The sequence below is a fragment of the Bombyx mandarina genome, chromosome 07, assembly GCF_030267445.1.
Source record: "Bombyx mandarina strain Sakado chromosome 07, ASM3026744v2".
NCBI classification, from domain to species: Eukaryota; Metazoa; Arthropoda; class Insecta; order Lepidoptera; family Bombycidae; genus Bombyx; species Bombyx mandarina.
The window spans coordinates 8856770-8918098 of record NC_143214.1 but is presented as its reverse complement, the minus strand read 5'-3'; the positions used below and the strand labels follow the sequence as shown (position 1 = coordinate 8918098).

At 37.9% G+C, this 61329-nt stretch overlaps 2 protein-coding genes across 5 annotated transcripts; one reads left to right on the top strand and one right to left on the bottom strand.

Annotated features, from left to right (window-relative positions):
- Positions 1-11427: 11427 nt before the first annotated feature.
- On the bottom strand, positions 11428-34967 carry SIDL (SIDL trafficking protein particle complex subunit 10). Its single transcript, XM_028169632.2, has 16 exons — positions 34631-34967; positions 34344-34555; positions 33685-34077; positions 33062-33361; positions 28762-28971; positions 27895-28133; positions 25270-25452; positions 24078-24509; positions 22709-23192; positions 21725-21904; positions 20228-20458; positions 16244-16507; positions 14949-15030; positions 13565-13693; positions 12669-12801; positions 11428-11881 (listed from the first exon to the last, which is right to left on the bottom strand). The coding sequence occupies exons 1-15, from the start codon at positions 34692-34694 to the stop codon at positions 12677-12679; spliced, it is 3528 nt and encodes a 1175-aa protein (XP_028025433.2). The 5' UTR covers positions 34695-34967; the 3' UTR covers positions 11428-11881; positions 12669-12676.
- Positions 34968-35880: 913 nt separating this feature from the next.
- On the top strand, positions 35881-57430 carry Med (Smad/Smad4 homolog Medea). Of its 4 annotated transcripts, none has more exons than XM_089728693.1 (14): positions 35881-36435; positions 37088-37326; positions 37752-37926; positions 38707-38916; positions 39222-39830; positions 39948-40067; positions 41530-41669; positions 42919-43024; positions 43720-43850; positions 44366-44457; positions 44908-45076; positions 45682-45808; positions 46502-46646; positions 48159-57430. In XM_089728693.1, exons 2-14 carry the CDS (start codon positions 37090-37092, stop codon positions 48226-48228), a joined length of 2331 nt encoding a protein of 776 aa, XP_089584819.1. In that variant the 5' UTR covers positions 35881-36435; positions 37088-37089; the 3' UTR covers positions 48229-57430. The 4 variants fall into 4 exon arrangements, with proteins under 4 accessions (XP_089584819.1, XP_089584818.1, XP_089584821.1 ...); XM_089728692.1 differs by having other exon boundaries at positions 41530-41673; positions 42920-43024; XM_089728695.1 differs by lacking the exon at positions 39222-39830 and having other exon boundaries at positions 41530-41673; positions 42920-43024.
- The last annotated feature ends 3899 nt before the right edge of the window (positions 57431-61329 follow it).

Below are 61329 nucleotides of genomic sequence, written 5' to 3'. Positions count from 1 at the left end.
AAACGAAGCCTTGTAATATATATCAATCAAGATACTTCTCGATAATAATAATTAAGTTAATATAAGTTAATAGAGATAAATAAATATATTTTTTAAATAAAATCTTGTTTATAAAGTATATATATGCTAAGTTTATTCTTCCATAGGAAATGAATTTCTACTAAATGTCCCTGCATATTTCTTGAACTTATAAATAATTATCATTTCAACGAAAACAGATTATGTGTGCATTACATTTACATTTTTTAAATACGTAATGAATTTAGGAATTATTAATTTTATTATAAGATACAAGTATCATAACTATCTCCTATTGCATGTTAATGAATAGTATCATTTTAACACGAAAGTTGTACTCCTAAAATATTCTTAAAATAATTAGAAATCACTGAAATTTCTATGTGCTTGTTAATATTCAATATCATTAAAAATAACTGAATTTATTAAAACCGCGCTAATCGTACTTTTAACGACTAATTGGCCGTCTTCACTGACATTTTTTTGTTGAAGTATTGTTGAAGTTTTCAATATTTTTTTGATCTATATAAGAAATAATTAGACAGTATAAAGGCATTTGTTAACAAAACGCTAGTAAATACGGCCATTGCCAGCTGACTGACAAAACCGGCGCATGCGCAATGTAGGCGTGAGGTGATGGTTTGCTTATTAGATATAAAATAATTAATAATTGGGAATTTAATTGTTTTTATGATCGAACAAACACCAATGGTCATCGAACAAACGATAATTGATCAAAATAAATTAATCTGAGCGATAATAATAAAGATATCTAGTAAGCGGGGTCCACTTAACGGTGATCATTTGTTTAATTAATTATAAATAAATAAAAGACGCACAAACAATTTTTATATTCGAACATTAACAAACAAACGACGAACAAATAATTAAAAATTAAAAAAGTCCGAAAATAAAAAAGGGGCCAAATTCACTGAGCCATTTCACCAACGTCAAGTGTCAATTGTACAGCATAGATCACATATTAACGCATACCTTTGGCCAATAAACGTAGTGTTTCAATATTGTTCAAATATACCACTAACGAGTCTAATGACTCATTTTGAACATGCACATTTGACTTCATGACTCTTCTTACCTTTTCTTCTAATCTACAGTTATTATAACATTTTTTTGTTTTGTTTATTTTGAGTAATACTTGTCGTACACCTTTATTTACCCGCTATGGTAGAAATAGGCACCAGTAAGTGTTGGTATGATTAGTGTGAAAGACCGTTTTTTTTCCCTCTTACGAGGTTCCCGCGCCTAGGGAGCGCGCGGGGTATGTCGGACTTGACGACAGTGTTGCCAACTCGAAATTCGTCAAGGTGGGAGATAGGGTTCTAAAAGTTGGTAGTTTCCAACAAACCCTACTATGAAAAGTTGGTAGATCTACCACCCATACTTTGCAAGTCTTTTAGAGACCCTCCAATAAAAATCTGGCATCCTTAATTTACTTTTCGATTGGGTAAGACATATTTGAACTATTTTTATTAGAAATCCAATGATAAAGCATTTTTGATTGTAATGCATCTTTTTTAATTTTCGAGGAGGAGAATTTTCTTCGTTTTCACTTTCACTTTCACTCATTTTGATAGTGTTCAATTGAAACGTTTTAAAAATTACAATCAGTTATTTGTTAATTGAATCGCGTTAGATATAGAGTGTGAACACAGATATGTAGAAATCGTATGTAGAAAGAGTTTTAAGATCTAACGCCGCCATGATATTTGTTTTTTTTTATTTTATTAAGCCGCCATGATATAACCTGTACATCAACCTGTAACGCCCTCTATTTTCGAGTAAATTCGATGAATCCATTGAAGGGTAAAAAAGCAAGAGAAAGATTACGAAAAATAAAAATAAATTATAGTTTCAATATTATTTTCATGGAGCTTTGATTTGAACTTTTGTAAACTTCAAAAGTTGGTAGATAAAGTGGTAGGTTTCATTACGACACTAAAAGTTGGTAGATCTACCGAAAAGTTGGTAGAGTTGGCAACGCTGCTTGACGATCTTTAGGTGTTGAGAGCAGACCGCAGGCCCACGGAATCTTAGGGCCTTACCGTACTAAGCGACTCACCTGCACTCTTACACTCGACGTACAGAAAAATGTGTTTTGTGATTTTTTTGTATGGAGCAGGTCAAATTAAATTAAATTCCTGCTGAATACCGTGAGGTCTCACTTTGAAACTTTACTTTTCTTACGCCTTGTCTAGTCTACTATCATTTGATGCTATGAACATGTGCATAAAGTTGCAACTCTGCCAAATAAATGGATCGAAAAAATTAATAAATACATAGAATAAAACCTTTATTTCTTATTTTCGTAAATGCTTTTAAGTTAAATTTGATATGGATTAGTAAGTAAAAGCACGTAATAATACCCATAATTACATAATACGCTGCAGCTTATTATGGACAACGAGACCGCCTTTGACTCGTATGAGTTTGTAAGAAAACGGCACTATGTCAGTCCGATTATACGACCTGGCTCCTGAACCCATTCTTTTCCAGCGTGGCGTGAGGCAGGAAGATGTTATTTCTCCGAACCGTTTACCGCTACATTGAAGGATATTTTCAGGGTTCTTGACAGGAAAGGACTAGGCACAACATCAACGGCGAATAGTTAACTCACCTTCACTTTGCCGACCACATTGTGGATATGGCTGAGGCTTTTGAAGAACTCAATGCAATGCTTAATGACCTCAGTAAGCTTAGCACTCACCGCAAAAAAGATCGGAAGTTCTAGGCTCGAAGTTGTTGACGAGTATATTTACTTGGGGCAAATTGTCCAGCTAGGTAGATCCAAAGCCTAGACTTAGGTAAAATGCGCAATGAAAAAGCAAGCAAATAAATCTTTGCCTGCTTTTCGTTCCAATAGAGGAAAAACAAATCAATTTCCAACAATGAAACATTTAATTACACCCAGTATAGCTAGTTATACACAGTATGAAACATAAATACTTTTCCTGCGTTTATACAATAAATGTGTTTTATTTACAATAACATTGTTTGTTAGATCATATTTAAATATATTATTAACGCATATAATATCTATACATGCTTCAAAGAGAATATGCTTAAAACTTAAATTTAAATGTCTACTTAAACATAGTGAAAAACATATATCTAAATAAATGTAGTAAATAAAAAAAACTTCGTATTGCTATTTTATGTAGTAAATTTACAAATTAACTGAAAAAGAAGGTTGTATATGCTTTGCTTGAAAGTTGTTTATGAATATGCTGGTACGCTTCGATCAATAATAGTACTAGATTAAGGATCAGGAACAAAAATAAGACGCTCCAGTGGCCACGTTTGCCGACACGAAAACATCTTCATTTCTTAGAAAAAAGTTTAATAATGTTAACGACTTCAGTTTCTTATAAACCTTAAGACTTAAACATAAAGTTTAATTACCATTGCAAAATATATGCATTTAGGTCCTTTCGTCAGAAAAAGAATATTATGGAATAAATTTAAAATGTCACTTGAACATAAAAAGTCATCAGTACAAAAATATTTATTCTAAAATGATACTTAAAGCCTAGTTTATAAGGTTAAAAATATTTGTTTAAAATTTCGTGCTTATTGTATTGTGGAACTAGATGTAGTTCTTGGTATTACATTTCAATGCTCAGAACACAGTAAGTATTGAAAGACATAGAGTTGCAGAATATACATATTTGTTTTAGGTTTGTTTTGTATGGTCGCAACTATTTTTGACCGATTGAAAAAAGTAGTAGATAATATTTTACATTGCCGCTATTACAACAAATAGGTGATAAAAAATAAAATTGAATAAAGTAAAAAAAATATGAAAGGAAACACGAAACATGTTTTCCACGTATTCTTTATACAGAAGTAATTAAAACAATAATGTAGGTTTAATTACCTTTAAACAGATTCAGTTTGTTATAAAGTCTTTTAGAAGTCATTTTTATATGAGCGGTTTCTTTTTTACAAATATAATGTAATCTTATATCAATGAATTTTTCTATAATCAGTTTAATTTAGGCTTATTTTATGGCTGTGTTCGTTTCCCCCAGAAAACAAATCCTTTTCAGCATATACGCTTAAAATATTTACACATACATATAAAGTTTTTTTAATACTTTTTTGCATTGATTTGCCACCACCATTGAACAATTCTAGAATTTTTATAAGGGTTCTATATTTCTTCTCTTTCTTTCGCGACAATATATATCCATTGTGCACAGCGACAAGGGACTACTAGGAAATCTACAAACAAAAATAACATTATAAAATAATAAAACTACTCTACGCATTCCCTGTCCAAGAATAGGTGATGTTTGTTACAATAGTTGGTGCCTTGTTGCAAACATTGGCCAAACAATTACAATATTCGTAAATTGTGTTTTATTTACAATATAATTGTGTTTCTTATTTTATGAAAAACACTTAATAATATAAATTTACCAAAAAAAGATATTCCTTCCAAAACCTTGGTGTTACGGTGGTTTTTTACTCAGTTTTTGAACGCGCATTGCAGCGTTTTGACGTCTTAGTGTTGGCTATGATTGGACCATACTAATTTGAAATAAGACCACAAATTTATTTGTGGTCTTATTTTTCGGGCCGTTTTTGAAGCGCTAATCGCGAATCTAGTAGTATTATTGATCGAAGCTGGTACGCATAAAACTCACAACTAAACCACGTCACAGACCCGCGATTCGTATGAGAGCACTGGACGTAGTACCTATAAGGTCACTAAAATATTTTGGCATCTGTGTTTTAACTACAATCAATGCTATTTAAAATCAAGCTGCTTTAAGGAATATGGAGGGCAGAGGCGGTCCTATCTTCTATGCTATGGAACTAAATTCGGAAAACAACAATCCCACAGATAATAATGATTTTCCATAGATAATAAAGGATAATTTCTACCAAAACTGGGACAGATATTTACCATAATAACTGAAAGGTAAAAAAAATTAAAAAGATTAAATCGTTATTTCTTTTTGATACGAGCTAACAAAAGAAACTATTAAATCGCCATTTCTTCTTCAGACGAGATAATAAAACAAACAAAAGAACGTGTAATGATCATTGTTATTTCTTATTGACTATATAGGGCGAACTTAGCACCGACATATAAAAATAACCCAATAATTATAACACCGACGAGATAAGGACTAGGTATGGAATCAAAATCGTTGTCGTTGAAAAAAGTTATCGATCAGGTATGACGCACCATTAGAGTTTACTCTTTAAATGCCAAAGCCATCGAGTATATTAGCCATATAGGCAGATGTCTATAAACGCGTTTACCTTACAATATTGAAATAACGTATTAAGCCATCTACTGTCATGTCCGTATACTGCGTCACAAAAAGTTATTTAAATTTTCAAATATTTTGGCGCTAACATAATTTTATGAGTTAAATTAAAATTAAAATTAACGATTCTAAACTAATATTTAAAGAATAGTTTAATTAATCAGGTGATGAGTTAAATCAGTGCCTATTATGCCAAAATTTCTATTAACTCAATATGTAGTAGGTACATATTAACGTTATGGAAAGTCTGTTATCGTATTTTAATGAAAAACATGACGCTTTCTTGTCTGCGCTTGATTTTACCGCTCGACAAATTGGTTGTTGGACTGGAAGCTCCAAACGAACAGATCTTTATACAATAAACTTCAACAAATATAGCGGATGAACTATGTGCAAAATTCAAATTGAAATTGTATTTTTACGACCGAAACCAAGAGAAAAGAAAAAACAACTACCTACCTACAGTTTTATTGTATTTTCAAGCCGAAACATTTGAGGTTTTAGTAATTTTGGATTTGTCGGCTGGCAGCACTTAGGGCACTCGCGAGAGACCTTTGATGCAGTCTGTATAATGTTAGGGTCAATTCCCACTGAAAGAGCAGCGGCCGGCAGCGTCTTTTTGAGGCAAAATATTACAAACTATTTTGAATCTTATCTACGTGATTAAAAAGTTCATAGTCATTTGAAGGCAAAGGAGGGGACCGACCGATTAGTCTCCTCCCAGCGATAGGCAAAATTTACGAACGGCTCCTTCGGAAACGCCTCTGGGACTTCGTTACCGCGAATAAAATTCTAATAGACGAGCAGTTTGGATTCCGCGCCAAACACTCGTGCGTACAACAAGTGCACCGCCTCACGGAGCACATCTTAATAGGGCTAAATAGGCGTAAACAAATCCCGACCGGCGCCCTCTTCTTCGATGTAGCGAAGGCATTCGACAAAGTCTGGCACAACGGTTTGATCTACAAACTGTACAACATGGGAGTGCCAGACAGACTCGTGCTCATCATACGAGACTTCTTGTCGAACCGTTCGTTTCGATATCGAGTAGAGGGAACTCGTTCTCGTCCCCGTCATCTGACTGCCGGAGTCCCGCAAGGCTCCGCACTCTCCCCGTTACTATTTAGTTTGTATATCAACGATATACCCCGGTCTCTGGAGACCCATCTAGCGCTCTTCGCCGATGACACGGCTATCTACTACTCGTGTAGGAAGATGTCGTTGCTTCATCGGCGACTCCAGACCGCAGTAACCACCATGGGACAGTGGTTCCGGAAGTGGCGAATAGACATTAACCCCACGAAAAGCACAGCGGTGCTATTCAAAAGGGGTCGCCCTCCGAATACCACTTCGAGCACCCCACTCCCCAATAGGCGCGTAAACACCTCCGACGTTAGCCCCATCACTCTCTTTGACCAGCCCATACCGTGGGCCCCGAAGGTCAAATACCTAGGCGTCACCCTCGACAGAGGAATGACATTCCGTCCCCACGTAAAAACGGTACGCGATCGCGCCGCGTTTATACTAGGACGACTCTACCCAATGCTTTGTAGACGAAGCAAACTGTCCCTCCGTAACAAGGTAACCCTCTACAAAACTTGCATACGCCCCGTCATGACGTATGCAAGCGTAGTGTTCGCTCACGCGGCCCGCACCAACTTGAAACCCCTTCAGGTTATACAATCCCGATTCTGCAGGATAGCCGTCGGAGCACCATGGTTCCAGAGGAACGTGGACCTCCACGATGACCTGGAGCTCGACCCCGTCAGTAAGTATCTACAGTCGGCATCGCTGCGCCACTTTGAGAAGGCGGCACGACATGAGAACCCTCTTGTCGTGGCCGCCGGAAACTACATACCCGATCCTGTAGACCGTTTGGTAAACCGTCGACGTCGCCCAAAGCACGTCATCACGGATCCTCCTGATCCATTAACGGTGCTTTTAGGCAATACAAGCACCGGTCACCGTCCTCGCCGAACCCGTCGCTTGCGTCGAAGGGCTCGACGAGCGAATTAACCCACAGACACAGCCCACTGAGTTTCTCGCCGGATCTTCTCAGTGGGTCGCGCTTCCGATCCGGTGGTAGATTCTGCGAAGCGCTGCTCTTGCTAGGGCGGTGTTAGCAATTCTCCGGTTTGAGCCCCGCGAGCTCACCTACACAAGCTAGGGTACGCTGAAATAGCCTCTCAAGGCTATCAGCATAGGTAGGAAAAAAAAAAAAAAAAAAAAGGAGTGGTAGCGTGGCGTCGCGAGGCTGCACGAGCCTTCTACCGACTAGTCAAAAGAGGCGCCGCGCGGCTGATCGCGGCGCAGCTAGCTGACGTGCGGCCAACCGCGGTGCAGCTGACAGACTCGCGGCTGCGCGCGAGCGACCATTTCATACCCGCCCGCCCTGCCGCTTGCGCATTTCGCGTCATTTTATTAGAGGGTATCTTGTTCTTCTTCTACAGCCAGTGCTGCCATACATAAATCCAAATCCACCATATTTATTGCCACACAACTTTCCTTGAGTGAAGTAGATCGCACACTAGTTTTCAAAGCTACCACGCGGAGGCTCATTGCGGCGCCTCGGGATGCCGCGCTGCCTCTCGCGGCGCCACACTGCCCCTTGCGCCGCCGCGCTCAGTCACTTGCTCTTACGGCCGCTGCGCGCCGCTGCTCTTTCAGTGGGAATTGACCCTTACTGTTACAATTTACAAGAGTCAATATTGCCAAGAATCAACCTTATGCCTGTGTTATTAACTATAATATTGCCAGAAAAAAAAAATTAACATTTTAAATATAAAACCGAAGTGTAGCTGGCTTTCTAAAGAATTTTGAAACGGTCAATTATTTACAATTCAATACTTCAGTGCAATGTCTTAATAAAAAATAAAATCGTATATGGTATAATGGTAATGTAACGTACATTGTAAAGGATGGCGAACATTATTTTAAATTGAGATTAATAAACGAAACTAAAAAAGGTGAATTACTTTTACTCGTTTAAAACAAATCTTATTTAATTTTGTTATCTGTATAGAAACTGGGACGGCTTTTTTTTTTATTTCTCCCCGAACGCTAAAGTATACATACGCCTGCAAAACTTTAATTATGTAGATCTCAAACATAAAGTAGTTAACGTTTATAAAAGATACAATGTCGCTGTTCTTTCCTAGATGGACGAGTTCACAGCTCACCTAGTGTTAAGTGGTTACCGGAACCAATAGACATCTACAGCGTTAATGCTGCCACCCCCCCCCTCAAACCGAAACGCATTACTGCTTCACGGCAGAAATAAGCAGGGTGGTGGTACCTACCCGTGCGGACTCACAAGAGGTCCTACCGCCAGTAAAGACTTAAGACTACACAGCGTATAAAGCGTTACATTGACGAATAACAAACTTATTTCTATTTCTCCGTCGTCGCCGAACCCAGATCCACAAAGATAAGTTATCTATATTAAAAATACCAGTCATAAACTAATTATTGCGTTTTAAAACAATACAAATAGCAATTTTCAAATACATTTCGAGGGGTGAACGGCTATTTGGTTTAAGCGACATTTTGGAACATTACAGGAGCGCCATTTAAAATAAAAAAATTGGAAAAAAATATAATAACTAAAACACTTCTTCAGCTATTTGAATGGAGTAAATTTATTGATGTTCAATTAAAAATAGCTAACTGTTGATGGTAATCTATACATATAAATAAAATTGGAGTGTCTGTTTGTAATATTGAAATAACCGCTTTTTACTACATGCATAAATGAATATGTATACGGTACATACACCAAAATAACATTTTTTTAAATTTTTGTCTGTCTGTCTGTTTGTTCCGGCTAATCTCTGGAGCGGCTGGACCGATTTTGACGGGACTTTCACTGATAGGTAGCTGATGATATAAAGAGTAACTTAGGCTACTTTTTTTAGACTAGCTTCGCCCCGCGGCTTCACGCGCGGTACGACAATAACCGCGGTAACATCGCGGGACTCAGCTATCAATAATAAAATTTAATGTTTCCGAAGCGAAGCGAGGGCGGGTCGCTAGTACCAAATAAAACGCACATTTAAATTACAAAGATAAATGTCGCGTATTAAAACGAAATGACGCTTAAACCAAAAAGCTATTGATGTGCCTTTGGAAAACATACAGCATTGTATTATGAAGAAGCAGTGTGTACTTAGCTTAAATTCCTTATCTATGTCCAACCATAGACAGTCGATTTAGTTATCTTTAGCCGCTAGGTGCTGCCAGCAAGTATAAAGGAGGCGCAGCCATCTTTGATCTTCATAGTCTTCACCAGGAAGAACTTCCTGCAATGCTGTATGTTTTCCTTCTCGGCACATAATATCGGTTTTATTGTTATGTAAAACCGTAATATTAAACCTCTCGATATGAGTTGTAGATATTGAAACATTGAAAAGAAAATTAACACAACACTTAACACGTACCATGTAAACATTTTACAACGAACTAAAAATTAATTTTGATACATTCTATATCATTAACGATTAAATATATCGCACATACGGTGCGATAACATCACTTATGCAAATTACTTAATTTATCAGGAGAAATGTTGGAAAATTCAACATTCAACTACTAGGCTATAGAAATAAAATATGATAATATTTAAACTAGAAACTTCATCAGTAAAAGCAAACATCTCTCTCGTCTCACTAATAACTATTAAAAAATGTATTTTCTCATACTCAGTTCAGAGTTAACAAAAATTGCATAAGTGACTTTATAACACAGTATGTGCGATATAATACCTATATGTAGTTTATTTTGTATACATTTCAGTAAAGCAGTTTAGAAAAAAACGCTTAAACACTAAGCCGAGTATTTACATAAAATTTTATTAAAAAGCATAATTATTTTTCTATCACAAGTACTGTGGTCCTATGCTTTTTTATGTAACGTATTTTTAGTCTTTACAAAGATTATTGCCAGGATACAAAAGAGATTTACTACCAATGAGAACCTATTAGTCCTGAGTTCTTTTTAAATCAATAGACAAAAAACTTTTCTTAAATTATTCTAAATTCAATCAGCACAATTTTTAGAAAGTCAGTGTCTGCCTGTTTCTTTGGTATGTCCATAGATATTAATGGCGTTTTATAATGGATTCGTCTTAATTATGGCAGTGACTAGGAAATATTAATTGAATATCGCGCCTGTAAATGGGAAGGGATTTATGACAAGGAAATTATTAGAGACAAACGTCATAAATTATAAAATGTATGCAACGACATTGATGTCATTTTTTTTAAATAAAAACTGTATGGTATCTTTTAACTTTTATATAAAATCGTTTAGTTATTTAGAATAAACGAGGCTTGTGGAGAGTACTTAACGGTAGGCAGCGGCTTGCCTCTGCTTCTAGCATTGCTGCAGTCCATGGGCGACGGTAACCACTCACCATCAGGTGGGCCGCATGCTCGTCTGCCTACAAGGGCAATAAAAATATATATATATATATATATACACCTAAAAGAAACCGTATGTCTTTATTGTGTCATACTATATTCCGGTGACACGACAGAGTATGGAGAGGCTAATCATTAACGTACAAACAGAAGTTCCATTCATATCCCCAGCACTTACTATGTAATATAATGTTCTAATGAGCATTTTTCTTTCAACAACAATTCTAGTCGAGAAATTTTAACATACATATTTAACCGTTTTGGACGAATTTATTCACAATCATATTATTTATCTTTTATAGTCATGAGAGCAGAAAGCACTTACTGATATTATAATAACGAAGTTAGTATGTTTGTTACGTCTTCATTAATTACAGAAAAAGTTTATATTCTAATATAAGGAGTGAAAACTTTTGTAAAAGCTAGTTAATTCAATTCATAAAGACTCATTTGCCAACATTAAAGATAATACGCCTTGAATATGTTTTTATATTTCTTATCATAACGAGATTAGCTTTCTCCCCGGGGATTCCCCAGCCTATTTGGCAGCGTGTAGTCGAAAACCAGTGTTTGGCAGCGGGATGAAAGGTAGCCTATAATTATTTCCCAGACTTCAGACTACTCGCAAAGCCATACAAATTTTTTTCATTAGCTTCAGTGGTTGGGGACGTGAAAACCAAACACAACAGACATTTTTAAATACGTATTTATAATATCAGTATAGATGTAAATTTATATAAGGGATTTTTTTTACAAATTATTCACATTCATGTCCCGGTTTCAATATACGTCTTTCATTTTATGAACCTCAAACATCGTTTAACGAATAATGAAAGAAAGAAAACAAACAAAAAAACAATTGCCCGCACTGATATAAATGTATCCTAAATCCAAAAGCTTAGGATATGAAAAATCTTTCATAATAATAAATCACTTTTTGATTTTTCTTAAAATTTCAACAAGACAAATTGTCAATTATTATGGCAACACTGTTGACATTATATATACATTTTTATAAAAGTAACAAAAGTAACAAAATTGAGTAAGTCTTACACGTCTTTAAAATCAATATAGATTCCTATAGTTGTATAGGAGTTTTTCCTGCGTCATGCGAAGCGTCGCAGGCGGTCGTCAGCAGATCATTACCTAAAATTATTGTAATTTAAATATTAATTACGAAAAAAAATGCATTACAATAATTACTCCTTACATTTTATGAAATAATAAAACTATAAGCCTTGTAACTAGAAGCACAACTATAATTGGTTCTCAACATATCTGCCAGACAATTAATGCCAACAAATGTTCGATTGACTTCCACGGTGAAGGAATAACATCGTATAATAAAAATGAAACCCGCAAAATTATAATTTGCGTAATTACTGGTGGTAGGACCTCTTGTGAGTCCGCACGGGTAGGTACCACCACCCCGCCTATTTCTGCCGTGAAGCTGCAATGCGTTTCGGCTCGAAGGGTGGGACCGCCGTTGTAACTATACTGAGACCTTAGAACTTATATCTCAAGGTGGCTGCCGCATTTACGTTGTAGTTGTCTATGGGCTCCAGTAACCACTCAACACCAGGTGGGCTGTGAGTTCGTCCACATATATAAGCAATAAAAAAAAATCAAACCTAAAACCTGCAACTAGAAGCACAACTATAATTGATTCTAAACATATCTGCCGGACAATTATTAGCATGAATCATAAAACAAATGCGTATACGCGGAGTCGTCATGATAGACATTGACTGTTGACTGAGATCAGATAAACGCCACCGCCCACCTTGAGACAGTTCCAAGTCTCGGTTCTATAATTCGGCACCCTTCAAACCGGAACGAGTTATGGTTTTCCTGCAGAAATAGGCGGGGTGGTGGCACCTGCACGTGCGTTCTTGACTTTTTAACCACATGAAGGTATGTGCTCGTAACTTACTAAAGTATTTAATTAGCGGTTGGTTCCAAATGTTCTTTCGGCATCGGGGGCAGGACGTGCACTTGTTTCGCCTTCCCCGCGTGGTATATTTGCCCCGGACTGAAGGGCTCCAGACGCGGGTGGGATGAGCTATCTGCGAAAACGTTGCGAATTACAAATCCGTGAAACAAACTCGGTAACATTTTCCAAGTGAATCATTTTCTAGCGCCGTTGTAGTTTAAAGGCCCTTTTTTCCTACCTAAGCTGGTAGCTTTTAGAGGCTAGGCCAGTGTAACCTAGCGAGTAGGTGAGCTCACGGAGCTCTAACCTGACGACGATGCTAACACTAACCCTAGCAAGAGCAGTGCTTCACAGAATCTACCATTGAATCGAAAACGCGACCCATTGAGAAGATCAGTCGATAAACTCAGTGGGCTGTATCTGTGGGTTAATTTACTACGGGTTCGGCGAGAACGGTGACTCGCGTTTGAGGTACCTAAAAGCATCGTTAGTGGATCGGGAGGATCCGAAATGCCGTGTGATTAAAGGTCCATGAAACGACACTAGAAAGAAACGGACATATACGATTATAAGAGTGGGATGTAGTGCGTCTATAGACTCTAAAGCAGGGGCTCCCAAACTTATTTTGTCTACTGCCCACTTTAAGAATAAATTATATTTTAGCGCCCCCATTTGTTTACTTACTTATAAACCACTATAGCGAGCGCTCAGTCGGTGTCTAAGAGTCCTCCTGGATGAAATTACAAATGCCTCTCGTGCCCCTATTTCTTTTCTAGGTCTCCTACCGCCCCCCCTTTAGGCCTGCAGCGCCCACAAGGGGGCGTTATCGCTCACTTTGGGAAAGGCTGCTCTAAAGGCTTCACTTGTATAGAAGTTAGTTCGAGGTGTTGACGTACCCTTGGCGTTGGCGGCGATGTACTTGGAGAGGCGGACGGTGGGCAGCGGCAAGTAGCCTGCCACCAGCGGCATCACGTCCAGCGCCACGCACTGCGGGTCCGCGCTCGCAGACTCCGTCGTTATCACACCTGCCACGTTGTTACTGAGGCCGTCAGCGCAAAAGTGGCCTTTTTTTCCTTACCTATGCTGATAGCCATGAGAGGCGATTTCAGCGTAACCTTAACTAGTAGGTGAGCTCACGGGGCTCAAACCGGAGTGATGCTAACACTGACCCTAGCAAGAGCCGTGCTTCGCAAAATCTACCACCGGATCGGAAACGCGACCCACTGAGAAGATCCGGCGAGAAACTCAGTGAGCTGTGTCTGTGGGTTAATTTACTCGTCGAGCCCTTCGTCGCGAGCGACGGGTTCGACGTGGACGGTGTCCGGTGCTTGAGGTACCTAAAAGCATCGTTAATGGATCGGGAGGATCCGTAATGACGTGGAAAGTGGCCTAAGTTTACCATAGTTAGTATGGAGATAATGAGGTTTGAATTTACTTTTACACTGCTTCGTACGCAAAAACTATACGCACAAAAATAATGTTTACAAGGTTTATTATCTATGGGTGAAACTAGCGATAGGATAGGCTTTGGATCAAAATTTATTGTTTTAATTAAATTGAAATATACATATAAAGCACGCATATGAAAAATTATGGGTTATGCCACTTTTGCGCTGACGACCTCATATCTATGCGACTACATAGCTATCTCAACTTCAAAACGTCCGATGAACGTTACACACGCATCTGTTTGAAGTGAAACTACTTTAGGCGAGTTGAGAGTAAAATTTAACTCGCGACAGATTCGTTAGGGCTTGAGAGAAAAGATACAATTTAGGAAGAGCGAGAGTGAGAAAATAGACAGAGCGTCTCGCGAGCCACTGTGGAGAGAGGGACAAGACAACGCGACCTAGATCGTTTTTCTTATACACAGCATAACAAGAGAAATTTGATTTAAGGATGAAAAATAAAGTAAACCACAATACTACACGCCGCAAAAGAAGTTCAACTTCTTTCACGTGCACCAAGTTGCACGCGCACCGTTTCATTTTTTACGTTACACACGGTTCACTAGAGCTCACGGGTTCATCCTGAGAAAATTAGCTAACACTGGCTTTAGCAAGAGCCGTGCTTCGCAGAATCTACCACCGGATCGGAAACGCGACCCACTGAGAAGATCCGGCGAGAAACTCAGTGGGCTGTGTCTATGGGTTAGTTAGACAACATAACAATTTTAACACTATGGTCTCATTTTCTGATTAACAAAAATGATTGTTCAACATTTGTTTAGATTACTACATTCGATTTGCTTCTTCAAAATGAATTTAATTATAATCTCACCCGCAGTTCGGCCCAGTACTGCCCACATCGTCTGATCTGCTAGGACTTCGTACATCAGTGACGTGTGCTCAGTTTCGTTAACCTGTAACAATTGTAAACAATTAAAAATTTCCAAGTACATTTATTTATAAGATGTAGAAGAGTTTGAATTGTGTATACGATTCATAATATAATTAAAATTAAAAAGATTGCTAAATTTAATCCGTTACTAAGGTAACATAAAGTAATTTTGGTTATTGGGAGTTTCTTTAACCCGGACGGGCCCACGTGATAGTGCTATCTGTTTTTTTTTATTTTTTTTTATTGAAGTCGTCGTAGCTTAACGGATAAGACGTCCGGTGCATTCGTGTTGAGCGATGCACCGGTGTTCGAATCCCAGGCGGGTACCAATTTTTCTAATGAAATACGTATTCAACAAATGTTCACGATTGACTTCCACGGTGAAGGAATAACATCGTGTAATAAAAATGAAATCCGCAAAATTATAATTTGCGTAATTACTGGTGGTAAGACCTCTTGTGAGTCCGCACGGGTAGGTACCACCGCCTTGCCTATTTCTGCCGTGAAGCAGTAATGCGTTTCGGTTTGAAGGGTGGGCTGGAGCAGCTTAGTTACAACGGAGATATAAGTTCCAAAACTTATATCTCAAGGTGGGTGGCGCATTTACGTTGTAGATGTCTATGGACTCCAGTATCACTAGGTGGGCTGTGAGCCCGTCCACACATCTAAGCTTTTTTTTTTATTGCTTAGATGAGGGGACGAGCTCACAGCCCACCTGGTGTTAAGTGGTTAACGGAGCCCATAGACATCTATAACGTAAATGCGCCACCCACCTTGAGATATAAGTTTTAAGGTCTCAAGTATAGTTACAACGGCTGCCCCACCCTTCTAACCGAAACCCATTACTGCTTCACGGCAGAAATAGGCGGGATGGTGGTGCCTACCCGTGCGGACTCACAAGAGGTCCTATCACCAGTAATTACGCAAATTATAATTTTGCGAGTTTCATTTTTATTACACGATGTTATTCCTTCACTGTGGAAGTCAATCGTGAACATTTGTTGAATACGTATTTCATTAGAAAAAATGATATCCGTCCGCCGGATTCGAACGTCGTTGCATTGCTAGATACGAATGCACCGGACGTCTTATCCTTTAGACCAGGACGACTTTGTCAGTTTTTTTTTATTGCCCTTGTAGGCTGACGAGCATACGGCCCACCTGATGGTGAGTGGTTACTGTCGCCCATAGACTTCAGGAATGCCAGGGGCAGAGCCAAGCCGCTAATAACTAACCCGTTGCACGTTGAGCTGCAAGCAGCACATCTGCGACGCCCTGCAGAAGTCCGACCCCTTGCAGGGCTCCAGCCTGGTCCTGATGACGAACAGCGTCGTGTAGTCCTGGATGTCGAAGGGGCAGACGAAGGGCCGCGCCGGCTCCTCGCCGCCCGTCGCCTGGTACTGCACGGAGAATATCGACTTCATCGGTCCCGCCTTCACGAGGGGATCCTTCAGAAGCTCCCACATGAAGGAGGCCGTCGTGCCGTCTGATGCCACCATCTGCAACGGAAATATGTTAGTGGTAAGGGGGCGTCCAAGCAATCTTTGGGTTACTCATACCCAAAAAACGGATAATGCTCTGCGTATACAATATAATAATGCCTTCAGGGCGTTGTTGAGGCTTCCACCTTATTGTATTGCATCAGGCATGTTCGCCGATGCGCACACCGATGACTACTTCGCGATAATGCGCAAAAAGGTGACATCTTTTATGAGTAGAGTAGGAGGAAGCACCAACAACGTCTTGAGGGTGAAAGAGGCTGAAAGACTGGATGGCCCGACCCTGGGTAGGTTCATCAAGTTGCATGTTCTACATGCTGCTTGATGAGACTACCAGGGACGGAGTTGATAGATTTATTTAAATACTAACATAGTTCTTAAGTTATTTGCAACACTAACACTAACACTGATGTCTTGAAATAAAAGTTTTTTTATTTTTATTTTATTTTTATTTATTATTTTAATTTATTTATATTTATTTAAAATCTTATTAATTACATAATATTTTTTTAAAAATATGTCGGCACACGTCAGGGATGGCTGAGCGGTAGTTTCCGTCATCACTCGTATTTGGTTGAACTCAGTTTATAAAAAGTCAATAAAACCTTTTGAATAATAATTATTGAAACTCAACACACACAACTTTCACAATGACAGGATAAACCGACAGTTTCGTTGCACATACCGACAGACCGACTGACTGACTGACTGACTGAAACGGACGGAATCACTGTCTGACACGAATGCATCAGCGCTAGATAGAACGGCCGTATTTATAGGGCTCTGTACACGTCACCTTGGCGTTTGTGTATCGTTGATATTCCGAACTATTGACCCGGATGCGACACGGCCATCCTGTGTTACACACGTCCTCGTGTGTTAATCTGAAGCAAAAGCAAATACCGCACAGTATCATTCACGCTCGGCCACATCTGACCACTCTACTAAAATAAAAGTCTTGTGTCATCACAAATTCTATAACGACATTGAAAGATTACACAAACGAAAATAAGTGATTTACTACTGCTGCAAGTTCTCCCCGTACAATTCATGTACACAGTAACTAAGTCATCCCTGTGACTCACATATCAACAGTCATCCCTGTGACTCTCATATCAACAGTCATCCCTGTGACTCTCATATCAACAGTCATCCCTGTGACTCTCATATCAACAGTCATCCCTGTGACTCTCATATCAACAGTCATCCCTGTGACTCTCATATCAACAGTCATCCCTGTGACTCTCTAATCGACAGTCATCCCTGTGACTCTCTAATCGACAGTCATCCCTGTGACTCTCTAATCGACAGTCATCCCTGTGACTCTCTAATCGACAGTCATCCCTGTGACTCTCTAATCGACAGTCATCCCTGTGACTCTCTAATCGACAGTCATCCCTGTGACTCTCTAATCGACAGTCACCCCTGTGACTCTCTAATCGACAGTCATCCCTGTGACTCTCTAATCGACAGTCATCCCTGTGACTCTCTAATCGACAGTCATCCCTGTGACTCTCTAATCGACAGTCATCCCTGTGACTCTCTAATCGACAGTCATCCCTGTGACTCTCTAATCGACAGTCATCCCTGTGACTCTCTAATCGACAGTCATCCCTGTGACTCTCTAATCGACAGTCATCCCTGTGACTCTCTAATCGACAGTCATCCCTGTGACTCTCTAATCGACAGTCATCCCTGTGACTCTCTAATCGACAGTCATCCCTGTGACTCTCTAATCGACAGTCATCCCTGTGACTCTCTAATCGACAGTCATCCCTGTGACTCTCTAATCGACAGTCATCCCTGTGACTCTCTAATCGACAGTCAAACTGGGCAACATGAGCCAGAACGTAAGATGTGACGATTTCGTCGTGGCTCAGATCTTCCATCGAGGTAACAGAGACGTTATTACACGACTTGCGTATGCTGCATTCACGCTTTTGTGGCTTACCATTGCTTAAATTGATAAGCGTCGCAGCAAGAATTTTGCATAACGAGCGAGAAATGCCTCCATGTGACACTTACTTGTGAAATCCGCGACAACATGATAAGGCACCGCCTTTCAGGGCCCCACTGAAGACTACAATGAGCTACGCACCATCCAGTAGACGTTCATCGAGGTACATATCAACCGTAGCGCACCAAGCACGTGGATCGGCATCTGTCTGTTCCCGATGAATTTCCGACCCGTGATCTCACATACCGTTACTGGTATTCTGATTTCTGATCTGCATCATGTTTTTTCGCTGTACTTCGAACATGTTCAAACACGTCACGCCAGTGAGAGTAGAGTCCTGATCCCACTTCTGATGTCGGCACACGTCAGGGATGGCTGAGCGGTAGTTTCCGTCATCACTCGTATTTGGTTGAACTCAGTGTATAAAAAGTCAATAAAACCTTTTGAATAATAATTATTGAAACTCAACACACACAACTTTCACAATGACAGGATAAACCGACAGTTTCGTTGCACATACCGACAGACCGACTGACTGACTGACTGACTGAAACGGACGGAATCACTGTCTGACACGAATGCATCAGCGCTAGATAGAACGGCCGTATTTATAGGGCTCTGTACACGTCACCTTGGCGTTTGTGTATCGTTGATATTCCGAACTATTGACCCGGATGCGACAAATATATTAAAAATTCAATTTTTAAAAAACACTATATAAAAATGGATTGCCGCTGATGGCGGTGTCTACTACACAAGCCACCAATGGTTAGGACTCCAGAGTGAGAAATCTCCTCACAATGCGTGCAGTATCGAGGGTAACTGCTTTCTGTATTAGGCCCTTAACCCAGCTGGATGACGAAAGTTTCTTAAGATGTTGATCGAAACTTTTCGCTATCAAGCCGTGTACCGACACAACTATTGGAACAATGTTATTTTTATTTATTATTATCAATTACGTGAGGCGTTTTTAAAACATATTTGACCCCCCTCTCCCTCCCCCCCCTAATCTCACGCGAGATTCTTAAAAACTTCTAGACTTCCACCCATCTAAGCAATAAAAAATAAAAAAAATACTTGAGAACTTCAAAACAAAGCATGCTAGAACGTGTCCGCGCGTCGCTGTTATTCGGCTCTTTACGTCGCAATGTTTGTCGACTCGCACGTGTCGATAGAGCTAAACAATCGAGCGCTACTTCGCTGCGCTTCTGCGAAGTTCGGACGAATACGAAAAATACTATTTTCTCAGATTTGGTCATATTTTATTCTAGAAATAATTTTTCACGCAATCTCACACCGTTTTCTGCGAAAAATATAATTATGTGTTCTGCCAAGACCCCCCCCTCCCTAAGTGAGATTTGGAAAGATTTGGCTTGATCCCCTCCCCCCTAGAACACCTCACGTAATTAATGGACGCCCCCTAAGTAGATATTATTTTTCTATTGGATTAGTCACAGACGTCATAACGTTTTTGCCCCATGAGGTCTTAATTCTATCCTTTAGACCGCAATGCACGATAGCTTCGCGGCAGGAATGGTGTTCACGCGTGAGAACATACCACCAGCCAAATTGGACAGCCTAGACTGCGTTTCAAAATGTACAGCGTCTCTTTTTTTTATTTTATTGCCTAGGTATGTAGACGAGCTCACAGCCCAACTGGAGTTAAGTGGTTACTGGAGCCCATAGACAATGAATAGGCGGGGCGGTGGTACCTACCCGTGCGGACTCACAGAAGGTCCTATCACCAGTAAAACCAGTCTCACCATATGATCGCTCTTCTTCGGGTTCAAATCCGACACGGTGTTGTTACCGTCGCACTGCAGGCCGGCCTCGGTGAGCGCGAACTGGACGTAGTGCGCGACCGTCGACTTCAGAGTCACGTGCACGAACTTCCGGGTGTTGGAAGTGAGGAGGCGCCACGACGCGATCATGGGCGGGGAGAAGTGTAAGGGCACTTCCATTGCCGACTCCAACCAGGGGCACGTAATCCAAACCTGAAAAAAAAAATTCTGTAAAGTCGGTTTACTAACGATAGTTGAACGTGACAATGTCAAAAGAAAATACTGAAGGAATGGTTTCATTTTTCAAAATTTTAATTTTATTCGTTTGATAGATATTTTGTATGGATATAGAGAAGGAGGTAAATGGAAATCACTATTGAATTGATCGTGACGCTTCAATTTATCTCATGACGTTTTCAATGTTCAAATTAGACTCGAATTGACTACGGCGTTCCATGATCGCGTCTTTGTTATCGTCAAATAATTGGAGAAAGTGATTGCCAGTTTAGCCACGTGATCGTGGACCGCCTCAGAGCGAGGTAACGCCGCATGGGTCATGTTTTTTCGTGCGTGCAGCCGGCTCCATCGAATTATAAGACGTTGTCACATCAAAAAAACAACAAAACTAACAAATTGTAACATGATAACTTCCATTTGAAACTTCTCCGAAACGAAAATGACACAGATAAACGACTTTTTTTTCCTACCTATTCTGGTAACCTCGAGGGGTTATTTCAAATTCACCGAACTAGTGGGTGAGCTCACGGGGCTCAAACCTGACGTCGTTGTTAACACTAACTCTAGCAAGAGCCGTGCTTCGCAGAATCTACCACCGGATCGGACCCCACCGAGAAGATCCGGCGAGAAACTCAGTGAGATAGTGTCTATGGGTTCATATACTTTTGGAATTCTTCGTCGCAAGCGACGGGTTCGGTGAGGACGATGACCGAAATAAGCGACAATGAAGAGACAAATGTAAAAGACGAATCTATAGGACTCTGATATTGGGAGGGAATGTAATATTCTTCTAAAGATTCTAATTCGACTCCAGCAAAAGCTTTTTTTATTTATTTCAATATTTTCCATTTTAATTAAGATAACAAATGTTACTATATTTTAAAATATGACTATAGCGACATCTCGTGTCGTTTAAGGTTCAAGAATGTATTATAGATTTTTTTTCTCTAGATCGATCTTGTTTTCTTTTTTAATAGCCACTGCCAGTTTCAATAATAAAAATGTTACGTTCCCATTTTCTCCTTTTTGTCATACGATTTTTCTTAGCAATTTCATTTGTTTTTTAAACAAAGTCAATTTACAAATAAGAACTTAAAGGAATGTAGATCTTGAGACATCAGTGTTTATGGTCGAATTTCAAACACCGTTTGATTAAATTTTCTTCATTTCAAGTTTCACTAGTTTATGCTAATCGAATATTAAGCGGAGCACAATAACTGTACTCCAGTTAATGTTACTCACGACGTGCTCGACGCTCCTCTCCCTCCTGGGCTGAAGGCTGGCGAACAGGGTCAACGGTATCGTCGCCGCGTCGAAGGGCTCGCACGCGACCCGCACCGACACCTCGCGAGACATTATCGAGAACTCATCAGACAGTCGAATCAGCAACCCAGATGTCGTCTTCAACGATATCTTCGAGTCCTGAAAGCGATCTTGATTTTAGAAAAAAAAAAAATTATAGTTTTTTTCTTTTTATTGCTTAGATGGGTGGACGAGCTCACAGCCCACCTGGTGTTAAGTGGTTACTGGAGCCCATAGACATCGACAACGTAAATGCCCACCCACCTTGAGATATAAGATCTCAGTATAGTTACAACGGCTGCCCCGCCCTTCAAACCGAAACGCATTACTGCTTCACGGCAAAAATGGGCATGGTGGTGGTATCTACCCGTGCGGACTCACAAGAGGTCCTACAACCAGTTCGTGTTGTAAACATTCACACGTCATTACGGATTGATTCGAAGCATTCTGTGTGCTTAGTGCGAGTTTTTAAACGTTCTCGATAGCGTAAAAGTTAACACAAATTTGTGTGGAATTGAAACGTTTGCGTACGTTTGCCGCTAGGGGCGCTGTTCCAACTGCATACAAATTTGAGTTAGCTTTTACGCTATCGAGAACGTTTAAAAACTCGCACTAAGGTTAAAAACTAACACTGTTATGGGATGTTTTCTCTCTAAGTATCATCAAAAGACGAGAGTTGGTGAGTGAAATGTGAACAAATTTGTGTGTTTTATACAGCATACCGTCATATCAATAGGGACTTGTCAAAGATACAATAATTTTTAAATATTAAAACAAAATACCTATATTTTAATATTTTTGTTTTTGATAAAGAATAGCGCTGAACAATTTCGATTGGGAGACCCGTTTCCTTACTGTGTACTCTAACTTTGCAGGCTGTAAAAACTCATTCATAATACATCTGCGACGTCTCGATGGTCTTACCTCTTCAATCCTGGTACTTCCACAAGTCACAACTAGCTCCATTGCGTGCTCTAAACCGGCGACCAGATCCTTCTTAGGTTCGACTTTGTTTAAATAAACGTTGACCCCCTGAGTTACCACTTCGAATCCGACTTTACCGCCAATCAGAGCGTTCGATAAAAACTCCAATTTCCCCTCCACTGTTATCGATATTTGACCTAATTTAAACACGCCCTTTTCTGTCGCTGTAAAATCCAGTATCAGGTCGTTGGAGCCAGGTTTCAGTAGTATATCCTCGCTGGAAAAGCATTTCTGGTAGTTGTTTCTGATGGTCGCCGACGGCTTCCGATATTTGCTACTGTCTGAACGACGCAGCGGCATTTTAGGGTTGTGACATTCCACTGTCGCCTTTTGTAACGACTTGTCCTCTTTGTAGTGCAATTGCGAAGTTATATGTAACGGATTGAGTAAAGGATTGTTGGGTTTTAAATCATCGAGTCTTAAGCTGGAAAAGAATTACAAAAATTATCGATATATTATTTTAACGTACAGTGCGACTCTATTTAGAATTTTACATAATATGAGCACACAATATATGGGAACAACCGAAATTTATTTACTATGTATAATAGGTAAAAAAAATACATAAAGGTCGACATAACAGTTGTAAGATTAGATTTTATATAGTATAAGTTCACTGTTTGTGTTCCTAATTAAAGGAAAAAAATGGTTTAGAGATGTTTCATTTACAAATATTACTCTCCTTTTTATTTTGGCTTCTAGTTTCATATAACACGGTTTCGCACAGCACGGGACTTTGTAGGAACGTACCTACCGTGCCATATAAGGGTTACCTATCTTAATATATATAAATCACGTGTCACGTTGTTTGTCCGCGATGGACTCCTAAACTACTTAACCGATTTTAAATGAAATTTGGATCCCGTGTGCAGTTTGATCCAACTTGAAAAATAGGATAGCTTACATCTTAATTTATCGCCGCAATATTATTTTATTGCAAATTACTTGTCTATTATTTGACATTCACAATTATCTGTTAACTCTAAACGATTTTAACAGATGGCGATATCTGTTGACTAGATTGAGCAAGTAATCAATAGATGGCGCTGCTATGTTAAACCTCCAAATGTGTCATACAAGCTACAATTTAATGTCATAAAGACCACGTGTTGCTGAGGCTAAAGTATAAGTGAAATTTATTTCGTAGTAAACGCAATACAGTGTAATCCAATTGTTCTTACTTTGTTAATTTTTGGTATTCGCATAGTTGGCCACGTGTTATTTAGAAACAAAAACCTTAACCACAGCAACGGGTGGCCGGGTCTGCTAGTATTATATATTTCTACTGTGACTTAAATAAGGTACTCACCTAAAAACTAAACTATTTATTGCATCTTCAATTTTATCGACGTTCCTCTTCGGCGAGCCGGTCTGTATTCCTACACTACAGTTAACGCTTAAATCAGTCTTGTGTTTGACGGGAGGCTTCTTCTCCGCTACCTTGTCGTCTTTAAATAACTCTATGCTTATTGCTGCCTTCGTACATTTTATATCTTTAGGTAGAAAACTTTCTATGACTACACGACATTGAACCTTATTCTCGGTGATGTAAAGACCCCTTTCGGGTGGCAGTAACGAGACAGACTTGACCTTGAAGCACTCGTTCAATTCGGCCAGCACCGTGTCGGTTTTGTTCGCCAGATCCTCACGTATGGTCCTCATCATTTCCTCGAAGTAAAAATTCCTGACTAGTATTTCTAATTCTTGTGTGCATGCTATTGTTGCAGAGAGCTTCGCGTATCTGCACATTGAACAGATAAAACACTTTAAGCTTAATAAAAACAGCATATGAATGTATAGGAAGCTCAGAATGGTTGTCTCGACTTCACAATTATACGTCAATATGGTATAGAAAACAATTAAGACTTAAAATGCGTTCCATTAATCGGTTTTGTACCATAGTTCTTTTTATTTTGCTACAAAGCAAGCGCTGGACTAAAGAACGAATATATTATAATATTCTCATGAAAAAGAGCCTTTGTCTTCGCTAAAACAAATAACAAAAATATTTGCTTACACCAAAAGACTGTGTCCCATAAAGATTTTTTTAATTGATAAGTTGAGCTGGCAAGGATACGGATTATAACGTAGATGCCACCATTCACCTTCAGACTGGTGGTATAGACCTCTTGTGAGTCCGCGCGGGTAGGTACCACCACCCCGCGTATTTGTGCCGTGAAGCAGTAAGGCGTTTCGGTTTGAAGGGCGGGGCAGCCGTTGTAACTATACTGAGACCTTGGAAATTATATCTCAAGGCGGGTGGCGCTTTTACGTTGTGGATGTCTATGGGCTCCAGTAACAACTTAACAACAGGTCGGCTGTGAGCTCTACCAACCATCTAAGCAATAAAAAAAATACATGAGTACTCAATTTCCGTTTGTACAGTCCAACAGTTTCCCTAACCTTCAAACCAAAACGCATGACTTCGCGGCCGAGTCGAACAGGCCACTGTCCTAACCTAACGTGCGGACTCACCACACGCTCGACTAGTAAGTTATTACCTATCCATGTCCTTCATTTTCTTCGCGGCCGAAACCAATTCTAATCTCGTTTGTGCCGCCAGCTCCTTCCAGCCTTGTTCCTCGTAGGACCTGAGCGCGTCCATCAGGAACACCACCGCCTTGCTAGTCTCGCCCAACTCAGAGTAGAACGATGCCAGCTCCCTACCGATAAGCCGAGCGAATCTGAGGATATAAAGAAGCAGGACTTAGTTTGAAATATGAAAATCTTCACATCGTTACCTGGTGGTAATGCATGAGGTGATACGTCAAGTTAATTTTAATTTTTCTGTGGACGGAATGGTAAACAGTCGACGTCGCTCTAAGCACGTCACTACGGATCCTCCCGATCCATTAACGGTGCTTTTAGGTACCTCAAGCACAGGTTACCGTCCTCGAAGACCCCATCGCTTGCAACGAAGGCCTCGAGGAGTAAATTAACCCACGGACACAGTCCACTGAGTTTCTCGCCGAATCTTCTGTGGGTCGCGTTTCCGATCCGGCGGTAGATTCTGCGAAGCACTGCTCTTGCTAGGGTCAGTGTTAGCAACACTTCCGGTTTGAGCCCCGAGAGCTCACCTACCCGCTAGGGTGAAGCTGAAATAGCCTCTAAAGGCTATTAGCATAGGTAGGAAAAAAACGTTTAAATTTGAAAAATATCATAATAAAAAATTTCTATTGATGTTCAATTAAAAACATCTAACTGTTGATGGTGATACCAAATAAAACGTACTTTTAATTACAAAGCTAAATGTCGCGTATTAAGCGAAATGACGCTTAAAACAAATACCCTTTCAAATCAAATCAAATAAAAATAAAAATTCAACACTAGGTGACCTGACAGACATCGTAGTGCCTCAATCGATTAATAAAAGACCTAAACTTTTGTATAATATAAAAACAACTTAAAACAAACAAAAAATCTGTCCGACGTGGGACACATCAAAGGAAAAACAAAATTGTTATTTCTATTTAATTCCGAGTATTTTCATGTTTAATTGCCTTTTAAACCTTCCCTGGACTTTCACAAATAATTCAAGACTAATATTAGCCAAATTGGTCCAGCCGTTCTCGAGTTTTAGCGAGACTAACGATTTATATATATATATATGTATAAGTATAGATAAATGAAAGTACATACTTGTTCAACGTTAAAAAGAACTACCGCCAATTCACAAAAACTAGCCTCCGTCCTGAGAAGAACTGGCAAGAAACTCAGCGGGGATGTCTTTTTTTTTAAGTATTAAATATAAAAAAAATTAATATTCATTTTCATTAAATTTTTATTCAATTCACTGCTCGATATATAACTAGTCAGGTCATAAGTATTGTCACACAGTAAAAACTTTTCTTTTAGAATGCTGGCCACAAAAAAGTTTATTGAATTCGAATTTCGAATTGTTCATGAAAATAAAAATGTATACTTTTTAGAATTTTACTCATTTTTAAATATGGAGTGGACGCTTAAAGAAGACCGTGTTGCAGTTATTGCGTTGCATCGTTGCGGTTACGCGCCAATTCAAATTTTTAACATACTGAAAATTTTGAATATAACCAAAAGATTCGTTTATCGTACCATCAAACGATACAATGAAGACTCTAGTGTAGATGACAGGTCAAGAAGTGGTCGCCCTCGGTCTGTTAGGACTCCAGCAGTGATAAAAGCTGTGAAGGCGCGAATTCAAAGAAATCCCAAACGTAAGCAGAAACTGTTGGCCCTTCAGATGGGGTTAAGCAGAACCACGGTGAAAAGGGTGTTAAATGAAGACTTAGGGCTTCGGGCATGTCGAAGAAAAACAGGGCATTGTTTGAATGCTCGTCTAATGGACCTGAGACTGAAGAGATGCCGCTCTTTGTTGAAGCGGTACGCGAGAAAAAAATATCGGGAAATTCTTTTTTCGGATGAAAATATTTTTACCGTAGAAGAGAGCTACAAAAAACAAAATGATAAGGTGTACGCACACAGTAGTGAAGAAGCGAGCAACCGTATTCCGCGTGTCCAACGAGGTCATTTTCCATCCTCGCTCATGGTATGGTTGGGAGTTTCTTATTGGGGCTTAACAGAGGTACATTTTTGTGAGAAAGGTGTAAAAACGACTGCAGCTGTGTATCAAAATACAGTCCTGACGAACCTTGTGGAACCTGTTTCTCATACCATGTTCAATAACAGGCACTGGGTATTCCAACAAGATTCGGCGCCAGCTCATAGAGCGAAGAGCACACAAGACTGGCTGGCGGCGCGTGAAATCGACTTCATCCGGCACGAAGACTGGCCCTCCTCCAGTCCAGATTTGAATCCGTTAGATTACAAGATATGGCAACACTTGGAGGAAAAGGCGTGCTCAAAGCCTCATCCCAATTTGGAGAGACTCAAGACATCCTTGATTAAGGCAGCCGCCGAAATTGACACGGACCTCGTTCGTGCTGCGATAGACGACTGGCCGCGCAGATTGAAGGCCTGTATTCAAAATCACGGAGGTCATTTTGAATAAACTTTAGTGTCATAAGAATCTATGTTTTGTTAAGTTCATTTTGGTATATGAATGGTTACATAATGAATAAACTTGTTTCAATTACATATTTTACATTAAACATGTGACAGAATTTATGACCTGACTAGGTATTTACCTTAACCTCCCTATGTGCTTGTAAGTTCCCATCGCCAGCTCGGCCAGCTCCAGATAGTACTGCTGGAACGAGGGAGCGCTGCACAGGGCCTCCTTGAGCCTGTCCGTCGGCGTGGGCGGCTGCGAGTTGGGTTCGCTGTCCCCCATGCCCGCGGACAGCATCACGACTAGATGGAGTTGCTCTGACGTGGGTTCCGGCGAACCGGGGAGTAGACCACAGAGCTTACCCAATTCGTGCAACTGCAATTATAAGGCTTTTATGTATTATAGGTTTTTTATTTATTTATTGCTCTGATATGCATGATTGCATATACATCTACAACGTAAATGCGCCACCCACCTTGAGATATCAGTTCTAAGGACTCAAGTATAGTTACAACGGCTGCCCTACCCTCCAAACCGAAACGCATTACTGTTTCACGGCAGAAATAGGCAGGGTCGTTGTACCTACCCGCGCGGAGTCACAAGAGGTCCTACCACCGGTAATTACGCAAATTATAATTTTGCGGGTTTGATTTTTATTACACGATGTTATTCCTTCATCGTGGAAGTCAATCGTGAACATCCGACTTTATGCCTCTCTCGAGTTTTATTACGATATAAATATTTACTGACAATCACGCCACGTTTACTCGTCCCATGCTAAGTTCGTAAAGAACTTGTGTTACAGGTACCAGATAACGGAAATAAATGTAAGATTTTTGTTATATACATACATATATTTAATATACATCCATAACCCTGGAAGACATTTTATATTTATCATACAAATATCTTCCCTTGGCGAGATTCGAGCCCGCGACTCCCTTGTGTAGTGACCATGTCACTTACCACTACACCAGACGGCCGTTAACCAGACGATAAATACCTTATCTTTGGCATGATGTAGGAGGGGTGCTTGCGCTGCCGTGCACATTTCCAGTGCGTTATTAGTGGCCGCCAAGCGTTCGCAGGCCCTCAACGTCTCCGCGCACGCCAAGTGTGCCCAGCACGCACTCGCACCATCCACAGCGGGCGCGCCCAACAAACTTAACTCAACTATCGAATTATGCACGGTGGCTAGACAACGGGACGCTATCTGCAATAAACATTTTAGCTAATTACATTGTAGGTATACGACAAAGGCAGTGCCGGATTTACCCTAAGGCCCCCGGTAGGCCCCGGCCAGATTTAGGGGCAGCCACAATCGTGTCAAAAAACTTATTATAACGTATGGCGCGCGGACTGCACTGCATGGTGCAATCTATACCGCATAAAACTAATTTTTTTGCCTAAATTTCTAAATCTATTTAGATAAAAGTTGGCAATAAAGTAATTTCATAATGTAGTCTATATGGTGGGAAAGGGGCGGCTGATGGCTTGGGACCTAGGGCGGCCGAGACTGCAAATCCGCCACTGGACAAAGGGAAGATCTTCCTTGAGCGGGTGATGTTGCTCGGTAGACCGAAAGTCCGAACGTTGTTGTTCGGAACTTGTACATATGCGAGTTTATCTTGAAAATGTCGTAAGAGAGACTCAGGCATCTGTCAAATATCTTGTGTTCTGTGATGGCTACCGCCACAATAGAAGGTTGGGGCTGGGTGACTGTGCGTGATTTCTTCCCAGTTATTATTATTTTGTTTATTTTATTGCCCTTTTAGGTGTTTTTTTTTTCTACCTAAGCTGATGGTCTAGAGAGAACATATCATCGTCCCCGGGCTAGTAGATGAGCTCACGGGGCTCGAACCTGATGTTGTTGCTAACACGAACCCTAGCAAGAGCAGTGCTTCGCAGAATCTACCACCGGATCGAAAACGACCCACTGAGAAGATCCGGCGAGAAACTCAGTGGGCTCTTTTAGGTAGATGAGCATACGGCCCACCTGATCGTGACTGGCTACTGTCGCCCATGGACTTTAGCAATGCCAGGGGCAGAGCCAAGACGCTGCCTACCGTTAAGTACTCTCCACAAGCCTCGTTTTAATAAGGACATGTCATAACGCTCGGGAAACGCTTATAAAGTAACGTTTGGAACAACAGGTCACGTCTACAGGTCACCTTTCAAACTAAAAAGCCGCATTAATGTAACTAATAACGCCACGAAAACAATACAGTGTGTGCTGGTACTGGTCTAAGTCGATCGTGTATTTAACAGTCCATTACCAATGACAGGTAATTCGCTTCACACATGGTCGATCATGGAGAAAATATTCTATTACTGTACGTTCCTCTATGCGCTCGTTGGAACTGTACAAACTTAAAGAACAATTTCAAAGTTGAGATTAATTGTTTGCGGCGGCCCGTATTTTAAGCTCCAACGGCACAGTACGCCGGTCATCGTTCTCGTCGAACCCGTCGCTTGCGACGAAGGGCTCGACGAGTAAATTAACCCACAGACACAGCCCACTGAGTTTCTCGCCGGATCTTCTCAGTAGGTCGCGTTTCCGATCCGGTGGTAGATTTTACGAAGCACGGCTCTTAGTAGGGTTCGTGTTAGCAACGTCGTCAGGTTTGAACCCCGTGAGCTCACCTACCAGTCAAGGAGAAGCTGATATAGCCTCTCAAGGCTATCAGCTTAGGTAGAAAAAAAAAGTCAGTCCGAAATTTGCTAGTATCTTCCGTAGCGAGAGCAGTGCTTCGCTGAATCTACCACTGTATCCGAATCGGAACTTGCTGAGAAAACTCGACGCGAAATTCAGTGAGTTGTGTCTATAGGTTATATTAGACGTCGAATTCTTCGCATATGACGAGAACGGTGACCGGCGCTTGGAATGTCTAAAAGAATCGAGAGTGGATCAAGAGGATCCGGAGGGATGTGTCTAAGGCGATTGTCATTTCTCCATCGTCTGGTCCGTAGACATAATTTACGGCGGCTACGATATTCGATGTGAAAAACAGCATTTAAACTATATTTTACTGGTGGTAGGACCTCTTGAGAGTCCGCTCGGGTAGGTACCACCACCCTGCCTATTTCTGCCATAAAGCAGTAATGCATTTCGGTTTGAAGGGTGGGGCAGTCGTTGTAATTATACTTGAGACCTTAGAGCTTATATCTCACGGTGCGTGGCGCATTTACGTTGTAGATGTCTATGGGCTCCAGTAACCACTTAACACCAGGTGGGCTGTGAGCTCGTCCACTCAACTTACCAATAAAAAAAAAACATTTTCTTCTACTATATCGTGCGCTACTGAGGATCGCGACCACATGTGACGTTCTTCCACTGTGTTCGATCATGGGTGGCACGGACCGCATGGTACAGACTACCACCAAGTGCTTCTCTTACTAGATCTGACCATCCGGCTGGTATTCTGCCCACGGCGCGCTTGCCCTCTATGCGACCCGCAATTATGAGCTTCCCTAATTCATGTCTGGGAGACCGCATGATGTCCGAAGAAGCTCATAACACATTTCCGGCAGATGGAAGAGAGCTTTTTTCGGATATTTAGCTCCCTTAGAATAGACTCGTTAGTTCTCATGGCAGTCCACGGTATTCGTAGCATCCTCCGCCACACCCACATTTCAAAAGCATCGGATCTTTTTGATATCGCGGCTATTCATGCACCATATACATTTTACACGGACTACTAAAAATATGGTCCCTTATTATTTAATTAGTGTGTTGTATTTTATTTCTATTATTACTTTTTTCAGTACGTTTGAGGAATTTCTAATTGGACATAAATATTAGGCGTACGTGTTTCGCTTAATGAATTATTAATTTGGTTTAATTTCGAGAATTGCGCGTTCGCCATTAATTGGTTTTAATCGAGGCGAGGTACGTACATAGATTACGTTGCCTCGTATATTTAAAACATAGCTCTTTGTAATTTTACAATCTTTTCACGGCCTTTACTTGAAATCCTTAAAGTTTTTTTTAAGGCCTTATCTTCGTAATTTGAAAAGTATTTTCTGTATCCGATTGAAATTCCTGATCGATTCTAATGACAAATAGACCAAGAGGGCCAAAGCAGGGAGACTAAATACTCCATGTTATTAGTGTAGTTCAACAATATCGAGTGAATGTGAATGAGTTCAATTGGGTGAAACATTTAAGGATGGTTTAAGCTCAGATCTTAATTAATCAGATTAGCCTTCCGGACTAACGTGTCGATATTGAAGCAACTGGGCATCAAAATCAGACTGTCTACTGTATGTCTGAAGCGGATCCTCGAATATTTTGGTCACATTGCGAGGAAAGACGGCGATAACCTGGAAAAACTTATGATCACAGGGAAAGTTGAAGGCAACAGATCTAGAGGCCGCAGCCAGGCTCGTTGGTCCGATCAGATCCGCACCGCTTTGGACAGTACAGTGTACAGCGCGCTGCATGACGCCGTGGACAGGGGAAAGTGGAAAAAGATCTTAAGATTGAAGCTCATGGGTGATGGTGGTCACGACCCTCAGACATAAGGAACACGACTCGAGGAGGAGGAAGCTCAGATCACTGATAAATAGAAAGAGATAGTAAAGTGCTGCAACCATGTTTTTTTTTTTATTTTTTTATTGCCCTTATAGACAGACGACCTACCATACATACGGCCTACCTGATGGTGACTGTTTATCGTCGCCCATGGACTTCAGCAATGCCAGGGGCAGAGACAAGCCACTGCCTACCGAAGTGTGTATAAGAAAAAGTCATATAAAACTAATTTCACATTATCACATCACAATTTCACATAATTTTATATTAATGAATAAAAATACCCCTTATGTCATATTTTGTTACATTTTATTTATAATTTGACGCTTGTAAGAACGATGCATCAAGTTATAATTATGTCATATGTAATTTTTATATTGTGCTTTAAAAATTTTGTAAAGTTCATAGAAAGTCAAGACAGAGAATATTTTTTAAAATTTAATACCTTATGCCAAATTAATACATGTAGATAATTAGGAAAAGATAATTTGAAAACATGATATGAATACTGTAACTGTTTTATAAAAAAATACTGTCATGCAAACAATCAAGATACAGCACATACATTGACTCCAACTGTGAGTAGATACTTTCATATTGTGATTACGTCACATGCTTTTAGAAAATTGACAACATACTGGTGTGTGCCAAATTCTGAATCACTGATTAAAGAGCACACAATTTTATTTCACTATGCAGTCTGTTTATGATTAGATAGATTTTTTATTAAATTATTTATTTAACATTATTATTAATAAATTTTTCTTACCTCCCAAGGTTTAAACGTTAGTAATAACATGGCACTTTGTCTTTGAAACAGATAACTTCTAAAATCCAATAAAGAAGCTCTCTTCTTAATTATCAGTTCTCTCAAGTGCTGAGGAACGAGAGTGGTCAGTCTCACAGCTTGCCACGAACTTACTGGCTGTCTAAATGTGTCGAGCCATTTCGGACTCTCTGCTATATTTGAGTTGAGTACAAATTGCGAAAACAGAGCATCTAATTCATCATACTGAACCAGTGCTTCATCATATAATCCTAACATTTCTAGCACAAATGCTAGTTGTTCCTGTAAAGAGGATTAAACCTTAATTAAAAAAAAACTTTAAGATATTTAATTTTAAGATATTATATAAAAAAACTTTAAGATATTATAAACTTTAAGATTATATCTATAAACCTAGACCAGGTCACTGATGATAAAGTAACTAATATATCATAATAGCAAATAATTTTTACTCATCATCAATGCTACAGTTAAAAACATATTTTAGACACTAGAAACACACTTCATTATCTATTATTCATTCTATTGACTCTTATGAAAATTTAACATATTAATGATGAAGAATTACATATATATGCCATGACAAGTTGGCAAATTGTACTGACCTGTAAAATGAAATATTTACAAAAATCCCAATCTGAATCATTCCGTTTTTCTCTCTGCTCTCTCATATACTCTTCAAATTTAATCAATGCCTTATTATAAGCAACAAGAATAAAGTGTCTCATCTTTGCCACCAAAGCTCTCCATGATTCAGCACTTCTAGCCTCTGATTTTATAGGATTTATTACTGATATAAATCTATCTTCATTCTGCTTTACTGCAAAATCTCCTTTTATTTTATCCAAAACTGTTGTTCTCGGTAAAAGTTTGTTTGCTTTCCTTATATCATAAGTTTCTACTTGGACAATCATCCAATCTGTTACATTTGCTTTTTCTAATTGTTTCAACCATGTTTCTATTTCTTCTCGCAGTGTTGTCTTATAATACTCAATGTCCTACAAAAGTTGTGATGTAAATTTTTAATGTATTGGCTGATAATATGATTATTGAATTACCTATTGATCTTAATTTCCTTTTTTTTGAGATATACACATCCAATTTACTTTTACTCTTATCAGTTCTCATACATTTAGATATTGAATAATAAAAAATATTGCATGTCAACTATGTTAATTGTTTCTGTTAGCAAAATTATTACATAGCATGATTTTATTATCATGAAAATGAATTTTCATATAAATATATAAAATTATATACTAACCACACAGTCAGTCCAATAAACTTGAAGTATTGGGCGTTTTAACAAATTCAATTCTGATTGAAGTTTTTCTTTATTGTATTTTATGAATGAAGCTTCCAAATAAACAGACTTTGTTGCACGACCGTATGATCTTCTCCACTCACAAGAGTCCTGAGGGATAGCAGCAACGAGCGGCGCTTCTAGCGTACAGAACAAATTCCAATCTCCCGCGCCTAATATTCAAAACATTCATTTAATTTTTATTTTAAATTTGTTACTGTCTAGTACGTATGCCATACGGTACTTACATGTTACGATAGGTTTATTGATCATTCCCTCCCTATCAGCTGGTAAACTACCAACACCCTTCATTTTTCATCCAGTTAATATCATCTGCGAAACTTGTCGATTTTGCGGGCATGACACAAATAACATTCCAATAATTACGAACGGAAACCACCCACTTTACTGACACACACTAAATTGACGTATTTGGTTTTTGTTATAAAGTACGCAATGTATGTATGGTTTTAAACTAAATTTTACGTAAATGAAGGTATTTTTATAAGTTTTTGATAGATTCGTTGAAACTAAAATTGAGAATTTGACAAAAACTGCTGTCATCGCCCAACTCGACAGATGTGTGACGTTTCGTTCTCATTTTCTCATTAAGTTGGAACCACTGTTGGAACTTTCATAAATTAAAATGAAGGAACTTAATCAAAGTCATTAGAATTTAAATTCTGCAAACGCACATAAAAGTTTAAGCTTTGTTAACATTATTATACGTGAACTTAGTTTATATTTAAACTTTAAAAAATTATTAATCACTAGATTATCAAAGCTGAAGTTACATATTTTACGTGACTAATTAGTAAAAAGAAAAAGTGAAAATTTTATGATCCTAGAAATGAAAATGGAGCCAACGCTCTATGTTCGCGAGAAACTTCTTATTACTATTTAAGTTGCAGTAGAGTAGACTGACAAGGACTGCTTTTAAATTTCGTTCAAAGAAACTTTTAAAGTCAGATTGAGTCCTAAGTGTGCTTTTTATGACCTACCTAACGAAATTGTTGACAAAGATGAGATCCCATGGCAAACTTTGCATAGGTCTGCGCTAAAAAGATATAACAGATTGGAAATCAAGAAGATTTAAGGAAAAAACTTAAGAAAAATTGTGAATGATATGATAATAAATTCCATAAATTGAGCCATATGACATGTAATCTGTTACTCTGTTACGTGAATTTGACGTGGGAACTACAGATTGTAAAGGCTTCTGTTAATTTAATGTGAGAGGCTGTAGTGCGATTAGTGGGAATGATTTATTTGTCATTAAAGTATTGTATCGGAAGTTATGTATAGGACGCTAGGAATATTTTTCAGATTAGTTCGCAGATACAAATTCTGAACAAAAACATTCGGACCGCCTGTTTACCCAGCAATTTTACCCACTCGGTGCAATGTAAAATACCTCCAAAGTATCATACGCTATTGAAATTTATCTGTTACGATTTCCGGTGCTTTGCATGCGACAACTCTAAATTAGTGCCAAGCTTATATTTGAGTCGTCTATTATCAAAGGTGGCAATCTGTGCATTTGGACAAAAAAATGTTATTGATATGTCAATACAGATTGATTTGAATATAATTGTCTCCTTCAAAGAATACGGTTCAAAACCTGCATTAAATAAAGGTTAATACTTAACCTGTTATCTATCTAAGATGTCGTTCAGAACAGTTTTGTGACTGCCAATGGAATACAAAGTCAATAATTCTTTTTTCTGATTTACCAATAATTGTCCAAAAGTCACATTGCCGGCTTTGATAATAGTCGACTCATTTAATGATTGAATGTTTAAGCGTGTCGATCCCCAATATATTTTTTTTATTTCGTCTATGAGTTTTGGTTGTTTTAGTTATTTGCCTTTGCCTATCTAGGTGAATGAAAAATATCCAAAAGTTTATGATTATTCAAAATGTCGCTTTCTGTTTTGGTATCATGTCGCATTATAAAAAATTAGAAAAATTATTCAGCAATCAATGAATTACGACTTATTAGTAGTCTGCTTTTGAAAATTTAAAACGAAGGATATACCATAAGAAGTTTCAGGTAATCTTAAATTTATAATATTTCAAGTTCATGATCACGGTGCGAGTTAAACAGCTAATAATTCGATTTTGGAACTGTATTTTGAGTTAATCTTATTTTAATTGATGCATAAAATTATTGGGCCATATATGTATACCTTAGGTAATTTAGTTAAGTATCTAAACAGTTAAAGTTAAAAGTAGCTTCATAAATGAAGTAAAAAAAGCTCAAGTTCTTAGAATTTCTTTGATATTGGATGCCTCATTATAGTGTAATTACTGCATAGTTATCACTAACATGTATTGATTTAATACTTATGTGAAAATTCGTGAACTACTTTGGTGTGAAACTAAACCATTCCACTACACCTGAGTAAATAGCAGTTTTTTAAAGTGTTTTTGTGAACTTAATTTGTGTGTATTAATGTAGCAAATTCTACTAAATTAAAATAACCTAAACATATTATTTATTATGTTAAATTATTTACATTATACTCTTTTATAAATATTTCTTTTATAAAGATAGATGCATTGTACAATAAATAAACCAACAATTTAATGTATAAATAATGTATACATACATGTATCTATAAATAATGTATAAGGTATATAACAAATAAAACCATGCTAGGAAACAGATTAACATGGTTTTATGTCTATTGTTTTCATTGTAGCCATGAATACGACAGCACCAACATCGGCAGATGCATGCCTCAGCATTGTGCATTCACTGATGTGCCACCGTCAAGGTGGTGAGAGCGAAGGATTTTCTAAACGAGCCATTGAGTCTCTGGTCAAGAAGTTGAAAGAAAAACGAGATGAGCTTGACTCTTTGATCACAGCTATAACTACAAATGGTGCACATCCTAGTAAATGTGTTACTATACAGAGGACTTTAGATGGGAGATTACAGGTAGTTCATAAATTTATAAGTCATCATTTTAAATCAATTTTACGATTTTCATGGTCATTAGCATTCAATTATTATAATCCAATAATTAATTACAATTATATTGATGTTAAATGTTCTACTCACCAGCAAAATTAGTGAAAATTCAAGAGAATAGTATTATAAATCTGGTAAAACTGAAGTCTAGAATAATATTAATCACTAAAGTCTAAACATAATGAAACTCATTAAAGTGTCTAATAGATGCAATGACTGCATCATACAAAACACAAAAATAGGCAGATTTCTTAATTTATGAAATTATCTATGCTTAGTACTTTAAACAAATAAAAAAAAAATAGCATCAAATTTATGTTACAAAAAAATCTCCTTTTGATTAACTAGTCATATTTAGGTTGCAAAAAGCTCATAAAACTTTTTCTACATAGGTTGCTGGTCGGAAAGGATTTCCTCATGTAATTTATGCTCGAATATGGAGGTGGCCAGATTTACATAAAAATGAACTGAAACATGTTAAATTTTGTCAATTTGCATTTGATTTAAAGTGTGACTCTGTGTGTGTTAATCCATACCACTATGAAAGAGTTGTTTCTCCTGGTATAGGTAAGTATACTATTACGTATTTTAATTACATTGTCATGATGTTCTTGCTGTGAGGGTCTATCTCAGTATGAGTATTGGTGCAGTCAACTCCGAAATAATTTGCATATAAGATATCAATTCAGTGTTATGTACAATAATAATGGGATTATAAGAAATTAAAATGTTAAAATTAAAACTTATTTCCTGCAAGTACATTGGATAAATTTGAAGAGTTTCCAACGTAATCAGTCACTTCTCACTGGGGGTTTCATCCATTTTGTAACATAGTTACACTAACTTATGTACTTGCCACATTTTCATGAACAACCCAGATGAAAGAATAACATTTTGTACTAAAAATAAAACCTACAACTTACAAGTTTGTATTGTTTATTCAGGCAAAATGTGAGCCTGGAAAGGTAGGTGTTACCTATTTCTGCCATGAAGCAGTTTCTTTCACCTCATATCTCAGGTTGGTTAGCGGCATTCACATTGTGATGTGTGGCCTTTGGTATCTACTTAACACAATGTGAGCCATTACCTTGTTCATCAATCAATGCAATAGATGTATAAATTAAATTTGAGTGGTAATGTAAAGTATGAGTTTCTCACCATCATCATTATCAACCTATAAACATTAATTGGGCATCATACACCTGGCCAAGATGAAAGAGTGAATATTAAATTTATTTTTTAACCAGGATGTTATTTGTAACAAGTTTATTATTCCTCTTTAAGAAATTATAGTTTTATAGATCAGCCTCTATAGTAAGGAGTCCTTTAAAAAATGGGTATTTCCAGATTTATCCGGCTTATCCCTTCAATCTGGACCCAGTAGATTAGTAAAGGATGAGTACACGGCTGGTCTAGGTGGTAACGGTATGGACATGGATACTGGTGAGATGGTTACCATACAACATCATGCAACAAGTCCTAGACACCACCATTCGACAATACAACATCACCATCAACAGTTTCAAACAACTAATATTATTATGAATCAAGGACAGAGTGAGTTTAGTAAAATTTGTCTTGTTTTAATAATAAAAATGAAAACTTTCATTTTTGATTAATATTTGAAGGCAATTAATTTTATAATTATGAACTTTAAAGAAAAAAAAATGTTTGAATGTGTTATATTTTAAGTCATATTGCATGGAGTTTTGTAATGAATAAATTTTAAAAGAAAATGTCATATTGATAAATGTAATCTATATAGTTCTGTATATTGTGCCATAATACTGTGTAATGTGTATGTGAAAATGGATTGTTTTTATTTTGCGTTTTACATTTTATTTTGCTTTTCGCTTCACTAGCGCCCGATGGCGTTCCGAGCATGTTTTCACCGACGCACGGGCCTCGGACGCCGATCCGGCCTTCGGGTGGTCCACCCCAGTTACCACCGCCGCCTTCCATGGGACACTCGCCGAGTGCACAAATGATGCAAAATCACACGGGACAAATGCCCACACCGCAGATGGTACCGGGGGCCTCACAACTACGATCGGGAACGCCCCAAATGGGACCCGCCACGCCACAAATGGTCCCCGGAACACCACAGATGGTGCCCGGTAATCCGCAAATGGTACCGAACACCCCGCAAATGGGGCCAGGCACACCGCAGATGGGTCCCAGTACTCCGCAAATGGGTCCGGGCACGCCACAGATGGGACCCGGAACACCTCAGATGGGTCCGGGTACACCTCAAATGGGATCAAATGTACCTCAAATGGCTTCGCCGAGAATGGCTTCGGCCCCCACGCAGATGTCTCCCGGGACCCCCCAGATGCCATCGATTAGTCAGGGAATGTCAATACCGAGCCCGCAACAAATGGTGATGCAGCAAAGAGCCATAGCCCCTAAGCTGGAGCCACCCGACACCATGGACGCCCGAGCTATGTGGCTGCCAAAAAGAATGAATCATTGTAAGCTTTTCTTTATTATTTTGCACCTGTTTTTACCGTCACCGTTTTTTCTTTAGCTTGTGTCGTTGTTGCGCGCTGAACTAATGCAGGTGTCACCAGCCGTGTACTGTTTTCCAGCGGCGATACCAGTAAGTATGTCGCCAGGCGCGACGACGCCTCTTATCGATGGTGCGAACACGACGTTCTTCGGCACAGAACAAACCACTACCGACACACAACTCACACAGACTCTCCCTAGTAAGTCTTCGCACTAACACTAGAATTAGAAGGCTTATTTATGGATAGCAGAGTTTTGTTTGTTTTTTTTGTTAGTTTATGAAGGTTGCTTTTTTTTTGCTATGGTTTGATCTGCCATGTTGAAATGAGAACGGTAATGGTTCCGTAATTGGCTCCAGAACGCTCTGTTGTATTTATCGTCCATCGGATATTTGGTTTTTAATTTAAAACAAATTTTAAGGCTTGTACTTTTTGTTTTGCTATTTTCGATATTTCAAAGATAGCTTTTTCGGTTACGGACGATTTAGGTGTTCATACTCGGATGTTAAGAAAACTACCGTCAAAAAAAAAAAAAAAATTTTCACAATTTTGCTTTACAACGCGTATTCTGTTACCCTTATTCAATATGTTTGGCAGTGTAGTGTATTACGGTACGAATTGTTTTCTAAGTTGCACTGCATACTTTTGAGTACTGTTACGGATCAAGGGTCTAGATCTGAAAGTCTACTATTTGACACGTACCAATGGGAGTAAAACTACAGTTTCTATTCAGTTCAATCGCTTCCCTAATCTAGTGACATTGACTACGTCATAACTGGCTAGCTTTCAATAGACGAGCGCATACAGAATATTTGTAACAAATATTTTGCATTTGTGATCCTTGTTTTGTACTTTCCAACTGGCATCCCCAACGCAGCAGAAAATGCTATCATTGGGCCTTTAATGCAAAATGTTTAACTTTCACTTAACTTTGTTGCAAAAAAGGTTATTTTTCCTCTCCCGTCTTCGGAGCGTGATCCAATACGACAACACTAAATGTATCGATAAGTTTTCAAACATGGAAAGGTTTATCAAATCCGTGAAGTCTTCATTCAGTCATAAAGTCTACTCTAATGGAAGTTTTATTTAAATCATTTTTATTTGTGTTGCTAAATTTATTATTTCTTAATATATATAAATTACGTGTGACGTTCGTTTGTCCGCGATGGACACCAAAACTACTGAACCGATTTTAACTTTTTTTATTTTAAAATATGTGTTTCGTTCCAACTTAGGCCATATCATGGTTTTTATTTTGATTAATGGTCGTAATATTTATTAATTAACAATAAAATTATTGCGCCTTACATCAATTTTTACAGACAATTGTAATACTGCCTGACATTCGTATCTCATAGATGGCGTTGTGTTAAAAATACCAATGCTTCACATAAGCTACAATTTAATGGCATAAACATCACGTGTTGCTGAGGCTAAAGTATAAGTGAAATTTATTTAGTAGTAAACGCAATACAGTGAAATCCAATTGTTCTTACTTTGTTAATTTTTGGTATTCGCATAGCCTGTCACGTGTTATTTAGAAACAAAAACCTTAACCACAGCAACGTGTGGCCGGGTCTGCTAGTATATTATATACCATGTAAATGTTTTTGTATACAAACACGCTTATGCAGTTTTAAATCAGTATTTATCTTTTGTTCAGCTGGCACAGTTTCACCGATAACCGGTGAGGGAACACAACAGAACGGATTTGCTGCGACCAGTCCAGCACCGCAACCCAGTCCTCTTCAGCATCAGAGCCAACCACAGCCAGCTCAGCAGCAACAACAACAGCAGCAGCAGCAGGGTAACAAGTCATTTTCTTTTTGAAAGAATTCAAAACTGCAACTTCATTCACACAGTTGAGGGTCGCTGATATGCTAGACACCACGTGAATTAACATCTATACTATCTTACTATCTATCTATACTTATGCTTAATGTTATTATTATATAATTATCAAGAGGAAAGATTTGTTTGTTTGTATTGAATAGGCTCCGAAACTACTGAACCGATCTGAAAATTTCTTTCACTGTTTGGAAGCTACACTATTCCCGAGTGTCATAGGCTATAATCTTTTTTGAAAAAAATTTGGGATTCTTGCTAAAACTTCAATAATGTAACCCAATGTGTAAAAAAATACCTAAGATATTCTTTACATCGCGTGCCCTGCGAAAACGATTGATGATGGAATAAAATAATGTACTACGACTTTGTAGAACACATTATTATTTACAAAAAGGGTCGCGACAGCATATATCTAACTGTTATAGTTATGCCGCAATAAGTGTTCTTTTATTTAAAAAAATAAAACAACGTCAAATATCGTTGAAATTTTTGTTAAAGACCCGAGCGGAGCCGGAGCGGTACGCTAATAGTAAATAAAGCAGTAAATTTCATGGAAATGCTGAAAAATCTGAATCGTGTCAAGAAATAGTTAAACTTTTAGTATGTAAATCCTTTAAAACCCTTTAGTTTCAAAAAGAGATTTTTCTTAATGCATTCGTCACCTGTCTGTTATTCAGTGAAGAGAGTAGTTGAGTTTTGCACAGTATAATAATACCGTTTAAAATATTCATTTAAAAGGAGATTCAAAGGCTTTAAATGTTGTTTTCTTATTATATTACAGAAAGCGCAATTAAGTCTTTTATTGTTTATTCATTTAGAACAGGGGCTCCCAAACTTACTATGTCTACTGCCCACTTTGAGGATAAATTATTTTTTAGCGCCCCCATTTTTTCACCTACTTAAGAACTACTGTAGCGAGAGCTCAGTCGGTGTTTAAGAGCCTTTCAATTAAGCAACAAGAAAATTACAAATCGCCTCCCAAGCCTCTACACAACGCCCCCTATTTTTCTGGGATTCTTGTCGCCCCCCTTTAGGTCTGTAGCGCCCACAAGACGACTTTGGAAAAGGCTGATTTAGAAGTATTCCATTTCATTATATTATACATAAATTAAATTTATGGAACTTTCTCGCTTGAGCTATCTATCGAGTTCTTTTTCTATAATAATGTGGTAGATGCTGTATATAACACGACGTTGCTGTAACAGGAACGTGGACGGGTAACAACACGCTGACGTACACGCAGAGCCTGGCCCCGCCCCCAGCCGCGCCGCCCCTGCCCCTCGACGCGCCCGCACATCACCACCACTACTGTTAGTAACATTGACTGCTGAAACTGCAACACAAGTGGTAGAGGGTGTATTGTGAGCCCGCAATAGAAAGAAACATCACGATAATGTCTGCTTTGAAGCGGTCCTGCTTCCTGGTTTGATGACCCGGACGCTGATATTAATCCAAATGAGAACCGATCTTTTGTCCCAAAGTAAATGGCGATATAGACATTGTGATGGGTATGACTTCCAGTAATCACTGGAAACTAGGGCTCATTTGCAGCTAGATAAAAATATAAAGACAAAAAATTTGCAAAAAATACACCTAGAGCCAGAACAAGAAAAAAAAAAACTTTCAGTCCAATTGGGAATACGTACGGGATCCACTGTTTGTGCACTCGGGTATACAAATCCTTGACCAACAACCTAGACAGTTAAATACTCATGTCATTAGATACTCCACTTTTAAATACCTGGCTGTATGGACTAAAGTCCTTTGCATTTCCCATTAGGGATAAATTAATATCATCATCATCACCATCAACTTTAAAAAAAAATTGACATGTACTTCAAAAAGGAATTACATTTTATAGTTTTTAGCCTAAAATATTTTTAAACAATGCTTATTTGACATATAAATTATTTAAATTACAATGTATATTTATAATGAACTGGAAAAGTAAAAATTTTACTAAACTAACAGTGTTACCAATTTGTTGTATGATTTGTTTTTGCAGTCAATGGCAACCCCGGTGGCTTACTCTCAAGTCAACCAGCGCCCGAATACTGGTGCTCTGTTGCGTATTTTGAACTTGACACACAAGTAGGAGAAACATTCAAAGTACCTTCCAGTAGACCCAATGTTACTGTGAGTAGAAAATAATGTCTATTTATCATTGATATCAATAATATAGAAGGTGATTTATCGGGGGCATTGGCTATGGTCCAATTTTGACTATTGGGCAAACACTGGTACACATTAGATAAACTTTGTACATTGTATGCAGATGAAAACAAGGTATGTACATACACTCAAACTCCTAATGGCAAAAGTTTTGGTCTCAAACTTGGTCTTTTTGGATATCACAGACCAATACCCATCAAACTGATGAATGTATAAAATTATCATAATAAAGAATATCATTACAACTAACAGATTTGTGATTGCCTCTACAATGAGCAAAGCCTGTTGAGGTCCGTTGTCATATTATTATCTAAATGTCATATTTAATATTCATTGACATTTTACCCAACCTACATGCTAATAAATTTTCAGCTATTGTAAGATATGCACAGATACAAATTTATTTTATTTTACTAGATATCATTCACATTTTCGGCTTTTAAAGTATAGGTTAGAATAATGTTTTTTTTAATTTACAGGTGGACGGTTACGTTGATCCTTCAGGTGGGAACAGGTTCTGTTTAGGTGCTCTCAGTAATGTCCACAGAACGGAACAAAGTGAACGGGCAAGGTGATTTTCGTTTATATAGATAAACAAATGTATAAATGCAATAGAACAATATATCCGATAAGTTATTAGTATTAATTACAGTTTTCTGTGTAGATTATTTGATATTTTATTTATATTTGGGTAGACTCTATGCCTGAATGTTATTGTTTTATTACTACAATCTCAGTAAATGACCACCATTTTACTGAGATTACATTTCATCCCATATCATTTTTCATAAAAATAAGAATATAAATTAAAATAAGACATGACTTAAAGGTCTTAGTTACCAGGTAAAAAAAATCCTTAAAAAAATATTGCTACACTGTCGGTGACACTCATCCATGCGGACTTGCAATATAAGCTGTAGTTTAATTGTCTTTTTGGATTCTATAGACTATTTTCTGATCGACCTTACGACCTTTAAAAGACTTTTTTTTTTTTATTAAAATTAACACTTTCTGATTCCAGACTACACATAGGCAAGGGCGTTCAGTTAGATTTGCGCGGTGAGGGTGACGTGTGGCTTCGATGTTTGTCGGATCATTCGGTCTTCGTACAATCATATTATTTGGATCGGGAGGCTGGCAGAGCCCCTGGGGATGCTGTTCACAAGATATACCCATCGGCTTGTATAAAGGTAATTGGGAAATCTGATTTTTGTAATGGCCTATTTTTACTAGAGTAAACATTGCCATGGATAGGGTGGATAAGATAGGGTGACCATTTCTTAAAAAAAATTGACATGAAGTTAGTGCCCAAAAGGGAACGAACTGTCGATAAAAAAAATTGTGGACAATTTTTGTGTGATTTTTGTGTGCACTGCTGTTTTAACTTCGTCTTTATTGTGTTATTTTTAAAGTTAATTCTGAAACGCATGAAGATTTTTATATGAAGACTAGCTATACCCGTCCACTTCGCTGGGTATTTAAAATTAACATTATTATTTCTCACCCCCACAAAGATTCTCATCATTAACACCCCCGCAACTGGTGTAGGTAGTCCAACACTCATATAAATATTAGCCTATCCATTAAGTACATGTATTTTCTACATGGATACCAAGTTTCAAGTAAATCGGATGCATGGTTCAGTAATTATAACGGTACATCCATAAAAACCCCTGTAGATTTATATATTAGTATAGATTTGTTTAAAGAGAATTTTGTAATCTTTGTATATAAGTAATACTAGATGTGACGCGTTTGTTGTGCACATAGTGTTTGTTACGTATAAACATTTCAGGTGTTCGACTTGAGGCAGTGCCACCGCCAGATGCAGTCGCAGGCCGCCACCGCGCAGGCCGCCGCCGCCGCGCAGGCTGCTGCCGTCGCCGGACACATCCAGCCGCAACACCCCACCATGAATAAATGTATGCAACACCGCATTAACTCGTGCTTCCTTCGTACCTGTACCATAACTCGGACTCATGTTCAACTTCATGTTTCGGAGTGACCTAAGGGCTCAAGTAACCGCTTAACGCGAGGAGAATACTGACTTCATTTGGTTACCTGATAACAGAAAGGTATTTTTCAGTCACAAACTTGCAAAACTATAATTACGCTAATTTTGGTGGAATTTACACTTAGACTTAAAGTCTTAAGCCGAGCCACATCACTCGCCGTGTGGTGCTTATTTTCTATCAGCTCACAGGGGTCCACTGCTGGATATAGACTTCCCCCAAGCCTCGCAACGAATATCGGTGACCCTTGGAGATCGCATCGTTTCGAAAGCAGTGCTGTCGAAGCGCTTTTATGATAGCAGTCTCAGCAAACTGTAAATCTGCAAGTTGTACCTGGTTTAAGCGAGGGAGCTAACCCAAGAAACGATATACATACTCCACAATGCGGAGTACTTTGGACAAGGAAAACAATCGCTTGGTCAAAGGGTGAGAAGGGGCCAAACCGCTTGGAGAACGGGTTAATTTTTCTAATTGTGCAATCACATATACTAATAACAACAAAAAATATACTGTCATTGCTCACCGCATACCTAAATGTTGGCGAGGAAATAAAAAAATAATTAATTTGAATTTGCTAATGATTGACATTATATATTTTGACAGGTCTAACAGCGGCCGCCGGTATAGGTGTGGACGATTTGCGACGTCTGTGTATCGTGAGACTCTCGTTTGTGAAGGGTTGGGGCCCTGATTATCCTCGAACCTCGATCAAGGAGACGCCTTGCTGGGTTGAAGTGCATTTACATAGGTAATTCTCAATAACGAACTATTCTCTTACTAATAATTCTTTAATCTGTTGATTAAATTTGTTTTTTTTTTAAGGGATTTTATGACCTGGTAACTAAGACCTTTAGGTCAAGTCTTATTTTAATTTTAATGATATGTAACTTTTTTATATGAAAATGATATTATGAAATGAAATGAAGTTCATTATTATGAAACATGGCATGAAGTGAAATGAAAACGAAATGAAATGACATGAGATGAGATGATATGGGATGAAGTATAATCTCAGTAAAATGGTGGTCATTTACTGAGACTTTTTCAGTGGACTTTTTGGAAGATCCCGAAAAGTTACGTTCAGTGGCTTTGTTTCATTTTCCCACATTTGTGCACTTTCACAGATACTAAACAGTTAATAAACCACCGCTATTACACATTTAAATCTGAAGAAACACTCTCTCTCTCTCTTCGATCGGTTCCTCACTGCTGAGGATCGTGGCTCCGTCCGATTTCGTCAACCAACTGTCTCCATCGATCTCGCCCTGCAGCCCGGTGGAGTGCGTCGCTGATAGGTATCCCCAGTTCCTCCGCTATTTGGTCCGACCATCGTTTGGGACCTCTACCCCTAGGCCTTTTTCCCTCTATTTTACCGGTCACCACAAGGCGTTCCAAATTGCTGGTATCCCTACGTGCAACATGACCAAAATACCGCAATATTCTTTGTAGGCAGATTGTGGATAGACGTTGAATCTTCTCTATTTTTAACTGCCTGAGAATAGATATGTTGGTGCGGCGGGTCGTCCATGGTATTCGTAGCATACGTCGCCAGCACCACGTCTCAAAAGCGTCGATTCTCTGCCTATCTGCGGCTTTGAGTGTCCACGTCTCTGCACTATATAGAGCAATGGAGAAAACAAGGGTGCGGACCAGATGTATTTTAGTTCGGTGGGTAATATTACGGTCTCTCCAGATTTTGCTCAGTTGGGTCATTGCAGATTTTGCCATGCCAGTCCGTCTCCGTATTTCCGGTTCGCTATTTCCTTTGTTGGTAATCAGTGAGCCAAGGTATGGGAACTGGGTTACGGTTTCGTAGTCATGTAGGAGATTGTTGCGTTGGATAGCTTTGAAACGGTCAATAATCATTAGCTTGGTCTTGGATTTATTAATAGCAAGCCCCATTTCCATACTGACGGTTTCCAGTTAGTGAAGTAGCTCCGCCATTTCATTTTCCGATGAAGCGAAGAGGGTGGTATGAAGAAACACTAGCTAGACAAAATAAAACAAATCACACAAATTCACTCCTCGTGTTCCCGCCAAAAACTCGGATTAAATTTGTTGAAACAAAAGCTAACCTCAAAATCAAAGTCTACTCAAAAATGTATGTTAAAGGGTTTAAACTTTATGTTAGACAGAGAGGAAAATATATTAAATGATGATGTCATTGTGATGTGAAATAAATTGGACAACACTTGCTGTATGTGAAAGATCCCTTATGAATGATGACAATGAGTGTTTATTTATTATGATTTTTCCTCAGAGCACTTCAGCTCCTCGACGAGGTACTGCACACGATGCCCATCGACGGTCCCCGGTCGACCATCGAGTAGGAGTTGATCGGCTTCTTTTGAGGCCTTCGAGCGAATGTCGCGCAACTGTCGCGCGACTCAAATGTGCAAGTTTGTTTCCGGACGACTTTGTGTCGCGTTCACGTGTAATGGAATATAAAGTGTTGGTGTTGTGAGATGTACAGTTTTGTGATCGTTGAAAACCGTTTAGTGTTGGTTTAATTTTGTTTTCCTGTGGTGTGTTCCAACGGAAATTGTATGCATCGTAATGTGAAGTTTTTACGGTTTGAGTAAATCTCTTAAATTACCAAGTGCATACTATACAGCGTGTTGCATAGCTATAGAAATGTCAATTAAACAGACGCAGAGGAACGTTGAAAAGATAAATGTGAGTAATACACCATTCTGATACAATAATAACAAGTTAGTTGCCATATTAATTGTTGTTGATTTATTTATTTTGTATTTTTTTATAATTCGCTTTCGGCTTTGTCTTCCAAAATTCGATTATTTTAATTGTTTGTCTTCCTTCAAAATTTATTTTTAAAATTATTATTTGGAAATGTTCGAAGTATCTGTTGGATCATGAAATGGTTGAAAGTATAAAGATTATATACATTAAAAGCTGACAGCTTAAAAATATATAAATATATATTTTTTTCCAATACTTTCGTTATTACTATGACACTAAAGTTCAAAATAAAAATAAAGGGCACAGCTTATATTAAAGGAAAGAGTTATATTGTTATCGAATACAAAACGGTGTAATTATTATGCATATAATGTAAGAAGGCTCTAGAATGTATTAAATGTTATGAAACAAACTTTGCACAGTAAAGTAGGGATTTATCGCTCGCGTTTATGTAAAAAAGGTGAACTTATATTTATGTCTTGTATTTATTTATACTAAGTAAACATTTTGGCTGTATTGATAAATAACATAGAAATCAGAGAATACAAGTATTGATGACCAAAAAATAAAGTAATTCGTGAATTTGGGCTCAATGGGGCTTTTGGTGGGTGGCGCATTTACATTGTACATGTCCGTGGGCTCCAGTAACCACTTAACACCAGGTGGGCTGTGAGCTTGTCCACCCATCTAAGCAATAAAAAAAGGAGTAATAATGTTGCATACATTAATTGTTACACATTACTGAAAAAGTGAGTTAATAATGAAATTGCCCGTAACTAAATTGAACAAACAATATATTATTGTGGTGCAACTTTAATAATAATATAGGTGATCAGAGATCATATATTTTTCACAAGCAAATAAAATTTTTATATCATAAAATAGTGTATACCGGATTTGAGAATGAATATATTGAACAAAGAAAGATAAACATAGAAAAAAGGAATAAGGTGAATATTTTTTTACATTTGAAAACTAGAACCGTGATGCTTTGTAAATACCTCAATGATTCATACATAGTTCACACTAGAATACTAATAATTATTGTATACTACACTATCTATGCTCAAATATTACAAACAAATGTTGTAGATATTTATTCAAATATTATTGATATTTTTAAACTTCAAGAAGAATTTATTAAGGAAACCAAAATATTGCATTTTTAATATTAGAATACTTTTACAACAATTAAATATGACAAGACATAATTATGGTTCAACTTGAAAGAAGCCAAATAAGAATTAGCTTTTCGTATGGTATAAGCTAATTTAGGACGTATAATTTATGTTTAGTGATGTAATGTGTCGATTTTGGAGTGTGTTATCGATACGCGCGCTGAGGTAAGGCTGTATTTTTGTTAGGGCGATGTGTCTAGCTAGTGGAATTGCATGAATCTAATCGATTTTGTTTATCGATATTCAATTCACATTCATATTTTTTTAATTGGATTTATAGTAAATTGCGATGAGTACTTTGATATTTATAATTAACTTTGTAATAGTCATGGTTTTTCAGAGAAATCCACAATAATGAGTAGTAAAAGTTCATGCAATTTCGCTGAATGGTTTTTCTTTCTATGATCTGTGATGTGCTAACAAAACGTGTTAGTTATGTATAGTGGGCGCGTAAGCGAAGAATGGCTATAAATTATTGTGTGTGCTAAGGAAATTGAAAAGGAATGCGTTTCGTTTTTCTCATTGGAAAGTAATTATATGCTTTTCAATTAATACATTTAGGCGTTAAATAGTTTAAGAATAAAATGACATATTTTTGTGTACGAATCCCGCTGTAGGATATGTGAAATGTTATGATGCAGCTATTACACTTTCATGTTCGGTCAAACGGAACAACACAATATTGTCAGTTTAATAAATTAGCGTTTAGAAAGAGACATACAGAAGAAAGAGACGGATATATTGAAGCAAACAACGTCATCATAAAAATTATTTGATCCATTTATGCAATGATATTTTTGTATTAAAATCGTTTGTCGTACATTCGTCTCTTTGTTCGTTGGTGTTAAAAAATCAATCAAATTAATCTCTTAATAGCTATTTGTTAATGCAACTTGAGATATATTGTAACTATACTGAGACCTTAGAACCCATATCTCAAGGTGGGTGGCGGCATTTACATTGTAGATGTCTATGGGCTCTGATAATCACTTAACAACAGGTGGGCCGTGAGCTCGTCCACCCATCTAGCTAATATAGAAAAAAGAGAAGTGAAGGATGTGAATATTTTAATGAGATCATTGTCCAGTGCCTGATGTCAGTACAGTCATAGACCACAGGTTTTCCGGTCTTGTTTGCCATATTTTTGGGTTCCAAAAATATGGTCCTTAATAAAAGGGACCTCTACCTTATTGAAGATTTCGGAGGCCGAGTTTGCCAGTTATTAATTTCTTGTCACGATCATGGTGAATTGTTTAGTTTGTTACGATGTTCGGCCCATTGGCCGTTGAGTTTCTCGTCGGATCTTCTCAGTGGGTCGCGATTTCGATCCGGTGGTAGATTCAGCAAGCCATTGCTCTTGCTGGGGCCAGTTTTAGCAAGTACTCCCAGGCTTGAGCCCCATGAGCTCTCATACCGAACTGTGCGTAGTTGAAATAGTCCTTCGAGGCTACCAATGAGTGGGTAGGAAAAAAAAGTCCACCAGTACACTAATAGTTCTTGAGACAAGACTCGATAACATCATTTTGATGCTCGTTTTCTGAGCATTCGGAGCATTTTCCGTAATCGAATTTATAAGCTATCCGTTTTTAAGTTTGCTTTATCTCCCTGGTAATTTGATAAACTGAGACTTAGAACTCATGTCACGAGGTGGATGGCGTCAGTTACGTTGTTGAGGTCAATGGGCTTCGATAACCACTCAACACCAGAAAGGCCGTGAGCTCGTCCACCCATACTAGCAATAAATAAAACTTGGTTCCGATAAAAACTTTTTTTTTTAATTAGGCAGGCCTTTTTTTTTTAATGAATATGAAAAGTGTTTGCAAAGGAAATAGGGGTTGGCGGAATTCGTGCCGTGATGGTACAGTAACCACTTATCCCCAAATTAGGCAATAAAATTACAGTTTGTTTTATGTATTTTATGCTTGTTTGGGGCACTAAGATTCGATAGATTACGTTCAGTCCATACAAGCCACTATATGACACATCATAATGAACAAATGAGAGTGTAATACTGAATCAATGGAATATTGTAATATGAGATTCTTTTCTTGTCGTTTTTTTTTCTTTCTTTTGTATAAGATATCTTTGCTTTAATTATTGTAATACGTAATTTACGTGACTGTGTGATTTGGTCTATGATCCTATTTTTTTTTGGACGGTTGATGTTTATAAACATTGTGTTTTCTATGTTTAGTTTTAGTCTAGTTTTTGACAACATTAACACATTTGAGTGTAAATTCAGTGTTTCATATAAAAGAATATCTTTTGGTTCGTGTATTATGCAATAATACTAGTCAAGGTTAAGCTGGAATGTGCTCTATGGATTCATCCAGCCGCACATTGTAAGACGTATCTGTCAGAAAGTGTTGTCCATCTTTTGATCCTTATTTTTATGAAGTTTGGTTATTTTATGTTTTTTTTTTATAGATAAATTATTAAATTTGTTGGCAACACTAACGTTTTATATTGCAACACTGAAAAACATTTAACGGTGTTCTTAGTTGTATGAAAAGCAAAACAAGCGAGCTTTGTCTACGACAAAATGTAATTTAGTCTCTAAAATTAGTCATATTATTTTTTTAATTTCACTCAAATTCACAATATTATTATTTAAATCGAAACTGCAACATCACAAGAACTTATTTTGTTTCTGTTATTTACAAATTAATTTATTCGATTGGTAATTACGTTTTAATTTTTGGTTACCATTTTCGAATATCGATTTTTATCGGTCAAATGTGTTTGCGAATTTATATTATATATTTCAAAAATGTACGTATATAATATTCTGATAAATAATGAAAAAAAAATTATGAGTCGTTCTCATCTTAGAACAAAAAAAAAAACTTAGAAACATTCGTTTAGAGTTTTTCTTATAAGAAAAGTTTTTCATAAAACAAAAAAAAAAGTTCATCAAAATACCTCTCGCAAAGTGATCAAAGGGATACAAAAGGGTTTTTTATACGAATATAATGAAGATAAGTGGTAAGTTTTTCTCTTTAAATGTTGATGTTTTGAAATGAGATAAATATTTGACAGATTCTAAGTAAGATAACAGTTTTGAAAACGTTCTCAGAGTTAAACTTTTATTATAAACGGTCATTTAATTAAACGAAATGCGATCCGTACTTCCGCAGCCGGTTTTTGTGTTCGCTCTTCAATTAACGGTCTTGAGTGCTCGCGTTAAGGCGTGATTTTGCTTGAAAACTGGTACCCCTCAAACTGAAACAAAACGAAATGTAGAAAAAGTAACGTATTTTTGTTCTTCGATAAAGGTTAATGACATCTTATTATTAAATAGAACTAATCTCATACAAGCGAACACGACGTCATCTGCTAGAAATGTTACAACACCGGTTGTTGCCAATTCAAAAAATTCTTGATTCAGGATCTTTAGGCTCGGGGCCAAAATTAAAGAGATACGAGCTTTCTGTCCACCTGATTCCGGTTGGTTGCCGGAGTCTATGGACAACGTTAAATTCACATTGGAACGTGAGAATACATTGACGGTATATCTCAGGGGTAGTAAAACCGGTTTATTATACGAATTCCAATAATTACCCAAATTTATTATTGTTTCACCGTACAATACGCTCCTGAATGCGTACTATATATCGGAGGACCTTTAGAATTGAAATGGCTTAATTGAAAATTCTTGTTTTTTGGTAAGCGTATTTGAACGCTTACCAATTTGCTTATTTGGTAACGTTATTGAAGAATTGTAATTTTTTAACCGACTTCAAAAAAGGAGGAGGTTCTCAATCAACCGTTTTTTTTTTTTAAATGTTTGTTACCTCATAACTGTTTACTGGGTGAATCGATTTTGATGATTCTTTTTTGCTTCCCCGTTTCCCGTGTGGTCCAGTTCTGATAATGGTATCCATGAGAAAACAATATAAGTCTTAAATTTGCATTAAGTACGTGCGCGACAAATAGATGAATAGCTCAATAGCTCAATATCACGCCAACCGATTTCGATGATTATTGTTTTTAGTGTATATTAATTTGTTTTGGAATATCTTTTATTTTCTATTTGAAGTCGGTTTTCGTTAAAGCATGTCTGTCTATTTACAATTATTATTTTTTCGATTTTAATACTTTAAGCGCTTGATTTAAAATAGTCTGAAAGAGTACTTATATCCTCTCTGGAGTAAGAGATTGGTTAATTTTATAAACTGATAGAATACCTACATGTTTATAAGTCGTTCCCAGTATAAAATTGATTTTCTTAAAATTTTTAGCTAAGCCACTGCAATTCTAAAAGTTCGTTATATATTTATTTAGAAAGATTTGGACCTGCTGTCTGGATTAGTAAGTAATGTGGTGCATCACAGTTCTGCGGCTACGGAACTTGTAGATTGTAGATTCATTTGCCATTGAAGGCTATAATGTATTTTGGAAGACCTTACAAATACTGGTATGAAAAACGTAAACTTGACTGCGGTTTTTTTCTCATTTATTTATTTAATACACTTCATGTAAAATTTACATTGGCGGACTTAATGCCTAAGGCATTCTCTACCAGTCAACCAAAGGTAGTGCTGACTAAATAGTGGTAGGTGCAATGAAGCTGCATATTATTTGTTATTTGTAACATTGTATTTGCGGTAGGCAGCGGCTTGGTTCTGCCCCTGGCATTGCTGAAGTCCATGGGCAACGGTAACCAATCACCATCAGGTGGGCCGTATGCTCGTCTGCCTACAAGGGCAATAAAAAAAAAAAAAAAAAACATACATACAGTCAAAATCTGTTATAACGACATCGAAGGGACTGCTCATATTCATTCGTAAAAACCGATAGTCGTAACAACCGGTGATGTTTAATGTGTATCGTGCAAGTACAAACAAATCGATAGGGAATTATTGGAAAAATATATTTACAAAATACGCGATTTTTCTTTAATATTAATTTGTTTTCTTTTTCTTTGCGACATTTTGAAAGTTTCACGAATAACTCCACAAAGTTTTGGTGCGTTTTGTGTATAGATAAGTAATAAACTAAGTGAAGAGATATGAAGAAGCGGTCTTTGACTCTACTGCATGCACGTGTTTTGTTTCTAAGAATTAGAAATGACCCTACACTAAACTAAATCCTATTGTTTTCTTTCCTGATTTTAATAGCCATTGAAGACAAATGTGGATACCTATTCAAATTGTTTACAATACAGCTTAGCCGGTCGTTCTAACAGATCAAATTCTCCGAAATATTAGTTAAATGTGGTCGTTTTATGAGGTATGTCGTTGTAAGCAATGTCGTATAAAGCAATGTTTTTAATAAGGCGGTCATATAGCATTCAGCCGGGACCTTTGTTCTAGGCTGTTATAACCGGCATGTTGTTCTAAACGATGTCGCAGTAAACGGTTTTGACTGTACATACATACATACATACAATAGTTTATACAGTATTAAAAGGAATATATTAATAAATTTCCTTAACAAATAACTTCATCCTAATAAGCTCATGACGATTCCGCTACCTTTTCCATTTAACATTACCAAGCTACTGATAAATAAGTGAAAGAAGTTAAGAAGAAAGGTTTAGCGTCTGTCACGGCTAGTGAAGTACGAATGGCATTTCCAAACATTATTATAATTGGTGTTATGACGAAGTATTCCAAAGTTAATGAATTTGTTGTTCAGATTAATTGAACTTTTCCTTTTACAAATAATAATAAAAAAAATTAAACTATTGGCGCTTTTGTAGATCCGCGACGTGTTTCTTGTTTAAAACAATTTGTTTGTATTCTTCATAGAAATGTGAAGGTAGTTTTTTTTTTACCATGATATTGGAACGAAGTTCCTTATCGCGCGTTGTGAAAGGGGGCTAGACGGAAAAAATTCTTACGAAAAGTTGTCACGACATTTTTTAGATCCGTCATTCTGACCAATCAACGTGTAGGCGCTTATCGCGTGACATTGCTCGTATCCGATTGGTCCGCGTAATGAGTACAGTTTCTCGAGATAGCGTTTCAACAATAGTAATTTAGTTCATAGTATTGTTTTTTTCTTCTTTATAATGCCGTAATTTATTATTATAACTTAAAAAAATAAATTACAATTCCTTCACTAATTAATCGAAAGGAACTTCGTTCCATCCGGGTGTCCCTTGACACCTCTGAAGTTTTTTTTTTTTAGCTTCAATTTTGGGTCATTAGAATGTAACGTGAAACCATATATTTGTTGTGTCAATTTATGGATCGACTGGATGAAATTCGTGCAAATGGAAAAAAAAAATTGATTTTAATTAATTTAGAATATTGAAACTAGGTTCTGCGTTATCGCTATGATTAAAATCATTTACGACATTAATTCACTGAGAATACTTGTTCGCCCATTGTAGTTAAGTGACGATGCTGTGCCAGAAACCTTCGATTGTCATTAGATAAAGATAAAAAAGCCTTTATTAACAACCTTAATTCATATTTAGGTACATACTATTAATGTAATTTTTCTAAGCATTTGATATCGGCAAAGATTCTTTTGCTTTCGCATTGTCATTCTTCTTCTTCTTATCAGCCCATGGACGTCCACTACTGGACATAGGCCTCCCCCAAGCCTCGCCACAAAGACCGGTCCTGCGCTGCCTGCATCCATGTCATTAACAATGCATAAATAAAAAAGTTCTTAACCCTTGTACGAATTGGGTACAGATTGAATTCTGTATAAATGATTAATATGATTGGACAATAATGACGACTTTTAGTCGGGGAAATAAATCGTCTTCTCGCATTAAAACTGTATAATCTAAAACTTACTAATTATTTTACAGGAGAGTGTTTTAAAGGTTTAACGTATTATATATTTTTAATATTAATCATCTTTGCAACATTAATTTTTTATTTTTTTACCAATTACATTATCTGTCTATTAAAGTAAGATAAAATTATGTATTAATTTTGTTAATAGTAGTCAAAATATAGGTAAACTAAAACTACGCTCTTTTGACAGTATTTATGAGAAAAATACTGGTGATGATACCAAATGATTCCGCATATTAACTCAATTTCGAATATTTTAGGAAATTGTACACTTTTAATGCGAAAAGATGAAATTATGTTTATGTTGGTGCCAGATGTAGTGTGTGAGGTGAAAGTCATCTCTTCGATTCAGCATTCTTGTTAGACTGACGCATCAGCTATGGATTCGCTGTTTATTAACAATTTGTTTGTTATATTTGCGAGTTTATATTTGGTAGGCAGCGGCTTGGCTCTGCCACTGGCATTGTTGACGTCCATGAGCGACGGTGACCACTTACCATCAGGTGGGCCGTATGCTCGTCTGCCTACAAAGGCAATAAAAAAATAATTAAACAACAAATATACGGTTTCACAGAAGTGTACTTACGCCATATGTGTGTGTGTGTGTGTGTATTTTTTCCCCGGAACTTTCAGTAATTACGTAAGCACAACAACGGACGACCAAGACCTCGTCTTTGTTGTGCTAAACAGTGTTGGTTCAACGCAGTCCTCGCGCGTGTCTCTTGTGGAACGGCCATTTTTGAAGCATTTCGTTGTTTTTGTATTATGAACGTGATTTTGAGGTGGTTAAATGTACCCACGTTGTGGATTAGCGAATGTTTTTATTTAGCCATTCAGGCGAGCAATAGTTAAGGATGAAATTATGAAACAGAAATGAATATAAAGGTTATTCCTCTGATGTTTGTTTTATTTTGTGTTTATTTTATTTATTCTGTATTAACATGTTATATATCACCAAGAACATTACAGGTAACATATACATTGATCTCATACTAAATGCTAACACAATTACTGGTGCCGACTGCATGCATTGGTAAAAAGCGGTTAGTTGTATAATACTATAGAAAAAAAAAACTATAACATTACATGAAAACCTTACATTGTTACACATTTACTACCAAATACGCTATTACTTAACTGAAAAAGCTCCTTGAGGAAGGTTGTAGACTTCTCGTCTAAAACTGTCAACAGTGCCAGCAAAAACGTTCATGCTTGCTATGCAATTTGTTTGATTCCCCAACTAGTCTGTTGAGAGGCGCGTTCTTACTGAGGTTGGTGTAGGATTTAGGAACCCTGAACACCATCAAATTCGAAGCCCTTGTCCACGTCAGCGACAAATTAAAGTTGAGAAAAGATTATTTTTTTAGGCTTAGATAAGTGGCGACAGTCACCTGGTGTTAAGTGGCTACTGGAGCCCATAGACATCTGCAACGTAAATACGTCTACAACGTACGTAAATGCGCCACCCACCTTGAGATATAAGTTCTAAGGTCTCAAGTTTAGTTACAACGGCTGCCCCACCCTTCAAACCGAAACGCATTACTGCTTCACGGCAGAAATAGGCGGGGTGGTAGTACCTACCCACGCGGACTCATAAGTGGCCCTACCACCAGTATAAACGAAGCACTGCCTTTGCTAGGGAAGATGTTAGCGAGTTCTCTCAGGCTTGGCCCCGTGAGCTCACCCTCCCTTCAAAGTGAAGCCAGAATAGCCCCTCAAGGCTACTACAAAGCGTGATTTTTTATAATAGGCCAGACAGTACTGTGTAAGACCTCTGCTCAATTACATATCGTCGCTGTCAAACCAAAATCTGCTGTGTGCAAATGAAATGGATAGGGGATAGATATGCGGAAAATTCTTTACGCAAGACTGAATGTTCGATTTATTAGACTAAGCGCAAGTATCGCTTGGCCGTACCAAGGACTTCCAACATTTCAGACCGATTTGGCCTCACCTACTAGAATCCGATGCCGAAATAGTGAAAACAGTGTATATAAAATCTGGAAGTATTTTGTTAAGCGTACCTCAAAACGCCAGAGTTGAATTTAACGCAACTAATAATAAGTCATTATTCACTGTTACAGTATTAGTGTGAAGTTGGAAATTTTATTGTGCTAAATAGGTGTCAAGACAGAAACGGAAGCGTGAGTACGTCATCGGATGCTGTAGGCCCTAAACACGTAATTACGGATCCTCCCGATCCATTGACGGTGCTTTTAGGTCCTCGCCGAACCCGTCGCTTACGATGAAGGGCTCGACGAGTAAATTAACCTATAGACACAGCCCACTGACTTTCTCGCCGGATCTTCTCAGTGGGTTGCGTTTCCGATCCGGTGGTAGATTCTGCGAAGCATTCATTGCTCTTGCTAGGGCCAGTGTTAACAACACTCCCGTTTGAGCCCCGTGAGCTCACCTACAGTCAAGGAGAAGCTGAAATAGCCTCTCAAGGCTATCAGCGTAGGTAGGATAAAAAAAAAGCAAAAGCTGCTGTAGTAGTTGACCACAAGTGCTGGTAGCGTTTTGTCTGTGACCGAATTAAAAATAAGATTACGTATTTTGTATCATAAACGGAATTTTCTGATACTTGAAACTGCATACAGGTTACAAGTTATCTAATTGAAACTGGTGTTAATTAAATTTAAATTTCTAGTAATTTTGTTAAATGCAACGTGTTAACATGCCGAGCGAAGTCTCAGAATTCTCCGTAAACTGATTCCGTTTCATTCGAAGCACCTTGAGATTGTGAAGTCGCTGTTTGCTTGGACCGCACTCTTCGGTTGGTCATTTCACTATAAATACCTCGCGACTCACTCGAAGATCGGCACCATTCCAATCGGCCAAGTACACACGAACGTTTTTCAGCTACAAAAACGCACATTACGCTATGTAATTTTAGAATAGTTTCGGAGGCCACTGCGCGGTTGTTTAGTGACAAAATTTTCTGTGTTCGCATAATTTAAAACCGCAACTTTACTCGTCTTTATTTTCGTAAATGACGTAGGTACGTGCGCACACTGGCCCTCTAATTTTAACCAAATGGCGGTAATTTTTTACGGTAGTAAACTAGGTTGTAAGGTTTCAATTGATTTAGTTTTAAGTCACACAATCGTCTGCAAGGTAGAATGAGATTTTCCTAACTCAGCGTTTCTAGGATATCATCTATACATATAAATAAAATTAGAGTGTCTGTTTGTAATATTGAATTAACCGCTTTTTACTACATGCATATGAATATATATACGGTACATACACCAAAATAACATTTTTTACAATTTCTGTCTGTCTGTCTGTCTGTTTGTTCCGGCTAATCTCTGGAACGGCTGGACCGATTTTGATGAGACTTTCACTAATAGGTAGCTATTACTAGGTAGCTAGTAATATAAGGAGTAACTTAGGCTACTTTTTTTAGACTAGCTTCGCCCCGCGGCGTCCCACGCAGTTATTGTCGTACCGCGCGCAACATGGCGGGACTCGCCTATCAATAATAAAATTTAATGTTTCCGAAGCGAAGCGAGGGCGGGTCGCTAGTTTTGACATAAAATATCTATTTGAAATAGGTATGTAGGCAATGAAATTGTCCCGAAAACTAATACAGGTGATAGAATTGATTCCTGACCCGATAACATTGTTTATAATTAATTGTGAAAATGTTAATAAGTTAGTGTAGTAGTTCATTTGCACGCATTGTATCGCAATTTCAAATCAGCTGACGCGTATAGTTTACGGCATGACGTCATCCATTACCGGTTCGCGAATTGTTAAATAAACAGTTTATTTAATTAAAGTTGTTTTCCCGTAACGTTATATTAACAGTTTAATCTTGTCTCGACTTTGAGTGCGTCTTTTTGAAGTGAAAACTTCTTTATCATCGTTGTGATTCGAAAGTCAATGAAACGAAAAAGCGACAGTAAAAAGAGACAGACATAATAATTCATAAGATTTAACGTGGGAGAAAATGAGATAGGAAGCATTATACAGTGTTTCTTATATTCGTGGTGCTTTGTTTCGTAGCTAATATTTGTACTTAATATATTCTGAATAAATCTATGTAATTTAAACGAATAAAATGTAAAATCATTAACAAACTTTATATCACTACTAGCTGGCCCGGCAAACGTTGTTTTGCCATATAAATTATTTCTAGGAAAGATAAATATCCTACATACCGACGGCAGCGCCATCTGCCGGGCTGATTTGTAAATCTAAACCACTCTCGAATCCACCTGAAGGTAAACAGAAATTTTCATTAAAATCGGTCTCGCCTTTTATCTTGAAGCCAAAAATTTTGAAGGTTTCACTTTTATCACGCGTGAATTGGACACATGTTATTTATTTATTTTCTTTTTACATCTATTATCTATTTGTAAGCGATCGTCGCACCCTATTGATTTAGTGGTAGCACAACGTGCACGCAACCGCTACCTTGAGACGTGAATGCCTTGACCACGTTATATTTTTAAAGCCATCATTTCTCATAGGGATATTTTTACAAATAACACAAATGCCGATGAAGGGATGTGAAATAATCTTCCCATTGTACGTTTTCGCTGATTTTATGCGAAATGTTAAATATTTACGAGAACGTGTCCGAAGCTTGGTGTGGATTTATTTGTGAATAAATAGAAGCCGGTATATTTTTAGATATGAGGCCGATCCTGTTTATGTTTTCCACTTTACTACCAAACTATTCACGTCTATATTTTTATTTTCTTATAGTTTTAAACTTTGGTATTCACAGTTCAAATTGTAACTATATTTATCAGAATTAACAATTTTATTGATTAATAATTGTAGC

What these genes read in the sequence shown, in the direction of transcription:
- SIDL (XM_028169632.2), bottom strand. Translation starts at nt 34,694, where the DNA reads ATGAAGGGTGTTGGTAGTTTACCAGCTGATAGGGAGGGAATGATCAAT. An exon ending in TTTATTGGACTGACTGTGTG is followed by an intron (nt 34,078 to 34,343) that starts GTTAGTATATAA and finishes CAACTTTTGTAG; the next exon opens with GACATTGAGTATTATAAGAC. An exon ending in AGAGGAGCGTCGAGCACGTC is followed by an intron (nt 20,459 to 21,724) that starts GTGAGTAACATT and finishes TTTTTTTTTCAG; the next exon opens with GTTTGGATTACGTGCCCCTG.
- Med (XM_089728692.1), top strand. Translation starts at nt 37,090, where the DNA reads ATGAATACGACAGCACCAACATCGGCAGATGCATGCCTCAGCATTGTG. An exon ending in ACTCACACAGACTCTCCCTA is followed by an intron (nt 40,068 to 41,529) that starts GTAAGTCTTCGC and finishes TCTTTTGTTCAG; the next exon opens with CTGGCACAGTTTCACCGATA. An exon ending in CCAGTAGACCCAATGTTACT is followed by an intron (nt 43,851 to 44,365) that starts GTGAGTAGAAAA and finishes TTTAATTTACAG; the next exon opens with GTGGACGGTTACGTTGATCC.